This window comes from Nicotiana sylvestris, chromosome 4 (assembly GCF_000393655.2).
Source record: "Nicotiana sylvestris chromosome 4, ASM39365v2, whole genome shotgun sequence".
Taxonomy (NCBI): domain Eukaryota; kingdom Viridiplantae; phylum Streptophyta; class Magnoliopsida; order Solanales; family Solanaceae; genus Nicotiana; species Nicotiana sylvestris.
Window position 1 is genome coordinate 10,921,665 of NC_091060.1, and position 72,089 is coordinate 10,993,753.

The 72,089-nt window shown below is 36.8% G+C and overlaps 2 protein-coding genes across 4 annotated transcripts; both read right to left on the bottom strand.

Annotated features, from left to right (window-relative positions):
- Positions 1 to 13,236: 13,236 nt before the first annotated feature.
- LOC104247645 (cytochrome P450 71AU50-like) lies at positions 13,237 to 15,819 on the bottom strand. The gene is made up of 2 exons (XM_009803710.2): positions 14,901 to 15,819; positions 13,237 to 13,949 (listed from the first exon to the last, which is right to left on the bottom strand). Exons 1-2 carry the CDS (start codon positions 15,786 to 15,788, stop codon positions 13,335 to 13,337), a joined length of 1,503 nt encoding a protein of 500 aa, XP_009802012.1. The 5' UTR covers positions 15,789 to 15,819; the 3' UTR covers positions 13,237 to 13,334.
- Positions 15,820 to 27,088: 11,269 nt separating this feature from the next.
- LOC104247646 (TGACG-sequence-specific DNA-binding protein TGA-1A) lies at positions 27,089 to 34,382 on the bottom strand. Of its 3 annotated transcripts, none has more exons than XR_716275.2 (10): positions 34,006 to 34,382; positions 31,880 to 32,078; positions 31,660 to 31,734; positions 30,692 to 30,751; positions 30,486 to 30,563; positions 29,744 to 29,807; positions 28,582 to 28,853; positions 28,159 to 28,376; positions 27,765 to 27,980; positions 27,089 to 27,319 (listed from the first exon to the last, which is right to left on the bottom strand). XR_716275.2 is itself a non-coding variant. In XM_009803711.2 (9 exons), the coding sequence occupies exons 2-9, from the start codon at positions 32,066 to 32,068 to the stop codon at positions 27,828 to 27,830; spliced, it is 1,122 nt and encodes a 373-aa protein (XP_009802013.1). In that variant the 5' UTR covers positions 32,069 to 32,078; positions 34,006 to 34,382; the 3' UTR covers positions 27,632 to 27,827. The 3 variants fall into 3 exon arrangements, 1 of the variants encoding a protein (XP_009802013.1); XR_716274.2 differs by having other exon boundaries at positions 28,146 to 28,376; XM_009803711.2 differs by lacking the exon at positions 27,089 to 27,319 and having other exon boundaries at positions 27,632 to 27,980; positions 28,146 to 28,376.
- Positions 34,383 to 72,089: the final 37,707 nt, after the last annotated feature.

The window sequence follows — 72,089 nt, forward strand, 5'->3', positions numbered from 1 at the left end:
TGTTAAAGTCCAAATGGTCCCACTAAATTGAAAAACATATCCCATAATTTGTTCTGGAAAAGATTCTCTTCTATAAAATGGTATAAATGAATTGAAGAGACTATTTTATTTTATTTTTTGGAAATTTTAAAGAATAAGAGACAAAATAGAGTAGTAGACCACGTGAGAGAGTGTAGGATTTGGAATTATATAATAAATAAATAAAATAAATACTACTACTATTACTAAATTAAAAATAATAAAATAGATATAGTAACTGTTCAATATTTATTTGGTTGAAATTTCTAACGTAGAAATCGACTAAACTAAATGGAAACAATATTTTTTTTTGCAAATTTTTCGTTCCTTTGCAAGAATAAAGTGGCTACTTAGAAAAATATAACTCTTTTTTTGTGATTTTTAATTTTCTTAGGTAAAACCTATAAAGGTGAAATAAAGATTAAATATATAAATTAGACTTTAAAATATTTATAAGTATGAAAATTTAAATATGGTCAAAAATTAGGTGCTCACAGCATGCCCCTCTTTGTTTGGAAACATGAAGAGTTTTCAGACAAAGAAAATGTGAGCTATGTCACTAATTTTTGACTATATCATTATTTAAAAGGGAAGAAATAAAAGTGAAAAGAGTGCAACCGAGTCCTGGTTTTGGGCAGCCTACATATCCCGGGTTATAGGAAAATCAGGTCGCATGTAGTTCAAGGAGAATGGTGGAATGATGAGTTGAGGAGTCGAGTGAGGTTCCGTCGAAGCTCCCGTCTGCAATCTTGTTTATTACATCAAAGATATAAAAAGGTTACATTAAAGAAAAGGAAACTACAAAATCCTATCTATGTCTTCAGAAACTTGATCTTGTGTCTTGGTTGGTTCTTCATGCGGACCCTGATCTGAATCTTAATGCTTGTTAGCTGCAGGTATTGGTTCTTTCCTTTTTCAACTTCTCGGATTAAGGCGGGACATGCAAAGCTTGTGACTTCAACCATATCTTAAGCAGTTTGCATCTTTTCTCAGCTTCTGCACTTTAAATTCACTTCTTTTTGTTCTTTTCTTTATTCTGGATTGAGACTCATTCTTTTGGTCGTCTCAAACCCTGTGCCTCGATGTAAAACCTGCTCAGACACTAAAACAAACAAACGAACAAAATTTTTCTGCTCTAGTTTTCACTAGAAAAATTTCGTGAGTTATTTGTTTCTAAAATCTAAACTATTTCTTTATTTGAAAGCGATAAAATAAGAATTGTGTATCTTTGGGAGAAAGATATTAGGGAGTGGAGCCCTATATCTATAAATAACCTCAACTAGGGAGTGAACACCCTATGTTGGAGAAAGGCGACTAGTGGATGGAGACCCTATGTCTAAAAATCTCAATTAGAGATTGGAGCCCTATGTTGGCAAAATGCGACTAGGGAATGGAGGCCCAATGTCTAAAATCTCAACTAGGGATTGAAGCCCTATGTTGGCAAAAAGCGACTAGGGGATGGAGACCCTATGTCTAAAAATCTCAACTAGGGATTGGAGCCCTATGTTGGCAAAAGGTGACTAGGGAATGGAGGCCCTATGTCTAAAATCTCAACTAGGGATTGGAGCCCTATGTTGGCAAAAGGAAACTAGGGAATGGAGGCCCTATGTCTAAAAATCTCAACTAGGGATTTGAGCCCTATGTTGGCAAAAGGCGACTAGAGAATGGAGGCCCTATGTCTAAAAATCTCAACTAGGGATTGGAGCCCTATGTTGGCAAAACACGACTAGGGAATGAAGGCCCTATGTCTAAAATTTCAACTAGGGAGTGGAGCCCTATGTTGGCAAAAGGCGACTAGGGAATGAAGGCCCTATGTCTAAAAATCTCAACTAGGGATTGGAGCTCTATGTTGGCAAAAGGTGACTAGGGAGTGGAGACTCTATGTCTAAAATAATCTCAACTAGGGAGTGGAGACCCTATGTTGGCAAAAGGCGACTAGGGAATGGAGATACTATGTCTAAAATAATCTCAACTAGGGAGTGAAGACCCTATGTTGGTAAAAGGCGACTAGGGAGTGGAGACCCTATATCTAAAATAATCTCAACTAGGGAGATGAGACCCTATATGGGCAAATCATAAAAATTGAGATTGGGGATCTAAGCTACTTTTTTTTTTTTTGAATTTTTCTTCTTATCTCTTTTAGTTTTTTCAATCTTGTCTTGTTTTCTCTTCCCTTTTTTTTATTTTCATGGAATGAGTAAATGCGGGAAAAATTTGGAGGGGACTTCTCTTTTTATGGATTGTTGTTGCAAAGCTGTTTTTGGCACTTGCGCATTTCTTTTTGGTTGTACCTGCTTTTTGCAAGGCTGCTTTGGATTGCACCTGTTTCAAGTTTTCAAATAAAGAACAATTGTTAGTTTGAAACGGTGGTTGGTTTTGTGGCCTTGATTGTTTCAATCACTCAATCTCGGCCCTTTCAACTGCAACTGGTTGCTTCCTGAATACCGACTGCATTTCTGACTCTGGAGAAACTCTGGCTTTTCCAGACTTTGTCATGATGATTGGTTGGTGGAACTCAACCTTTTCGACTTTATCTTGCCTTCGTAGGTCTTTACCTTCTGATTTCTCTTTTTTTTTTCTTTTTTATATTTTTTTTTCATCATTTTTTTTCTTTTCTTTTCTTCGGAGCATTGGGGAACTTTTGGCTCCTCAAACTTTGCTGCAATGGCTAGTCGCGTGGGACTTAACCTTTTCCAACTTTATTTCGCCTTCGTAGGCCTTTCTTTTCTGGCTTCTTTTCTCCCAACTTTAAATTCAGAGCATTTGGGGTACCTTGGCCTTTTCAACTCTTAGCCGAGACGGTTAGCCACGTGGGACTCAACCTTTTCAACTTCATTTGCCTTTATAGGCGCTCCATTTGATATTCTCTTTCCAAGAGTTTTGGTTTCGAAGCATCGGCCGCCATGGCTAGTCGGGGTCGACTTGATGCTCGTGAAGAGGCTGGGTGCCTTTCTGCACATTAGCTCGCACCAAATGAGAACCCTATAAATCAGTCTTGCCATCCTTTCTTTGTCTTAGTTTCGGAACAATGTTAGACCGAAAGGGATTCAAAGAAAACAAACAATGGAATGAAGAATGAGTTTAAAACAAGAAGTGTCCCTTTCGGGGAAAGGAAATAAGGACTTATCTGGAGTACATGCGAACTTCAATGAACATGACATGCCTTTTGGACTGGATGCCTGGTATGTGTAAACCGTCCGACTCTTAGAAATTCATCACAATTTTTGCCTCAAAATTGAGAAACCTTGCCAGGACTCTATCGGTGCCGATGGATGTGAGGATCCTCTTTTCGATCAGGGGCGCCCTTTGCGGGTTTTCACGAGCTGACCTCTCTCATTTCTCTTCTCGCCTTACTCTTTATGAGTTTTCACTAACAAGACTCTCTCATTTTCATTTCTCTGCTTACCATCGCCTCATGGTGCCAGTATGAGTTTTCACCAATAAGACTCACTCATTTTATTTCTCTCATTTTTATTGCATCGGATCCAAGTAGCCGTATTCTTTGATCCTTGAACATTCTCACCGATTGATCGGAAAGACTTGAAAGGATTTGGGTAAAAATAATTTGGATTGAATTACAACTTTGGAACCATTCAGGCGAGATCATCGCCAGACCATTACAACATCTGCTCCAGTTTCACTTTTGGGGAAATTTACCTACGTATCCTTTCGGAATCAAGTCGAACATAGTTCAGGGAACTTTGTTTTTTTTTTCTTTTGTTTTTGTTTTCTTTTTTCCTTTCCTTTTTTTCTCTCTTTTTTTCATTTCATTTTCTTTGTCTTTTCTTCCTCTTTTTTTTGTATTTTTTTTCTTTCTTTCTTTTTTTCATTTCATTTTTCAATAACACTTTTAGGTTCCAAAGAGGGTAATCAAAGAAAGGTAACCGGCTCAAAGGGTTGGCAAAAAGGATTAATGGTATTTGGGTAGCGAGAATGAAAGCCTTCGTCATCCCAATCAGAAAATATTAATGTTGCATAGGGAGTTAAGCATAATACCTTTTGATTGTATCCGCATTGATAGTTGTATCGAGGACATTTTCTTCGATGTATCCTAAATACAATGCTCATTTTGGCAAGACTCTTGTTATAATATATGGAACTTTTCCAATTTTAGAGCAAACATTTCTTCAGCTTCTTCATAATGCGGGAGGATACATCTCAGCAAGAGTTGCCCTACTTCAAATTTTCTGAAACACACTTTCTTGTTATAGGCATGAGCCATTTTTTGTTGGTACAGCTGCTTGTGGCAGATCGCAGCTAACCATTTTTTCAGCCATTCAAATCAACCATTTTAACCGGATTTGGACACAATCTTAATCCTTGATCTCGATTTCAACAAATATCCAAAAAGAGGAAATTTCAACTCCTGCTGGTATCATGGCTTCAATGCTATAAACCAATCACGTAAGGGCGGTTTCATTTGGACTTTGTTTAGGCTTACTATTCTAATTCTCTGTATATTTCATTACAAGCCTTATCTTCAATACATTCTGCTTCGTGATTCATTATTTCGGGGTCTGACAGCATTTTAGGATCTGGGCATGAAGTCCGCAAGCATGTCATGTCATTAAAATCTGCATTAATAGAACTCAAAAGAGAAGAAAAAAAAGTGACAAAATTAAAAAAAGAGACATTCCTAGACCATGAAATATTAATTTTATTTGATTTTTTTAAATTTTAAAGATAGAAGGGTTTACGTCAGAAAGTAAGATAATAAAGTAAAACATCCGGATTACACCCTGAAATAATTCGAAAGCAGAAAGGATAGCAAGATTGGCTACCGAGACTCCCGTCTGATGGAGAACTTTCAAGCTTGGCGATCGTTTTTTGGCTTTTCTTCTGTCTCGACAATGGCTGTAACGGCCTTCAGTGCCAGATCAAATTCCTCATCTTCACAAATTATTCCGACTATTGGCCCGATGTTGTGCGCAGGCAACAGATTGTTCATCACATCAAGAGCTTCTTCATCCTGAAAAACAATTCTTTCAGCTTCAATCAAATCTTCAACTGCCCTTTTGAGGGACCAACGATCCTATGTACTGTGTCCCACTGCTCCAAAGTGGTATTCACATCTAACATCAGCTCGGTGCGAGGGAGACTCGGGGTTTGGCCGGTTCGGGGCCACTGACTGCAATAGATCTAGCCTGATTAGTTTTTGGAACAAGCTTGAATACGATTCACCAATAGGGGTGAACTGATTCTTTCTGAAAGGCTCTCTTGGGCGAGGATTGTATTGGGGGTCATTTGGTTGATGATTATATGGAGCTTGGTAAGGATGGACATTTCTGGGGGGTAGAGCTTGGTTTTCTGTATAATATTGTGGCCGCGGGTAAGATTGCGCATTCATCACCGCATAGGGAGGCAGTGCCACGACATAAGCAACATCTAGATGGGGATAATGTTGTTGTAGGACCTTAGGAAGCATGTATGATTGGTTGAATGACTTGTGGCGCCCCCTCGAGCTAGAAGCTATCATGACTCCCTCTTCTCTCCTGTTTCTGTCACTTTTTTTTTCAATATTTTTTTTCTTTTTTTTTTCCCAATATTTTTATTCTTTCTTTTTTTTCTTCTTTTTGTTTATTTTTTCACTCAATGTTTTTATGGATATGATCGAATCCGATATGGATTGCCTACGTATCATGACGCCGCATGAATCATATCATTACGTAGTTCAGGAACAAATCAGGAATAAAGTACACAAACTAACTTTAATTTTTTTTTACTCATATACAAATAACTCCACAAAAGCTCCTAACAAGAAAAATATTTTTTGATTTTTTTTTGGTAGAAAGAAAAACTTCAAATAAAGAATTTTTGGACTTTTTTTTTAAATAATTTTTTCTGAATGATTGAAAGAAAGACTTCTAAAGAAGAAATAAAAATATAATTTTTTTTTGAATTTCGACTTTTTTTATTTTATTTCGTTGTTGAAATTATTGAAAGAAAGATTTCTAAAAAAAGATATTTTTCTTTTTTTTAAAAGTTTTATTTTTGATTTTTTTTGATTTTTTGAAAGAAAGACTTCTAAAGAAGAAATAAAATATATTTGAATTTTGAAATTTTTCCTTTCAATTGTGAAAGAAAAAAAAATATTTTGGAATTCAATCCTTTTTTCTGGAATTTTTGAAAGAAGTTTTTTTTTTTTACTTTTTTAATTTATTTTTGAAAGAAATTATTTTTTGAATTTTTTTTCATTTTCTAAGGAAAGATTTCTAAGAAGGGATTAAGGAAAAGAAGAATATATTTGGATTTTTCTTTTTCTTCTTCTTTTTTGGAAAATTGGGGTCGGAACCGATGAGGTTTGCCTACGTATCTCACATCCGGTGAGAATTAGACCCGCATAGTTCGATCAAAACTATGTACTTTTCCCTTTTGATTTTTATGAAAAATAAACCTTACACCTCACACCAGACTACTACAAAATATTTCTTTTAAAAGGGTTTATTTGCGCTAAACTAAAAGAATGACTCCCTTTTTTTTCTCTTTTTTTTTTTAATCACACTAATTTTTAAAACCGGTCAACAATGCAAGTAAGCCTTCCAAATGATGTATCAAGTAGCACATAAGTGAACATGATGGCCTCAAAGAGGATACCTGTCTTATACGGACTCGGCCCCTGTGCCGAGTTTCGCTAATCAAATGCACGTGATGCACATAAGGCAAACCTACTAGAGACATCCAACATGAGATTTGTTCTTCTAGGTTTAAATCCTGGTGGAGAAGGTATCTAGACTGGCTTACTCGAGCGGACAACTCGAGCCGATGAGGGTTAGTGTACCGGTAGCATTGCTTTCCGGCTTAACTGGTGGTGCTCCCCGCCTAAAACATGTGTGACTAAAATCCTTCACCGGGTGACAAGCACCTCGGCTATCTCAAAGAAAGCGGGTTATGTCAAGCAAATGCCCAATTTTTAATTTCAATAAGACTCAGAGGAGTGCGTGAGAAGACAGTTTATATGTACAGTTCAATATCGAAGCAGTAAAAAGTGAATAGGTAGCACATTAGGCACGAATAAATCACAATATATACAAAATTAATAAAGCCAAATAAAAGTCAACATGTACAAGCTCGAATTCTGGTTAGTCCCCAGCAGAGTCGCCAGAGCTGTCACACCCCTTTTTACCCCTCCAAAAGATATATAATGTTATGGATTGTAGGTTAAAGAGTTTTTTCAATTAAAGTGACAAATTTGAGTAGGAATTGTTTTATTTACAGAGTCGCCACTTGGAATTTGATTTTTGGGTGTTCCAAGTCACCTTTTATTTGAAATCCCTATTCAAAAGAAAATTTGACTCTATTATTATTGGTCTGCGAAAACAAAGTCCATGTAAGAAATTCTGTTGACCGGGGAGAAGGTGTAAGGCATTCCCCGAGTCTCGTGGTTCTAGCACGGTCACTTTATTGACTATATTTGGCTAATATTATTTTGAATAAATTGTGTTTTATTTGGTTCTCATATTTTTACCTGTGCCCACTTTCATCGCTTGATTATTATTGAAAGATAAAATTACATTGTAAATAACGTTATAATTTTATTATGACTTTGCAGTTAAGGTCAAGTTACACAATAGTGCACTCGAATTTGGAAATATGTACCATAGTTATGCCACAAGAACTGTATTCATAGTCACGATAATTTATTATTGGCAGCATTTAAAGTATACCACAATATTCAAAGTAGTTTAATTATTTGCTAAGTTTGGAATTATTATGAGGCTCTAAGGTTACATGGTAGAATTATGAAAAAGGTAAGATTGATTATTAAAGATTACTGGAGATGTCAATTATGCCGGGTATAGTAAGATGATGCGACTAGCAAATAAATTCTATTTTTTTTTATCTAGATTTAATTCTTGACGAAGAAAATTAATGGAATGAAATAAAAATTCATGCTAAACTCCAACGTGATCTCTACCAAATTAAGTGTAGCTTGTCTGACTTTTCCAATTCATGATTAATACTCACACCTAACATAAAGCCATAAGGACCCCACATGACACGAATAACTATTAAACAACATATGCACTTAGTAAAAGATTGATTCAAAACACGATAGAATTTGTCATTGATGAAACAAAGAGCAATAAACCAATTCAAACATTCATATTGATTCAACAGTTAAATAACACACCACATAATCACAACGATAATTCAAAACATGAAACTTTAGTTGAAATACTGATAAGAGCATGAAAATGAACCTGGAATATGCAACTGTTTTGAAATATATTGATAAGAAAAGATCTCTAACTGGTACATAATCTCGTTCAAAGTGAAGAGATCCAGAAACAAAAATGAGACCTTTATCGTCAACTCCTAACTGACCACACGCCGGAACCTCGAACCAAGATCTCGTCGGAGACTTTTCCCGAACTATTTTCACTCAATTTTTAGCGACCAAGAGTGACTTTTTCCTGCTGGTTTTGTGATGTTTGCGAGCTGGTTGTTGGAGGGAGAATCAATGCTCTTTTTTTAGTTTTGGAGTTGAAAGTTTGGCATTAATGAAGACAGGTTTTGCAACTATTTTGCTTTATTTTTGGGACAACTTTTATTGTAATTTCGGGCTGCTTCTTTGTTTGTAGAAGAAGGTCTAATGTGGCTCTTGTGTTTTTTTTAGAAGAAGATCGACGTGGGGAGGATGTCTTTTCTATATGTGCTCGTTTATGGCTGCTCTTCTAGAGTGAAGAAGGTGAAGGAAAGGCCAGAGTCAAAAAAGTGTGTGCTGTGCGTTATCTTTTGTGAGTCAAAAAGAGTGTGTTGTGCATGGTCTTTTTGTGTCCATTCAAAGAATTACAATAATATGGTGTCTTTTAGTCAAAAACGTTATGGGGATGGAGTAAATCCAAAAGTTGTTAAAGTCCAAATGGTCCCACTAAATTGAAAAACATATCCCATAATTTGTTACGGAAAAGATTCTCTTCTATAAAATGGTATAGATGAATTGAAGAGATTATTTTATTTTATTTTGAAAATTTTAAAGAATAAGAGACAAAATAGGGTAGAAAACCACGTGAGAGAGTGTAGGATTTGGAATTAAAAAATCAATAAATAAAATAAAATGCTACTACTATTACTAAATTAAAAATAATAAAATAGATATAGTAACTGTTCAATATTTATTTGGTTGAAATTTCTAACATAGAAATCGACTAAACTAAATGGAAACAATATTTTTTTTTTCAAACCTTTCGTTCCTTTGCAAGAAAAAAGCAGCTACTTAGAAAAATATAATTCTTTTTTGTGATTTTTAATTTTCTTAGGTAAAACCTATAAAGGTGAAATAAAGATTAAATATATAAATTAAACTTTAAAATATTTATAAGTATGAAAATTCAAATATGATAAAAAATTAGGTGCTCACAGTCAAAAATACTTTTTTTAAGAGCCAATACGCCTGTTGACAATTACCTTCGAGCTCGTCTGGTCTCGTATGTTCATCATTAGCTTATGTTAACTTCTCAGAAGTATATATTTAAATGGTTTATTTACACCCAAAAGAAACCAGTTTTTTACCCCCAAAATGTTGTAGTGAATCATTTAGTACTACTCCATACTTCTCGGGACCAAGTTGGATTAGTCGAGCCGCAAAGCGGATACTATACACTAAGAAAACACCTTTAAATATAGTTTGAACTCTTTATTTTTTTAGCTAATGACGAAGAAATTAGACATGGTAAGTCAATACTATGCTAGATTGAGAGGAGGTAAGTCACCACAAATTTTCTGATTAATTACATAACACCATTAGCCTCAAGTAAACATAGATCAAAAGCGGCTTCTGCGGGTTTAACTAAATACATTACTTTCAATTTGAACTATTTTTACATATTCTCTCTTTATATATATATATATAAGACATGACATCCGTATCAAGAGATTTTCTACTCAGAGAAAGTAGAATACATTTTCGAACATTTTCAGAAAATGTAATAAAATCATTTCTTTAACTGAAAATATTAAGAAAAGAATTACAACTAACAACGTAAATATTGCAAGTATAGCCATAAATTAAACATTCTCTGACCGAACTAATATTGCCTAACTTTGTAAGTAGGACCATAACTAGCTAACAATTAATTTTATTGCCTTTTTAAGATGTCTTCTAGTAATTAAAGAAAATGTTTAAAATAATTAGCATAGCCAAAAAGGGACCGTAACTTCGTATATTTGAACTTTGTCAAAATTGATAGCGTTACGTAAGAGATCCCTTCAAATTCAAAGAATCCAGCACGTATGGTTTGGAAAGAGCTACAGTCAGATCTCTCAATAACAATATATCTATATAAAAATACTTCACTATAAAAGTTAAGTTTTTCGGAATCAATGTTCATGTTATGTTATAATATATGCAGAGACGGATTTAGGATTTGAAATTGGCGGGTGCCATAATTCCTTTAATGTATACTTTGTAATGACTAATACGAAATTTGTTAGAAACGCTTAATCGATTTTTTTGAGTTGATTTGGGTCAACCTAATAGGTATTTTTTTATTTCAAAATTTAAAAATTACATCTCAAATATAAAAAAAACGTGATTAGAATTTTAAAATAGGATCACGCCTTTATTATAACAACATAAGTAAAATTAATATTTTCACTGGAAAATTACATCTTTTATGTATATTAAAAATTAATTTACACAAGTAAGATAACATCTGAAAGAGAATTACATCAATCAGAATAAGAAAATTTTAAAAAATATTTTTCATAAATAAATTATACCCCATAAGCATAAATTAGATAAACTATAATTTATCATAAATCACATTTTTTTTTAAAGTAATGCTTACGAAATTATAATAATGTGATTTAAATTATATCTAACAATCATCGCATAACACAAACTTTTATGATATAACAAACAAGATGGAAAAAAAATGATCTCAATCCAGAATTCTCATTAAGACCCAAGTTTTTAATCAGAATAAGAAAATTTAAAATGATATTTTTCATAGATAAATTATACCCCATAAGCATAAATTAGATAAACTACAATTTATCATAAATCACATATTTTTTTAAGTAATGCTTATGAAATTATAATAAAGTGATTTATATTATATCTAACAACCATCGCATAACACAAACTTTTATGATATAACAAAAAAGATGGAAAAAAAATTGATCTCAATCCAGAATTCTCATTAAGACCCAAGTTTTTCAGATTTGAAAGAAGAAAACTCATAAATTTAATTAAGAGGATCGCTTATTTTATATAATTTTAAAGTTTTAGTCTCTTTTTTGAGTGTTCTTGCTAGAGGTCACATGCAAAATAATAGAATAGAGAAAAGAACAATATAAAAAAAATAATAATAAAACGACAAATAGAAAATTCGGTGGTAGACGAAAAGGGAAATGACTAGGACAAAAAGAAATAAAAGCACAAAGAAAAGAGAAAGTCAGACAAGATTCAAGATAAATTCAACTTGAATTTTACACACAAGAAAAACTTTCAAAAAGGTCTACCAGCCATGACACCTTTGTCTAGTTTACGGTTGCGGGTGGCAAGACCAGATAATTAACCTAATTTAAGAAAATCTCAACATCGGTATATAAAAATTTTATCATCTTATCGGGTGTCATGCCACCCCTTCTTGAAGGGGTGGATCCGCCCCTGAATATATGTTCTATATAACAACACTTGCTATAATATTTAAAAATATTCGGAACAAACGAGATTGTTATAGAGAAGTTTGATTGTACTCTGTATCTTTGATGGAATGAGGCTTAATATATTATATTAATATCTTTACTATTATGTATAACAAGACAAAATTTGTGAAGAGAGTTCGTTCCTTTTTCTATTTTTAGGCTCCATATATTGTTTTGTATTCTTATCTTATTTGTTCGAAAATGACTTTGTTTTGATCAATAGAAAACAAACTTAGTTTCGTTTCCGAATTTATGGATTGAAATCATTCAAACTCACAATGCACCGCATCTACTCTAGTTGCGTTCCTACGCCAATAGCTAAGTCAAAAAAAAACGGTTACGATGTTCAAGAATATTATTGTTTGCCCTTAATACGGATAACAATTAAATTTATACTCGATTTTAAGAATCATGTATTGATTCAATACAAATAATTAAGGATGTTAGATAAATGAATAAAAGATAAAACAAATAATTAAATCAGTTGTAATGCTATGGCCCGCTTGAACTTGGATTGGGCATTAGTTTTGCCATCAACCGGGCCCTCGGTTCGGAGCCAATAGAGAATGAACAATGAACAGCAAAAAAACAACTTTGCTACATCTAGAGAGCAGTAAAAATGAAATTGTATTGCTTTGATATGGGTGTTATAATGTGTATTAAATGAAAAATGCTTTTCCTTTATATAGTAGGAGAGTTTCATCCCTAGTACAATTCAAAAAAAGGTAAAAATCCTCTTTGCTAGTCAATTACAGATTTGTTGCCGATGTCGAGCGAGATCTGTACCGTGATATCTGATAGGATGCGGATATTACGGGCCTTTGTTAGTCGTGTGTAACTGCTGTTGTGCTTTCCAAAGTCTCGGAGCTTGTTTCGGGATGAAGTATTGTCTTATCAAGTCCGGTGGCGACCGCGCCGTTCGGATGTTGGTACGAGACGTTTCGACTTTGATTCTGATCCCATGTAGTCATGTCTTCGCTTTGTTTGATCTACCGGGAATCGGGGTAAATTTGATCTCAATCCAAAATTCCTACCAAGAACCGAGTTTTCTGATTTTGAAAGAAAAAAAAACTAAAAGATTTGCGATTATAAGAAACACTTATTTTATGGAATTTTTAAATTTTGGAGGTTCTTTTTTTAGTGTTCGTGCTATAGATCACAGATAAAATAATAGAATAGATAAAAAATATAAAAATTAATAAACGACAAATAGGAAATTGGAAGGTAGTCAAAAAGAAAAATGATTGGGACAAAGGAAATAGAAAGCACAACAAAAAAGAAAAGTCAGACAAGGTTCAAAATAAATTGGAACTTGAATTTTACACACGAGAAAAGCAGGCCTACAATACATGTCACATTTGTCTAGTTTGCGATTAGGGGTGACAAGATCAAATATTTAACCTAGTTTAAAAAATTTCTACATAAATATATAATAATTTTACCAACCTAGCGGGTGTCATACCACCCGTACCCTAAAGGATGGATCCGCTCCTAGTCATATATACATAGTATTATTATCCAGCGAAAAGTGTTCAATTGACCGGACTTGCTAGTGGTAGCTCCATATGTAGTAAATGTTACCAAATTTTGTCATACAATGAAAAATATAGAGGACAAAGATCTTCATTTTTACTTAATTAAGCTTCTAGGAAGATTCACATCAACTACACATGCAATTGATAAGTAGGAATAGCAACTAAATGTTGAGCTCTAGCTGTAACTAAACCAAATTTCTCAGTCATATCTAAATCTTCTGGCGCCATACCATTTGGTAGTTCCCAATCAAAGCAATGAACCAATTGCGCTAACACCAAGCGAACAATGGTGAGCCCTAATTGTAATCCGGGGCAACTCCTTCTCCCTGAGCCAAATGGTAAAAGTTGAAAATCACGTCCCCTAAGATCGATGTTGCTACCAACAAACCTTTCTGGCTTGAACTTCTCGGGTTCGGGCCAGGCTTCTGGATCTCTTCCAATTGCCCAAGTATTTACTAAAATTCTTGAACCTTTAGGTATATCAAAACCATCAACAATACAATCTTCAATGGATTCACGAGGAAGTAATAGTGGTGCAACAGGGTGAAGCCTAAAACCTTCTTTTACAACCATATCTAAGTAATCTAATTTTTCCAAATCTGATTCTTCCACCATTCTGTTTGTGCCAACTACTTGTTCCAACTCATTTTGTAATTTCTTCATTACATTAGGATGCCTTAGAAGTTCAGTGAAAGTCCAATCAATTGCTGTTGATGCAGTGTCCATTGAAGCTATTAACATGTCCTGCATAGAGAGTTTTTTTTTTTCAGTTGCTAATTAAAGTCATAGTAAGAGGTCGTTTGGTTGGAAAATAAGTTATCTCAGGATTAATTATTCCAAGATTAATTATCCCGGGATTATTATCCCACCTTTCCATTGGGATAAAAATAATACTACAATCCTGAGATTAGTTACCGCGATTTTATTCCAACCAAACGTGGGATAAACTCATCTCAATTTTAATCTCGGGATTAATTATACCTTATCCCTCGTATTATCAGTTAGTCTTTTACATAATATATATATATATATATATATATATATATGGCCGAACCACTTTCAAGGCGGCATTCTGGCGGTTACATGCGTGTAGTCGACGAATGCGTAAGCTAAAAGACTATGACTACAAGACAGGTCGGAAGTCCAAAAAGTCACAAAAGGCTTCTTGTTTGAGAAAGCATATTAAGAGGGCCAAGCCTGTATAGGAAATCCCAATAGTAAAATTTGGCATGAGATCAAAGGTTTGATTGAGAGCTATAAGTTCTAAATATTCTTGATAATATTAAAGGTAGTAAGAGTTTACGATGGGTGGAAAAGCATGAGGGGACCCCTGTGGTTAGACTAACTAGCCTCTAAGGTTAGCGAGGTTCCTGCTATGGTGAAGTCAAAGATCTTTCACTATAGTAGAAAGAAGACAGAGTTTTTTTTTTTTTTTTTGGGGGGGGGGGGGGAGGGGCGAGGAGAGGGAGTGAGCACTTGCAAGAGAGCAACCGGCAGATCTAAAACTGCTATAGTAAAGTAGAACGAAAGTACCTCCCAAAGAACCAAGGCGGGATGTGAAGTAAGTATTTGTTGAATCAATGATATGAATCTAAAGATTGAACCATCTAAATTTAAATTCTGAATTCTCCCCTTACCACGAAAAACAAAATGACTAAAACTAGATTAAATGAATGAGTGTGCCATTAACATTACCAGCAAAACAGCTTTGATATGGCGACGATCGAACTCGAATTCAGCTTCTCCAGATTGCATAATAGCCATCATAGTATCAACAATATCCTTGGCTTGCTTATTCTCCCTCTTGGAATCTTGAACATGTTCATCAATAATTTTCTCGAAAAAATCATCAAAAATCTTTGCCAATTTTTTCATACGTGGAACAAATCCCTGCAAATCAAACCTATCAAGAAAAGGAAAAAACTCACCAATATTTGGTGTTGCAGTTATAACTAATGTCTCTTGAATTACATCTTTAAAACCCCTTTCATCAAATTCTTCATCCATATATTTCTTCCCAAATACCATTAAACAAGCCATATTTGCACTTAATGAAGCAAGTTTAGCACTAATATCAACCTCAATACCATTAGAAGCTGCTCTATTGAGAAAAGTCACAAAATTTCCAATTTCTTGTTTTCTCATGGCCTGAAATGAATTGATCTTGAGACTACTAAGCAATTCTAACGTACATAATTTTCGCATATTTCGCCAATAAGGACCATATTTACCAAAAGTAAGATTTCTTTGATTATATCCAATATATTGAGCAGCTGTATTATATGGTCTACTAGCAAAAACAAGATCATGTTTTTTCAAGAATAGTTCAGCAGCATGAGGAGATGAAGCAACAATGATAGGAACTAGACCAAATCTCATACTCATTATAGGACCATGTTTTTTGGCTATTTGATAAAGATCTTGATGTAGGTTTTTGCCAATCATAAATAGATTTCCAATAATTGGAAACCCTTTTGGACCTGGAGGAAGTTTCTTTTTCTTTTTCATGAATTTGTTGTGTAATTGTTGAAGAATGTATAGGACTATTACAACTAGTGAAAGAACTTGCCAAATTGAGGCCATGGTTGGAAATTAATGTGTTTTTGCTTCCTAACTTGCAAATAATATATAGAACTTAGTTACCACCACAGAGGTAATGTGGTGCAGCGGATATGGTCGCTCGGTCTCGAGTTTGAGTTCCGAGTATGGAAAAATCCTTGGTAGGGAGCATCACCTCCGAATGGGGCCCAATCCGGCGCGAATCCGAATATAGTCGGGCTCCAATGTATATATATATAACTTAGTTACCACCAAGGAATGTGGTGCAGCGGATGAGACTGCTCTTTCATTAATCAGAGGTCTCGAGTTCGAGCCCGGAAAAATCCTTGATAGGAAGCGATATCCCCTGAATGGAGCCCTAACCGGCGCGAATCCGGATATAGTCGGGCTCCAATACGGATATCGAATACCGGAGGGAAACCCAAAAAATAAAATATATATATAGTTGAAGTTTGTTTTCAGAAGAAGACAAATGAAGTTAAGAATGGTGGTGAAAGAACTGAATTATTAGGTCCCGTGTCATAGTGTCAATCAACCATATCTTTGGGATCCGCCTTCATCTGTCCAAATCAGAAATGTACAAAAGAAAATACAAAAACAAAAGAGAGAAGAGGAAAGCAAGAAACTAATGGTGGAAGGGCAAAAGAAAAAAAAAAAAGAAAAGGAGTTTTCTCCCCATGTGCGTATAAAGATCGATAAAGACATCAAACTAGGACAGAGCTAGAGTATCGAGATCGGGTTCGGTCAAATCCAGTAGCTTTTGGTTCGAACTCTCTGTTAATAAATTGAATATGTATATATTATTAATTTAGAACCCAGTAACTTAGCGATTAAAATTTCGAACCCGTAAATTTAAAATTCTAGCTCCGCCTGTACATCAAACGAATAAATGCAGAATAATATGTATTCCAATTTTAATTTTTTAACTAGTAATATTAAATTATTTAATCAGATGCATAAGTAAATGTACGAGTATAAATATAATATTATATGTAAAGAAAGATTCACTACTATGAATTTGATGTTTGAAATTCTCAAAGAAATTTCACAAAAGAAGAAGTATCAAATTATATTAGAAAGCATAGTTGAAGACAAATTTGAATTTTATGAGTTCTAAATTCTAGGATAATGGCATATGTTATTAGTAATTGAGTTATGAATTTAATTTTTTATATATATATTTAATGAATTTATTAATATAAATATAGAATTTAAACTAAAATTACTGAATTTAACCAGACCCATCGACTTCTAACTCCACACCCTTGTTGGGAAATATTGCAAGATTTTGCCAGATTGAAGCCATTGGTGGAATTAATATCTTTTGCTCCCTAATATACAAATAATATAAATGAAGTTAAAATTTGGTTTCAGAAAAACAAATGAAGCTAACAATGGTGGTGAAAAAAATGAATTTATGGGCTTCTGTTTAAATATCAACCATATTAATTTTTGGGAAATTTTCGTTCCTATACCATATAGGAAACTATATTACCAAATATGTTCATAGTTTGCATATTACCCGCCATGCGAATAGTACTTTTACAAAATATTAAAGGTGTTAAACGGGTGGGCCGGGCCGCTATTTTTTGGATCCGTACGGGTTACGGTCCGGACCGGTTTCGGGTTGGTTCTTAACGGGTTTAACGGGTTCGGGTTCATCCGTATAAAAATTGAACCGTAAGGTTACGGGTTGAGGGGGCCGGGCCGGGCCGGGTTTAGTGTATTTTTATTTATTTTTTTGGAATTTTGTATAACTATTGTAGATTATATTAGTACAAAGTATTAACATAAAGAATACAAGGAAGATGGGAAAAAAAAGCACTTGTTGCAAGTGCTACATTTATTTTATAATTCAAACTTACAAATTGAAAGATGTACATTTTTAACAACAAGTAAATTCAAAGGTTTTGCATTGCCTTAGTAAGTTTTTCATAATCAATATGAACTGATTGACCTTCTTCTGGAGTGTTAAATTCGGATGGGTTACCATGTGTTAATATATCTCCAAGTTCCTTGTCTTCTGGGCTATCAACATCTTCACGTCCTTGATTTCTTCGTTCCGATCTAATCCAATCTCTGAAACATACTAAAACTTCCAAAGCATTGCTTCCCAATGAGTGACGGGTGTCTCCAAGTTGTTGTCTTGCTTGGCTAAATGCACTCTCCGATGCAACAGTAGAAATTGGCACATTCAGCACGTCCCGAGCCATAGCGAAAAGAACAGAAAATTGCTTTCCATTCTCATGCCACCATCCCAACAGTGAAAATTCCTTTGTGCGAGGCTCTTTTTGCTTCTGCAAGTAGAATTGAAGTTCATCAATGTTCCTGCTACTGGTTTGGGTGTTAGAAAATATAGAAAAAATATTAAAACTATCAAGGCCTTCTTCATCATCCACACTAGCAGAAGTGGTACAATGCATAGTGGGATTAACATTGCCTACAGCACGAGCAGCATCATCAATTACATTTGCATAATAATTATATAACTGTTGTAAATAATCATTTAGCTTGTTCATAGAGACATATAAATCTGGGTTTCAGTTGGTCCAATCTCTATATAAGTATATAAAGCATTCATTAATTGGTGACAATCAAACATCATAATAGAAGGATTTAAAACTGCACCAATTAAGTAAATCGGAGGAATTGGAAAGAAATTTTTTTTGAATTTTGCTTGCATTTTTTCAACAACATCCTTATATTTTTCTTTCTTCTTAAATTCAGAGAGTAGAAAAGAAATTTCAGCTATATGTACTAAAGCCATAGTAACAGTAGGGCAATATGCTCCAGAAAACTCAACAGTAGCTGTATAAAATTTATGTAAAAATTTAACAACATCACTAATGACCTCCCAAGTACTAGTTGTTAACATACGGTTTGGATCAGTACAATGAGCATTAGCAACTTCAGTTATTGGGAATCTATATTTGTAGCAACATTTTAAAAATATATATATATATATATATATATATATATATATATATATATATATATAATTCCATCTAGTAACAATTTCGTCTGGCATGAATCTGGGTTTAAGGTTATACTGGACACACTTATTCTTAAATTCCTTTATTCTAGATTGTCTATTATTTCCTTGAATAACACCAACTGCTCTTCTAACATGAGTAATCTCAGTTGAAAATAAATCAAGGTCACTTTTAACAATTAAATTATAAACATGACATGCACACCTAACATGAAAAATTTCATCAAGAGGTGGTTGCAAATGCAGTTTTAATATTGAAATTGCGGCATTATTGTTAGAAGCATTATCAAAAGACATACACAATACTTTTTGATTTAGATTATAAAATTCAACAACTTCACAAATAGTACTACTTATAAACGCAACAGTATGACTCTGATCTTCATCATATCTAAAAGCGATAATACGTTTTTGCATACAAGTAGTATCATCTATCCAATGACATGTAATTGTCAAATAATCATTTCCATTAACAGCATGGCCAATATCAGAAGTTAGAGAAACTCTACAAGGAATGTGGGTAAACAAATAACGTATGTATGTTTGATATTGTCCATGAAGTCTAAAGATATCAGCTCTACAAGTACTTCTAGGGATACCTTTAAATAAAGGATTGTAAATCCTTTGAATATACATAATAAGATATGATGAAGAAGCAAAAGAAAAAGGTAGACAACCCAAAGCAATCATTTTTGCTAACTCCTCACGATCCTTCATTTTATCATATTTCACTAGATCTCCAGTAGTAGGGTTAATAGTTGTTTGATTTCCATCACCATCAGCGCCCCATTCTATGGGATGCTCAGTTCTCATATGTCTACTAAGCGTCCCAGTCCCCCGCTAAATTTCCTCCAGTCAAATGTTTAAAATCACATTTACAAATTTTGCATTTAACTCTATCAGTACCTTCTATTATTTCAAAAAAAAAAAATTCAAACCTTACTTCTTTTTCTACGATTAGTAGTCGGAGCCACAGGTGGTCTACTACTAGTGCTACGACCACCACCCCTTGTAGCAACTCCAACACTACCAGCTCCAGCACTAGTAGGTGTAGTTGGTATCTCATCTTCCATTCCTATTTCATTATCTTCTATTCCAAAATCTTCTTGTAATTGTTCATAATCTATATCTATATTATAATTAGGCGATGTTTCGGAAATATGTGAAAATGATAATGGGTTATTACTATTACTACCAGATGCTGAAGGACTACCTCTTTTTTTATTTTCCCTACCAGTAACTCTTTTACACGCTCTTTTAGCAGCATTAAACATATTGTAAAAATTAAAGTATAAGCTAAAATTAAATATGCAATCAAAATAGTAAATAAGAGAAAGAGTTGGAGGGAGTGCACCGAATTAGACAATAAATTAAGCACTTGATTACGCAATTCCGATGTTACCACGAACAAACGTCAAACAAGTATTTCAATTTTGAACTTCAATTGTTCAAACTTCAAATTCCGAATGATAAAACACGATAAATTAAATTTAAGAAAAGAGAGCCAAATAAAATTAGAAGATGAATTGAAGACTTGAAGTCTTACAAATTGGAGAATGAGAGAATGAGAGAAATTGAGATTGAGAAATGAGTATTAAGTGAAGAAATGAAGAGGGGGGGGGGGGTTGTTTATAGTTTTAGAGAAGATTAGTTTTGTAAATTGAAAAAGGGTAAAAAATAAATTAAAAAAAGGTTATTTGTGCAAGTTTTCCGTTGGCCAACGGACCAATTCAAGGTCTGACCGTTGTCAACGGTTAGTGGGGCCCACCTATTTCGAAAATTAAAAAAAAAAACAAAAAAAAAATTCTAGCCGTTGTACCGGGCCGGTTAACCCGGTAAGGGTAACTGTTCATTGGACCGGGTTCAACCGGTCCGGTTACTCATTTTAAAATTCTAAACGGACCAACCCCTTCTACCCCTCCTACCCAGCCCAGCCCAGCCCCCTTTAACCGGTCCGGGCCGGGTCCGGGTTTAACAGGTCCGGAACCGGGTCAACCCGACCCGTTTAACACCTATACAAAATATAGACAATTCATTAAATAAGGAATCATTGTACCTGTAGGCTTCCTTATTTTTCTTCCTTCATGGAGTTTGAAAGCTTCAAACAAAATCAATTATCAAGAAACCTAGGGTCGCAAAACCACAAATGTAGCCGAGATTTCGATTTTCATTGTGTAATTTAAAATCAATTATCAGGAAATCTTCTCTCGTTATCTCAGTTCACATATTAGTTGAGTTCTAATTTTTCTTTCAACGGCTTAATTCTCTTTGACAAGTTAACTTCTTAGAAAACAAAAATGGGACGATCTCGCTTCATGTTTCATCATTTTTTCTGATTTCACAAATCAAAAACGACTAAATCTTCTACAATTCTTCTACAACAAACGCAATTATGTCCAAAATTCCAATTATGCTACAACTGAATGGGAATTGGGATAGCTATGAGAGATTTAGAGAATTTCGAATTTGAGTTTTCAAAAATCATTATTTGTTTGGATTGGGTGTTGTTGCAAATAATTGGGAATATAGTTTGGAGTTTATATCTCAATTTTGAGGGGTTTTGGTGAAGATTAGACTTGGTTTTGGCTGAATTTCAGATTGAAACTCGAAGAAAAAGAAGAAGAAGACGACATGACATACATTATATTGCAGAAATTATAGAAACATTGTAGAAAAATTGTATTTTGTTGTTTATTTATTTTTTCTTTTATTCATTTAACTATTGTATGAAAGTTGAAAAAACAAAAATTTATGATCATATCCGCTATGTATAACTGTTCGCGATTTCAATATGGAATTGAGTATCACCAATGAGAACACAGTTGCATGTTTGTGCTGTTACATTTTATATCAAATTCTGGTTGTATATAAATGTCCTACACTTTATCTATATTTTATCTACAAATAAACTACATGTCAAAGTATATATATATATATATATATATATATATATATATATATATATATATATATATATATATATATATATATATATATATGAATTTTCACAATATCTACAAAAATTTTACATTTATTCTACAATAAAACTACATATCATTTGAAAAATTAATATGAAATACAGAATTTCAATGTTTCTATAAATTATCTACAAACTTTCTACAAACTGTTCATAAAGAATTTATCTTTATTTTCATGTATGTTCGTCTGGAACACTAAAGTTACTTGATATGCCAACATCTCCCGTTATAGAGGAATACAACTTATCTACAATTTTCATATATTATTTCCACCCAGTTAAATACAACTACAATAACATAAAACTTACATACAAATTTTATACAATATGTCTTTTGTATATTTTGTATCTGATTTATTCATAGTAAAAATAAATTTCATACAACTAATTATATATTATACAACTTATTTACAAATTTCGTATATTATTTCTAACAAGTTATATACAACTACAATATAATACCACTTAAATACAATTTTTATACAATGTTGTTCAACTTTTATACAATAGTTAAATGAATTAAAGAAAAATAAATAAACAACAGAATACATTTTTTCTATAATTTTTCTACAATTTCTGCAATATAATGTATGTCATGTCTTCTTCTTCTTCTTCTTCTTCTTCTTCTTCTTCTTCTTCTTCTTCTTCTTCTTCTTCTTCTTCTTCTTCTTCTTCTTCGACGAGTTTCAATCTGAAATTCAGCCAAAGCCAAGTCTAATATTTACAAAAACCCCTCAAAATTGAGGTATAAACTCCAAACCATATTCCCAATTATTTGCAACAACACCCAATCCAAAGAAATAATGATTTTTGAAAACCCAAATTCGAATTCAAAGCTTCAAAGCTTTTAATGGCTGTCAATGGTGGAGTTGCTGCTCTCTTTTCCTTTCCTCTTATATTACTGAAATTTGGGATTGAGAGATAGAGAGAGACGTAGAGAGAATTCTCAATTCTTTGCAACAACATCCAATCCAAACAAACAATGTCTTTTGAAAACCCAAATTCGAATTCAAAACTTTTTAATGATTGTCAATGGTGGAGAGGTTACAGATTTTCGCTGGTTTTAAAAGAGGAAATCGTGGGTGATTGAAGGGGAAATCATGGGGATTTGGAGAGAGAAACTTGGGGGAATGGGAATATACGGTTGAGTAAAATTAGGAGACTAATTAATATCATTAAAATCCTAAAATGGTACATAAATGATAATTAGGTATATAAAAGGTAATTATATTAAAAGTTAAGCATAAATAGTAATATAGTTTACTATATGGCATAGGAATGTAAAAATTCCTTAATTTTTCGGGTCCATCTTCATTTGTCCCAACGAGAAAAATACAAAAAAAGAAAAAAAAATGAAATATGATAGAAGAATATAAAAAAGGAATGAATGGTGAAAGGGAAAGAACGGAAAAAGATTTTACAAAGAAAAAAAAATAGTCCCCTCCTCTGCCTATTAAAAAATGGTTCTCCAATTCCCTTGCCTACATATTTTCATCTACAAACAATAAAAATAATTACACCTTACTCCCAAACAAATTAAAATCGCTAATATGAATTCGCACTTCATTCTTTAAACTCAACCTAATCGTGTAATCATATACATTGAAGGGTGATCAATCGAACACCTTTCATCGAAAATTATATAATATATATAAGTAAAATATTATTTTTTATATGTATATATTAAATTTTAAATACCCTTCGTGAAATTCCTCACTTCGCCACTGGCTCAACATATATCATCATTACTAAAATAAAATAAAATAAAAGTAATAAATAAAGAGTGTGTATACACACACTTAGTCCATTTTGATCCCTTCAAATTCAGCCTAACACGTTCATTTGACACCCTGTCGTAAACTCTTTAATTTAATGAGTTAAATATAAAAAAGGAGTTGAGAATGAAAGAGAAACAAAAAATGAATAGTGAGAACCCCGCGGAAGATCAAGTTGGTGAGCCGTGTGATGGGAAATCTTCCCGCACGGTTCAGAGAGCACTGAATTAGAATGAGATGTTTACCACCACATCATTGCATGCAAGGGGAGTTCGTTGATTCACAGATTGGTCCGACTCGTAGTTCACTTCTGACCCCGTGTTCGATAGCCCAAGTCTAATTCAAAGTAAAGGACATTCATATGCTACTTTGTTCTTATCTGGAAAATAAGTAGGGAGTACCAATTTCTGGTTTCATTTGGTCAAACACTACTGGACAAAATACATAAGTTGTCACCCGAACTATGACCCAAATCCCTGTTACACACTTTCCAGGAACGAATATTACTTTACACACCCAACCTTTCCAAAGTGTATCTAAGACACACCATTTTTTTCTTAACCAGTTTTTCAGAATATGTGCAATATCACACACCAATCAAACAGTGACACGTGTCATTTAAGAAAAAAATAAAATACAATTATACCCCTCATCTTCCTCATAACTATCATGGCCGTCTTCCTCCTCTCTCACCATCAAACACCATAGCTTCTTCCTCCACCTTTTACTTAATAACAAAGCCACCATTAATTAACAAAAATCACCAGAAAACACACCCAAAACTCCATCTTTTCCGCTGAAATTGAATCAAATTTTTTGAGCCCAGATCCAATTCATTTTTCATTACACTTCGGTAAAAAGTCGACCGCCATTAACTGCCATCGCCACAAGTCAACTATTTAAAAAATCATCCATTAATAAAATTAAAGAATGTGCAAAATCTTGAGCTAAGCTTTAATGGTTGGAAAAAATTTCGAAAAATTCTCGCTTCCTAAAAATTTTGACTTCGCCATAGGTAAAGCTCAAGTTAAGCTTCTCTACAACGAGAAGAGATATAAGAAATCGTGGTATATCTATTTGCGAAGAAGGAGATCGGGTGGTGTAGCTCAAGGAGTAGCTATGGCAGAATTTTTAAAAAGGAAGAGGATGACTCAATTTAAAATTTTAAAAAACTAAAAAAAATTGACATCTGACACAAAATTCTTCAGTTCACGTGACTCATTTGTTGGGAAAAACACGCACTATCCACGTCGGCAAAGCAGTGTGTATTAGATATACTTTAGAAAGGTTGGGTGTGTAAAGTAATATTCGTTCCTAGAAAGTGTGTAAGAAGAATTTGGGTCATAGTTCGGGAGTAACTTATGTATTTTGTCTGACACTACTGAAATGACATTTACACCAACCAATAGAAGTTAAGAGGTTTTGGCAACTAGATCTTAACCACAACCCTCACAATTAAATGGTCCCATTTCATTACAGCCTCATATATTCAATTGTACAAAATTCATCAATCTTTGCTCTTGATACTTTTGAGGAGTCATTTGATTAAATAGTTCAAAAATATTATGCTTATTCGTGCTTTTTTCCTAAAAAATTAACCCAAATAGCAAATTATAAATAGTGGCGGATGTATAATATATATATAAAATAATTGTATATAATCCATATATATCGATTAGAAACAGTAAATATTGAATCTGACTAGCTATTTGTGTAACAACTAGTTCCTAAATATTGCTTAAGATGCCTAGTCAGAATTTTGATGAAGAAAATCAAGCGTCAATGTCAATTGTGGGCATACGCTAACACCACTTAATTTTTGGTGTTCAATTGAAGAACAATTTGAATCAAATCATGAGATACCCCTTTATCTCGCCCTAATCAAGTTTGGCATGTAAATTGTATAATCTTAGGACCCGTTTGGCCATAGATTTTACCAAATTTTTTCTAAATTTTTTTTTTTGCAAATACATGTTTGTTCATAATTTTTATCCATTTTTTGGCAAATTCCCAAAACCCAAGCTGGTTTTAGCTCAAAATATTACTATTATATTTTTTAAAAGTTGCCCCCCACCATTTATTATTTTGTAACAATGCCACTTCGTCTTCTCGGTCATTTGATAGTGTATTATGCAGTTCATTATAAAAATGATAATTTTGTACCAAATTTATTTATGTTTATAATGATAATGAATGTTATTGATGAAGGTATTGTTGGGTATTTGTGATAGTTTTTAGAACTTGTGGTATAAGTCATATTTCATGTTTTTTCAAAAAAAAAAGTGAAATACGTTTTGAAAAATGATGTTCAAACACATTTTCACCAAACCAAACTTCACCCAAATAAAAATTTTCAAAACAAATTTGGGAATCTATGGCCAAACGCTAGCTTAGTTTAAAAGATAGCATTTCTGACTTGTCACACTCTTTTATTAATATCCAAATTTCATGGCAGCTTTTGAGAATAAAGTTGAAGAATTAACCTAAATAGCTGCTCACACAACTGATTAAACTAGAAATAGCAGGATGTATAATCCATGTAAAACATATGTATAATCGTGTATAATTAGTATATATTATATGCATACCGGCTATAAAAAGCAAACAACAAATCTATCTGGCTATTTGTGTAAAAAATTCCATTTAAGTTCTCAGACCCTGCCAGAAGTAGCAACATGGTAAAATCTATTCACCACAAACTTAATACTGATTGGGCTGCAAATACAAGCACTGGGCTAGGGGGAATTGGTGGAGTATTCAAAAATAATAGGGGAGACTGCGTGTTGGGGTATTCGCATTTATTTTCTATTGTAATGACAAAGGTTTTTCTACTGATCCAGTGTCAGATAATTGAGAATTCGCTTTCAGCTCTTAATCTTCTTCGGGAGTCTCTTTCGAGAGAGATCCTTTACCACGCCTAACTAAATGAAAGAAAGTAAGAGAGAGCGGCCACCAATTTCTTAAATGAAAATAAAGGACTTATGAAGGGGCCGCCACATACCACAAGTATCATGGCAGAACTTCTAGCTCTTTGCCAAGGCCTAAAAATTGGCCTGGAACAAAATTTGATCCCCCTTGAGATCACCACTGATTCTGAAGAAGTGATAAGAATGATAAAGCATGGACATCTCCCTTGCATTCCATATTGATGGAGCAGCTAGAGAACACAACTATATGACATAGCTTCAAGCAGAACCAAGTAGCGAACCTCCTCGGCAAGGAAGGAGCTAGAAAGGGAATTTTTGACAGGACCGAGTTTTTGACAGTTCCCCCGATGTTTGCAAACACAGCACTGTTGTCAGATATCCTAGGAATTATATTTACCAGAAAAACCAATATCTGTGATACTAGTGATGCTAGACAATGACAATGAAATCCAAGAGAGCTTAGCCTCTCATATTATGGCGTAACTATTTTGAAACAGTAGGGGTGTGTGTGTGTATATAAATATATATATATATATATATATAATTACCCAGTTGACCAAAAAAAGAATATAGCTCAATGGCGAAGCCAAGAATTTCACTAAAGACGCTCAAGATTCAACGCATAATATATATACAGTATAAACTGACCACCCTTGAGCAGAAGTAGATCTAGTATAACTTCTGGGTTCATCCAAACCTAGTAACATTGGTTCGAATCATGTCTATGTGTTTAAAATCCAGTAAATAAGTACAAATAATAAATGTCAAACCCGAACCCATAACATTCGAATCCTGAATTTGCATTTGCCCTTGAGCCTATGTGGCTCGCCCACTGATTATATAGGTTTAGATACCAAGTGAGCAACAGTCTTCTGGTCCACAACCTGTAAAAGTAAATATTAGATGCAAATCTTTAGAACCATAATTCTTATGAGAAATCACAACATGATATTTATTGGCTGCGACATAGTTCTGTCGATGTTATTTATAGCAATTTCTCAACTCCAAATCCTTCAAAAGTTGCTCGGTAATATACTACGATAATAGACTCTTGAATGCAGAGGGAAAATACAAAAACTTTATCTGAGCATTGCACAGACACTGGACAAGTAATTTGAGATCTTCTACAGACCTTTTGGTTTACAGTAGCCAAACCAATGTGACTAAAAAGAAAAATGCAATTGGGAAATTCCATGTCGTAGCATCGCGGAAGATATGTACAAATAATCAATTAGGAGGAGGAGCTTCAGAACTGGCAGCACCTGATATAATGTTCTATGTTCATGTTGAGAGTTTTATTGACATAAACAAGTGGCAGATTTAGCTTACACAGCATCGACTTCTGAAGGCAAAACTCCTCGAATAATATACAGGAGATCTTCTTGTGCTTCATTAGGTAGGTTCACGTAGACGAGTAGCCCATTGTGAGCTTAAAACACGAAGTCGTTCAAAGTACTCCCCCAAGGCAAGCAAGCCCTGAGCTGCTTGGTACGTATTAAGGATGCGGGACATCTGTTGGAGAGTTTCTTGGCGTAGATGATCCGCCTGTTTCCAGAAAGGCAACAGAGATGAGTCAGGAGAATGAATCAAGTATTCGAATCACGGACGTCGAAAGAATAAACTGAGTATTAGCACACCACAAAAACACATAAATGGAAGTTTTAAGAGAACTTCTATTGAAAGGAATGAAAATCCAATATGAGATACTACCTGATTTACGAACCTAACAAGAGCTTCCAACTTTTCGATGGCAGGCCCCATTTGTGGAAGAGTGTAATTTCCTTCGCCTAATCGGCCAGCTGCAACAGCCTCGGCAAGAATCTGGTGGAGTTTTACCATTCCTTGTGACAAGGCGTCTTCTGCTTGCTGACATGATTGTGTCAGGTTACAAACCTCCCGAAGTTGTTGTTCTGTCAACAGCTCAAGATGTGGTGTGAGAACCTGTAGGTTAACAGAAAATGTTGCATTAAGCACCTTTCTTAATCGAAGACAAAGAAGAAGAAAAAAAGACGATTATTCACGAGCTTAAGGAAAGAAATAACATATGTTTGGCTTTGGTGATGAATTCAACTGAATGACAAAGACAATAGACACATGGACTCAATAACGAGCGTCAGTTGGGAATTCATACTGAGGCATGCATTACCTTTAGAAGCTCGGATGGCCGAAACCCCCCAATCCACATGAAAAAGCGCTCGGCTGATGTCTTCCACATGCCAGACATGATATAGAGGACATCAGCTTTAGCAGCTGTAGCTTTCATGCGAAAGAGATCAAAGTAGTGGCTCAGATAACCATCAACAATAATGCGTAATTCCGCTTCACCAATTTGAGAATGCAAAGCACTCCTTAGCTCATTTGTTTGTCTAGTTTGCTCTTCCACCCAGTGACCATACTCCATATCAAATGCAGCAGTTCCTGTGGATTCACGAAGTTAGGTTTGAAGGGAAACAAAAAACACAAAAAACAATGTATGAAAAAGAAAAGGAAATATGTTATTAATTTAATAAATTGGTATTTTAACAGGCAATTGTGATGAACTCTAGAAAATCAAATAATTAAATAATTAGGCACCATGGCATTAATAGGTTTGCCAGAAATGATGAAATCATAGGAACTGCAAATTGCTCTCGTTTTGGTTCTATCTGACACACATTATTAATGTCTTACCACTGCGACCGTAGTTGTTTCTAACCAGCTATTCTTCATTAAGTTTCCTAGTTTGCTAAGTGATTTAGAAGAATGAGAGATACCGAGAAGGAAGCAATGACCAGAAATACTTGATAAGTAGAACAAATATGATGAATTGGAAGGTAATGAATAAGGATAAGAGTGACCCCGTTAATGTTCTAATAACAAGATACTCCAAAGCCAAAGAATTAAATGTTCATAGTAATAAGTAATGTATAAACACAACTGCAGGTGAAAGGAGAGCAGAAACAATTCCCTGAAAATAAAACAAAATATTTTCATCCTATGTTTCTTTAGTCTGTAAGTCTTATTTAAAGATCAAGCGGAATAATGTTTCCATTTTAAGTTTTATTCACTCTCAAGCAACAATGATCTAATGTATTAACTAGATCCAACGATTGGCATTTTAGGGTGATACAGTGATCTTAATATTATAGGAAAAGTAAGCAGCAAACGAAATTATGCAGAAGCTTCTTCCACTATGTACTCTATAATGAAACTAAGGTAAAGCTCTCATCTGAATTCTTTCCAAATCCAAGCATAATTTAATTGCTCCGACAAAGATCTGAGAATGAAGTTTGATTAAGTACATGACAATACAGTGTGAACCGACAAACCTGAGCTAGCGGTTACAGAGTAACTTAGCTGGCTAGCATCTAAACCACCACCTGCATACAGACCCTGTTGCAAAATGTTAGTTGATTTGTCAGATTTCTTTCGCCCTTAAAGGTAAAATATTCATCGCATTAATCAGCTAAAAGATCTCACCTTCATAAATAGGGAGAAATTCAAAAATAGCTAGATTTACAACTGGTCGTTCAAAAATAGCCCAGTTTCAAAAGTAATTGAAAATAAGCCACTTTTCATGTAAAGATAAATCTGAGCGAAAACACTGTTCAAAACCCGAAAAATACGCCAGTATATTATGCTGGAGTTCCAGCATAAGTATACTTGAACTCCAGCATATTATACTGGAGTTCCAGGATAAGTATGCTAGAACTCCAGCATAATATGATGGAGTTCCAACATAAGTACACTAGAACTCCGGCATAATACACTGGAGTTCCAGCAAGTATACCGGTCTAGCATAATATACTGGAGTTTGGAGCACCGGTGCTCCAGTCTCCAGTATATTATACTGGAGCCAGCAAAGTATATCGGTCCAGCATAATATGCTGGAGTTCATACACAGGTGCACCGAACTCCAGTATATTATGTTGGACCGGTCTCTGTTGCAGCAAAATAGTGGCTATTTTTCATTGATTTGGTAAACGCTGGCTATTTTTGAATGACCAGTCCGAAAACTGGCTATACCGTGCTATTTTTACTCATAAATAAGAATAAATATTGTCCCTATACCTGTTTTCTGGCACGTTCTAATTCTTGTTCCAATTGAATCAGCTTCAATTTACTATTTTCTAACTGCTGAACATAGGCCTAAAGTAACACAATGTAAACTTGGAAAATCAATGACACAAGCAGAGTACCAAATTGTCTTGTTTAATAAGGAAAAGTAACATTGAGTAGCAATGTTGCAGAATAAATTAGCAGAATTCAAGGAATACCTTCTTCCTCAAACGGCTTTTACGAGCAGCCTCACGGTTTTGTGCAAGACGTCTAAGTACCTGTATATCAGGTTTGGACATAAATCTTATTGCCACAAGGATTTTATACTTTTTGAGGTCTCATTGCCAAGAAAAGAATAATGAAAAAGAACATTAAGAAAAACAGGCAAATGATGAACTTGGCACTTAAAGATTTTAAGCAAGTTCTTGCCTGAAAGCAAGAAAGCCGCAAAACATATATATTGATGATATTCTTCAACATGTCATTCCAAACAAGGAAACTCCGCTACAAAATTTATCAATTCAGATGTAATGTTCCCTTCATCTCCTGTATATTTCCTCTAAAATTATTTTACATGTTTTTCTTCCATAAATCGGAGACCTTTTACCACAGATAGAATTAACTAATCAGTCTTGCTAAGCTTAGGATACTTCATCTTATTGAAAAACTCATACCTCAAATTTCTCTAATAATAATTCACATAGGAAGCAGTAAATGTAGGCATCTAAAGCTTAGCATGTATAGGTGGCCCTAATTCTGTTTTCTACTGAAAGGGAACTAAACAATTGAAAATACAAATCAATCAAAACTGCACATCTACGCGTCAGAATGTTACATGATTGTTTATCTTATCTCCAAAAAATGAATGAAAAGAAATTATCTATCAGAAAAGCAACAGCAAGGACAGCCCGGTGCACAAAGCATCCTGCGTTTACGCAGGGTCGTAGGAAGGGCCGCATCCCAAGGGAGTTTGACGTAGGCAACCGACCCTGATGCAAGCATCAGTGGCTGATTCCACGAGAAAAGCAATAGCAAACATACATCAATCTCCTTGAACACATGAACAGATGTTCTCACCAACCAAAAGGAGGCTTTTCAATTCATGAGAATGACCTAACGAACAAAACCTTCATTTTAAGATCAGTATTCTAGATACAAGATTATAAGAACAAAAACATATCTTTACCTTCTCGACGGGTTTACTTGTTTCTGGTTCATATCTGTTAGAAGTCCCTACTGTTCCATGCGAAGTGTCTTCTGTCTAGAAACATTAACTATATTAATCAGTACAATCTGCAGCATAACTAAAGCAGATAAAGTTCTTTTTTTTTTTTTAATCAATAAAGCTAAAACACAAAAAGCTGTGAAAGATATTAAAACAAGAAAAGCTAAAGAGAAGAACAAACCTCGTTTTCTAGTCTTTTCTCCATAAGTGGTATCTGGTCCTCTAGGCATTTATCAACTTCTAAAATCATGGTTGCCGATGTACTTGGGAAACTACCATTGAAATCATCCCACATTCCAAGTTGATGGATCGAATCGCATATACCCATCCTTCTTGAGGCGACGAAATGGGTGTATGTTGAAGAATTCATTGTGTATGGACTGTGGTTTAAAGACACAGGTCAGCTATTGTTGACATGAAAAACTTCCATACAGAAAATGGATTGTCCACCTTGTTATCAAAGGCGCGCTTAAGCCCTGAAGCGAGGCTCAAAACATGTTGAGCGCTTCGCCTCGCTTAGCGGGCGCTTCAGTGTTGTCATGAATGCTCTAAGACATACTTTTTCTTGCCAATGAGCTTAATTCTAAAGAGGCGACACTAACCAATCGATATTTTATCGTAAATTTTTTTCAATTTTTTTGTCCATATATTTGGTATTCATGCTTATACAGGGGCGGATTTACATGGGAGGGGGTGGTTCACGTGAACCCATCCTCATTTCCCTAAACCTTGTATAGCACCAGTAAATTTCAGCACAAAATACTTGAATTTGTATGGGTGAACCCATACTCAAGTGAACATTGAAATGCACTGGTTGAGAAGTGCACCTTCCATCCACCGGGTAGGTGGTTCGAATCCCCGCAATACCCTTTTTAAAATTATCCATTATTTCACTTTTTAATTAATAAATTGGCTACATACCCATGCTCCTGGGCCCGCAGTTTAAAGTTTCCCATGCTCTTTAGCACACACGTTCTTTTTTTCTTTTCCTCTCTTTATTACTACATAAACTGCTTCTTAGTTTTCAGTTATACTTTCAAAATCCCTAAATTAAAAATACCTCTCCACACAAAACTCTCTGGCGCTCTAAGTCTTCTGCAAATCAGCAAAATACCAACTTTTCTACAAACAAAAGTCACATATTTTTCCAGTTTCTTTATCAATCTCACTTCTTCTTTTGTTTCTTTATCTTTTTTCTTTGATTTATGAAGTTGGGTTGAAAAAAAATAACGTTCATGAAGCCAGAAAATTCAATAATGGTGTTCAAATGTTTAACATCCTTTTCCAGTGGGCTATGCAAGGGTGTTCAAAGTCTATTTTTTTTAAAAACAAGTAATAGTTTACCCTATACATAGTATAATTTTTCGGCGAACGATTGTCAGTTCATCGTACATAGCTTCGCCCTGGGTGCACCCATTCTCGTGAAATCCTGGATACGCCTCTGTGCTTATAGATATTAGTCTCGGACTATACATACATATTTGTAATTTTTTTCGATTTGTGCCTTTCTTCATTAAAGCCCACACTTCATTTGTGCTTTGCGCTTAAAGCTCCAATAAACCTTAGACCTTTTTTGCGCTTTTCACCTTTGATAAGACTGATTGTCCATAAGACAAGAAAATCTACTGATCCTTAATGAAAGCAGTCCTAATGTTTTAATCTATGACAATTTGCTGCAAAACGACTACAGATAAGCAAATTCTTGTGCAAGAAGAAGTGCAGGCGTCAAATTAAAGTAGCTTTTCGATATCCAATTTAAAATATCAAGCCATTTTCATACAAGTTTTTATAGTCCTCTTCACCTCTTTGTACTATTATCATATATATACCAACAATCTGACACTACATCCCTTTAAGAAATAGATGTAGAAAACAAGTTAAAATACATGATTAATTTCATGGTTTGAATATACAAAAAAGTAAATCAAGTAGCTAAAATCCAGTAAAAAATTTAATCTTTTTCCAGATTATAGGTTCAAAACATCATATATATTAAGAAAGTTTTAATCTTTTTCAGATTATTTATATATATATATATATACACACACACACCAATAAGCAATTAACATCTGCTTAATTTCTTGCCCAAAACACTTGCAATTAGCAAAAGAAAACAGTTTAAAGACCAAAGAAAAAGGGTGGAAGTTATAATCAAAACACAGTAAAATTTCAATCAACAATCAAATTAACTTCACTTTCAACCCTTTTGACTTTAATTAATACTAAATAAGATCTCTTTCATTTTCTTATTTTGTTTTCTTTTCCAAAAATAAACCAAACAAACAGTAGAAGAGAGAAAAATGGAACCTTTAAAGCCAACGGCAAAATCTTGAAGAACTTTTCCCGCTCAATTTCTCAGCTCTCTAAACATCACAAACTGAAAATCCAATCTCCTCCCAATAGCTTTTGTTTGAAGAAGAAGAATAGAATATGAAAAAAGCCAAAGTCTTATCAAAATTCCATTAGAATCAAATCCAATGAAACATAAATCCTAAAACTATTTACAATTCTGTATATAGCCAAAAAAATCAAGGGTGTGCAAGTGCAACATCAACTTATATACATACATTATATACATATATAAGCTTGTATATACATATATATTAAGCTACATAAGGGGTTGCGGGAGGGGTTAGTGTGTATACATAGATACATACAGATATTATATAGAAATATGTAGTGTTATTAGCTTATTGTATTATTGGGTGCCTACAGTCGAATAAGATTAGAATTTTAGGATGAGAACTTATCATATTTCCTTTCTTTCTATTTTTATTTGTAGGAATCATATTTCCACTACAATATGATAGACCCACTCTCTCTTTTCTTTTTTGGTTTAACTTATACTCCCTCCATTCAAGTTTACTTGGAATTGGTATGTATATTAAAAATAAATTTTTATTTTTATTTGTTATTATACGCATATCAAGAAAAAATAATTTTTTTTCTTGTTATATCCACAGTATTTATTACTCATTTCAAATTATTTTCTCAAATTCAATAAAATACGCATCAATTAATATGGGTATCATGATAAATTATGCACTTCATTTATTATTTCTTAAGGGGCGTGAAAAATCAAAATATGCCGAATAAACATGAACGGAGGTAGTATACAGCAATAGTATAATATATATATATTTTTTACAGTACCAATGTAATTTAAATATCAAGTTACCTGTCGTTATTTTTAATGATTAATTAATATTATTAAATAAAATTATTTGTACTTATATTTTAGGTGATTTAATTGTGTAAATAATTTTATATCGAATTTAATTATTATCTTTTTTTTGGTTTTGATGTCCACCACCCACCCCTTCACCCCCACCCCTTTTTGGGGGTTGAAATATGCGCACCAGGTCACTCTCACTCAACTTTGTGATTGCCCCTTGGGTCCTAACATGGGAATATCCATAGCCGCACGCTCTTAAGTCAGATAGAATTTAGGTTGCCTTTGGTGTTTTTGGACAATTATTTTAGGATAATGTTCAAAAAAAAAAATTAAAAAAAAAAACACATTTTAATTTTAGGACGCGGAGTGGGAGTGGCTTCCGTGGAAGATAAGATGTGGGAGGCGAGGTTGAAATAGTTTGGACATATGAAGAGGAGAAGCACACATACATCGGTTAGGATGTGTAAGGGGTTGCCTTGGTAGGTATGAGGAGGGGTAGAAATAGGCCTAAGAACTATTAAGGAAAGGTAATTAGGCAGGATATGCCGCAGCTGGAGCTTACCGAGGACATGACCCTTAATAGAAGGGTATGAAGATTGAGGATTGGATAGAAGATTAGTAGGTAGTCGAGCGTGTCCTTTTGTCTCTCTCAAGTCGGTAGCATTAATGTTAATATGGTATCTCTTTATCCTTATATTGCTAATACCACCTATTGTTTGATTGTTATCTTTGCTTCGATTCCTTAATATCTTGTTGTTGTTACTGCTTGTTGTCACTGCTTCTTTTCTTCATTTCTTTAGCTGAGGGTCTATCGAAAACAATTTCTCTATCTTCCCAGGATAAGGGCAAAGTTGCGTACGCTCTATCCTCCATATACCCCACTTGTAAAAATTTACTAGGTTGTTATTATTGTTGTTAATTGTAGGACACGAAACAATCTTACCGGTGAACGATAAGCAGTAACATTACTTACCACCACCAAAGATTGTACTAGAGTGTAACGTATTCCTCTATTCTTAATTAAAGTCTCGAATTTAAGTGTTAAAAAAGAATTGTCTTTAATAAAGAGTGTTTTATCCTTCAAAGTGAGTACTAGACATCGGGGAACCAAAAAATTACTTACTCGTACTAAGCATTTTTCATCAAATCAATAAGTAATAGTGTAAATTTTTAAAATGTATATTTTATTACTTAATTATCTTTAACTAGTAAACTTTGTAATTGAGTTGAGTTGAGTTGCAGGAATAGAGAGCGTGGGCAGCACGAAGTACATAGGAGCGTGTAAATGGTAGCAAATTAGGTGCATTTTTAAAATATTAGTTGTCGCTTCGCGGGAAGAGAAGTGACGAAAGCAAACTCTTTGTCGTTAATTACACCTACTCATGCGTGGAAAAACTTTTTTTAATTAGATCTTAGGACACTAATTTACGACACTTTACAATTAAGGACACTATATTTGACGAATTAAACCTTGAGTAAACAATCACACTAATCATAGTAGAAGAAATTAAAATTATTTTCTTATTGACGAAGATAAAGTGGGTTGCAACTTTTGGCGAGGAAAATTTGTTTACGGGACGAAAGATTAAGGCCCTATTTGTTCATAAAAATAATAATAAAAACTAAACATAATTTAAAAATATATTTGTTCATGAAATTTTGCAAGTTTTTGATATTTGTTCGAAAATGAGTTTTTTCTAAAACTAAAAAGTGATTTTGACCACTTTTTAAAAATTATCAGAATTATTTTTTCCACTCACAACAGTGCAACATTTTTTTCAAGTAAAATACATGTTCAAACATAATTTTAAATTCCAAATATCATTTTTCAACTTATCTCCAAATACTAACTTTTTAAAAAATAACAATTTTCATATTCACACGCCTACTAAGAATTTAATGGAAAGCATATATATTGGCCTATTTTTTGATAGAAGGGAAGCCAGAATAAGTTCTAAATTTTATTATGTGTTAGTAACTGGATTCTAAATTTAAGTTCTATGCATATTTCGTGAATTTTTTAATACAATTTAGACTAAAATTACCAATTTCAATAAAACTCGTAGCTTAACTTATAGTTCCGCCTATCTTCGATGATATTGAGGTCTTCGTCTAATGAATAAATGATAATGAAATTTCAAATGACATGATATCAAATCTTAAGACTATTTAATTATTGACGACTCTAATAATTAAAAAATAAGGGGAAAACGTACTTTAAAATATAAGAAGAAGAAAGTAATGAGAAACTTAGTTTAATTAGCTAGATATTTTATGATGTTGAGGTTAATTTCTTCTAATCAATAAGTAAACTAATAAAATGGATTTTTAAAACTTTTAAATTGCAACATATTATCGATATCTTCAACTTGTTTACTGCATGTTCTCAAATTATCAAAAGAGAAAAGAAAAGTAACCATAAGAAGAAATTAAGGAGAAACTTACTTTGAGGTGTCAAGTAATCGAGAGCTTCTACGTCAAATCACAAAGTAATTAAATTATGAAATTATAAAGAAATTCTAAAATTCAAATTATGACGTGATATCAAGGTCCTCGTACAATCACAAAATAAAATACTGAAAATGATTCTGTTTTTAAACCTTACAAATTAATTATGAGTCAAAGCAATTAATTTATGTGTTTCTATTTTTTATATTGTAGATGTGAAATGCACTAACTCATTAATTAGCAATTATAAGTATGTATGTGATATTTATAAAAAATAATTAAGCTTGGATTAAAAAATTAAGTAACCATTCCATTAGTGCAAGCATGGTCTTATAATGGTCATAAAATTTTTAAAAAAAAGTTATAACTACATTACTTTTAAATTTTTTCACAAGGCAATAGAAAGAAGCCACCTGCCTACCAAATAACTGGAAGAGCTATTCTAGTGCATATATATACTAAAAAAGAAAATTAATTTATCATGCAAATTTTTTTAACAAATTTGCTGAACTTTCCTTCTGTTGCTAGCTCAGCAATGATCTAATTTTGACTTCAATACTAAATTAGTAGTTTAAAAATGCAATAAAGTGTAGATTATAGTTGGAGTATAAGTTTTATGCATGCATTAGCGATTTATACGGACAAATCATTTAAAAGATAATAGCAGATAATTTTTTTAATAAAATTAATTAATAACTTAGAATAAATAGTAAATAATATATTATAACTAATTAAATAACACCGATAACGTAAAAAGTCTATTACACTATTAGGGATTGTTTGGTTGGTTTGGAAAAGAATATCCTAGAATAGATAATACCAAAATATTGATATAAATTTATATCGATTTTAGCTAATACCAGTAATCAAATACGAGATAAATATAATCTCAAACTCTATATCGAGATTATATACTAATCTTAATAACCAGAAGACCCCTTAATGTATATAACTTAAATTCTTATTTTATTGCTATTTCAGTCCTCTGAAGATCATGAAAAGACATGGTTTTTGGCTAAAGTTGATAACGTGTGAAACAATAAACTGCACATTCTATCTCCCAAGATCCAGTGCTTATTTACTAGTATATCCTTTTCTTTTTAGGTTTTGTCTTTTCTCGTAACTAACTACTAATAAAGTTCTAAAAATAAAATCAGACGTGATAGCATTTTTAATACATAGATCTTTGTACAGTTAGTGGCTTTTTATCCATCCTAATGTCAACCTTCCCCCACTTAACGCCCCTTCAAATTCTATAGAGATGGATATAACTGTTTACCTTTAAATCGAATAACAATTAAATTTATACGCAGTTTTAAGGATATGTGGATTAATTCAACACAAATAATCCAGAATATTGGATAAGTGAATTAAAGACAAAATGAACTATCAAACCAGTTATGATGTTATGGTCTAGCCCGAACCTAGGTTGAACAGTAATTTTGCGCTCGATTGGACCCTTGGCTCGAGCCCGGTTATGAATAAAGAACAAAACAATTAAATAAGAACTTTTGCAGTAGCTAAAAAGCAGAGAATGAATTTGTATTGCTTTGATTCGTGTGTTACAAAAGAAAAACTTCCCTTTTATATAGTAGGAGAGTTTCATCCCTAGTACAAGTCTAAAAAAAGTAAAAATCTTCCTTTCTCATTAATTACTAATATGTAACCGACATCGAGCGAGATCTGCATTGTGATATCCGGTTAGGTACGGATATCACTGCCCTCTATCCGTTGTGCATAACCGTTTGCATATTTCCCGAGGTCTCAAAGCTCGTTCTGGGTCCGGGAAGCGTTACTTTATCACGCCCGATGATGAACATATCGTTCACCTCTCATGGATTCAACCTCGTGCGTCTGTGCCCTTCTTTCGTCTTCTTCACCGAAAAATCGGGGTATGCATTGTCCCCGATTTTACCCGTATACAGATAGTCCCCTCATTTTTCGGAGAGTAGGTTTGCTGAAATGATGGGAAACGATATATGAACCCCGATTTCTTTTCTTCGTACGTTATAACTAAGATGACGGGTAAACCGAAATGTCCCATCAGTCGCGTTGTTCTGACTTCAGACATGTTTCAGTCACTGTGGCTGCTTCGAATGCGAAACGTTGCGCATTGATTGTTGTTCCCCTATAAAAGCTTCAACATTTTTCACTTGTTTTACTTTCCGAATCTAGATTTTATCCCCAAACTTTCAAACGGTTTTCAACTTCTCCAAGTCTTCACTCTTTGTTCTTTGAGCCTTCATATCTTCATCTTCATCCCCATACATTTTCTTCGTACCTTTAACCCAGACCTTCATACCTTCATACCATCTTCATATTTTTCTTCAAACCTTTATACTCTTCATCAGACCTTCATATTTCACAAATCGCAATGGCAAAAACCTCCAAGTTAGTGCCTCAGCAGGCTGCTCCTTCATCTTCCCACTCGACCATAGATGCCGAGGTGGTCATTCCCATAGTGGCTCAGGAGCCTCCCGTGAAGAGCTTCATACCCGGGGGCTGCTCTATCGGGTACGATTTCAAGGTCGAGAAGGCCTCTAGCCAACAAAACCGAGGCGAGGGAGCATGGAGATACATATGCTCCATCACTGAAGAGACCCTACCCATAGTCCGAGCGGACTGTAAATGGGAGGGTAAGGATGTGGTTGTTCCCAGGCCCAACGACGATATCACTACTCACGTGAAGGGGTATCTGAGTGTTTACACTTACCCCTTCATGCTCGCCCCGGTGGACCCCATAGTCCTTGCTTACTGCAAAAGGTACGCGGTGTGCCTTAGGAAAATTTACCCGTCCTTTTGGAGGATCATGATCCTCTTACGCCATTTTGTGAAAAACACTAAAGCCCCTCGGTTCACCCTCGACCACCTACTCCGCCTATATAGTCCCCCAATATTTCGAGGGGGATTGATCAAGCTTGTTCGAGCAAGTAAGGCTCCTTTATCGAGCATCGACGAGGACCGAGACCGAGGTTGGCAAGGGAGGTTCGTTCGGGTGAAAATCGAAGACCTGATCCCTCCTGAGTTACTGTCGTTCCCCGAGGAGTGGAGCGTATCCCGTAAGTATTGTCTTTCCTTAGTATTCCTTTCTTTTTTTAATTCTTTCTCTCATTGCCTGTGCTTGTGGTCGTGCAGCTGTTGCCCAAGTTCCTGATGCAATCCCCTGATTCAAGAAGTGGATCGAGGGGATCTGCAAGCAGATGTCGTACTCCGAGAGAGCATGGCACAAGCTTTCAGAGGGCAAATGGGAGGCTTGTTCTCATGGTGAGGTTCTTCTTTGAATAATTATAACCATGCTCTTAACTTACATATTGCTAACCTTTTCTCTTTTCTTACAGGTTTGCCTAAGACCACCGAACTTAGGCCATTGGATGAGGACGAGGATATGCCCTCGCTTGCTGAGCACTAAGAAGTGGATCAAGGAGATCTGCAAGCAAATGTCGTACTCTGAGAGCGCATGGCACAAGCTTTCGGAAGGCAAATGGGAGGCCCGTTCTCATGGTGAGGTTCTTCCTTGAATAATTATAACCATGCTCTTAACTTACATATTGCTAACCTTTTCTCTTTTCTTACAGGTTTTCCTAAGACCACCGAACTTAGGCCATTGGATGAGGACGAGGATATGCCCTCGCTTGCCGAGCCCTCCATTTTTGGGGCAGCCCGGGGTTACCGTGAAGGAGGAAAAGAAGAAGAAGAGAAATTCCTCGGGTTCCTCGAACGCCGAGGCGAAGAAGAACAAAAGGGTGGCCATCCGGTTCCGGAGGCCCAAGTAGAGAACCAAGTCTAGGGTACCAAACCCCGATTATCTCTACTGGCTTAGGGACGAGCCCGAAGATGACTACCTTTTCGTCGCTCATGGGTCGACCCTTAATGAGAGGGAATAGGTGACGATCGAGAAAAAGGATCATGAGGTCGATCCCCCTCTAACTCGGGAACTAGAGGGAGAGACGGAGGTTGTGGCCTCCAGGAAGCCCGCCCCTGCTCCGAAGGAGGCAACCGGTGTTATTGACCTTGCGGAGATGCCCTCCTATACCGAGTCTTTGCTCGAAGAGGCCCAAACGGGCAAAGAGAAGTAAAGCAAGGGAGTGTACGAACCGGACGATGACCTCAATATGTTTCTCGATGGTATGAATATGGCCGCACAGGAGGATTTTTCCTGGCTTGGTCACCAGTTGGTCCCGAAGAAGGATGTTCCCTTGGGAGCTGGTGGGCCGAGTTCGAGCCCAAAACTAGTGAAGCAATTTCCTGCTCAGAGCATGGACCCCGAGCGCAAAAGAACGATCGTTCTTTCAATCCTAGAGGATGCCCTGCTCTTGTCCGCTCCGGTGGGCGTATCCAGCTACCTCTGATGCCTGGTGACCGAGAAGGACCAGACAAAGATGAACGAGGTGGTCACGTCGAGCCTCTTCAACGACACGCATCAGGCGCTAAACCGGGTAACGTGTTAACCCCTTTGTAAATCTCACTTAGGTTTTTGATGTCTTCTGCTAACTTCATTATTTTTCAGGCTTTAGTGCTTCACCTTTAAAGCTTCCTCTGGTACCACTTGGAGGTTAGCCAGCTTAAGTTCGAGCTCAAAGAGAAGGTTCGGAAGAAGGACATGCATTGAGCTCTTAGTGAGCAGCAGGACGAGGGCCTTAAAGACCTCCCGATTCTCCAGGTTGAGCTGGAAAAAGCTCAGAAGGACGCCTCGACCCTAAAGCGAGAACATGCCGACCTGGTTGAGAAGGTAAAGATCTTTGAGGCTAAAAATGATCAGCTAGTCGTGGTGACTAACGACATAACTTCACAGGTCCAACAGAAGATAGACCTAGCGGCCAGCTCCTGGCCAAGATGGACGAGGTCAAGGCCACGAACAAAGTGTGGAAGGGCAGGATGGAACTGCTGGCTTCGGAGAAGGAAGCTGCAAAGGCGGAGCTAGAATCGGTCGATAACCAACTCCGGGTGGTGAAGGACAAAACCGATAAATGGTCTCAGCTGATTGATGATCTCCGGGCACAGCTAAGCTCGACCGTCACGGAATGGGATACCATTGGGCAAGAATATGCTTCATTGAGGTCCAAACTAGATGCGACCTCTACTAAACTCGAGCAAATGATGGCCAGTAAAAGGCCGATGTGGAGGCAGTCGAGACCCCGCTTAAAGATGAAGACTAAGTACATAAATCGGTTTTCCTGGAGAGAGACCCTCAAAGAGATCCATGCCCGAGGCTTTGACATATTGGACGAGATTGAAGAACCTAGGAGACTCGAGGACAAGGCAAAAGAGCTCTACGATCCCAAAGGTCCCGAAGGCTCTGAGGGTTCCGAGGGCTTTGAGGGCTCCGACGATTCTGGCGACGAGTTGGGCCCCAGTGAAGACCAGGCATAGATGCCTTAGTATTTTTCCAGTTTTTCTTATGTATTTTTTTGTTTAATTTGATTATGTTCTATCGGTCCTTTATAAATTTATTTCAGAGTATATAAAATTTTTCCCTTTCTGGCCATACTGTGTCTTTACTTTTTAGCATCTTCTTGCAATTTCTATTTGCGTATTATTTTTTATGCCTTAGCATAAAATCAGACTTCGATGCTGCTTTTGTTTACTTGTGGCTTCAAACCCTCGGTGAGACCGAAGGTTTTTAAGATGCTTAAGTATTTTTAGACGACGTTTTTGTTGAGAGTAACCATTTAGTAGGCTTCGAATTTTCACAAGGGCCTTACTTTCTGGTTACGGACTTTGGATGTCTCCGAGCTGTTTTTACGGTGGCCGTAGCCTTTTATATTTGGGCACCACCTAATAGTTTTGGTGCCTTCGGGATTCGGTAGCACGGGTCGTCCAAATTTTCATCGGGCGATAGTCCCCGAGTAGGGGTAGCCCATGGGCTCGAACTCCCCGAGTAGGGGTAGCTCATGGGATTTAGGATCCAGGATAGAAACAATACGTAGTAACAAAGTGTAAGGGAAGTAGAAATTTCTTTCATTGTTTAGTATGCAAGGTACACGATCGAAGGCACATAAAACTTGTGCCATGGCTAGAGTGGACTATGTAGACACGGTTCATATGACCATTTGGCCCTTACAAAGAATCCTAATCACCAAGCCTTAGCTTTTAGCACATAAAATTTCCTTGTTCCCTTGCTACGGATCTTAATTCGAGGGTGACGACCCCTAGTATTCGAGGTCGAACTCGTGAGGTATCGGATACTATTGACCTGAAGCAAACGATCATTGATTCCGATTCCGGTTTGAAACCGATCTTCAAATCTAAGGTAGCATGTTTTACTGTTTCCTTGTTAAAAACCTTGCCGGAAAACACACTTCGGGACAAAACTGGTTTAAGAGAAAAGGAGTGCAACACGCACTTTCAGACCTAATAGCCACATCCGTCCTTGGCTGATTACCTATATACATTAGTACGATTTTTAACATGATTAAAAAGTAACTGAGTTCGTACCTAAGCAATAGTACTGCTTTAAGTGTGTCACATTCCAGTTGTTTGGTAGTTGCACGCCATTTGCCGCTTCGAGTTTATATGAGCCTTTGCAGGTTATTCCGACGACTCGATAGGGTCCTTCACAATTCGGGACCAGTTTCTCTTCGTTCGGGTTCCTGGTGTGTAGTGTTACTTTTCTTAACACCAAGTTCCCGACTTGAAAGTGTCTGAGGCTGGCTCTTAGGTTGTAATACCTTTCTATTCACTGCTTCTGGGCGGCCTCCCGCCTTTCATCTAATAGTTCTAGGCTCGTGATCATGGCCTCGTCGTTTTGCTCTTCGGTCGCGTATTGAAACCTGAGGCTTGGTTCTCCCACCTCGACTGATATTAAGGCTTCGGCTCCGTAGACCAAAGAAAATGGGGTGACCCCGGTGCTCGATTTTGAAGTCGTACGGTATGCCCATAAGACTTCGGGTAGGATCTCCTTCCATTTCCCTTTCGAACCAGTCAACCTCTTTTTCAGGTTTTGAAATATAGTCTTGTTTGTTGATTCCACCTGCCTGTTGCCACTAGGATGATAAGGCATCGATAGTATCTTTTTTATCTTGTGGTCTTTGAAAAACTTAATCATCTTGCTGCCGACAAACTATTTTTCATTGTCACAAACAATCTCGGTCGGTATCCCAAATCGACATATTATGTAGTCCCATATAAATACAATGACTTCTTTCTCTCAAATCTTTTCGAACACTTGGTCCTCAGCCCATTTGGAAAAATAATCGGTTATGAATAGTATGATTGAGCTTTACTGGGTGCCCATGGCAGGTGACCGACGATGTCCATTCCCCACTTCATAAACGGCCACGGGGACATGACCAAGTGGCTTCTCCCGGTTGATGGATCATCGGGGCGTGTATTTGCCAGTCATCGTATTTTCATACAAAGTCCTTTGTATCCTTCTCCATTTCGGTCCAATAGTGGCCGACCCTAATTAGTTTCCGAACCAAAGATTCTACCCCCGAATGGTTCCCGCATGTGCCTTCGTGAACTTCTCTCATGGCGTATTCGGTCTCCCCCGGTCCCAAGCATCTAGCTAGCAGGCCGTCAAAGGTTCTCCTAAATAATGCCCATTCAACCAAGCTAAATCTGGCAACCTTGGTGCGTAGGGCTCTCAATTCTTTGGGATTCGAAGGCAATTTTCCTGTCTTCAAGTAGTCTATGTATTTGTTCCTCCAATCCCAAGTTAAACTCGTTGAATTTTCTTCGTCGTGGCCTTCTTCTATCACCGAGTTCATTAGCTGCACTACTACTCCCGAACTGAATTCATCGGAATCGACTGAAGACCCCAAGTTAGCCAATGCATCGGCCTCGCTGTTCTGATCTAGGGGTACATGTTGCAGGGTCCATTCCCTGAATTGGTGTAGGGTTACCTATGATTTGCCCAAGTATATTCGCATCCGTTCTTCTTTCACTTCGAACTTTCCGTTAACTTTATTTACTACAAGGAGGCAGTCGCACTTAACTTCGATAACCTGCGTCATGATATCCAGTTAGGTACGGATATCACAGCCCTCTATTCGTCATGCGTAACCGGTTGCCATATTTTCAGAGGTCTTAAAGCTCGTTTTGGGTCCGGGAGCATTGCTTTATCACGCTCGATGATGAACACATCGTTCACCTTTCACAGATATCAATACGAAGGGCTCCCAACCTCGATTTCAACCTCGTGCGTCTGTGCCCTTCTTCCGTCTTCTTCACCGGAAAATCGGGGTATGCATTATCCCCAATTTTACCGGTATACGATAACCTAAGCTTTATTAGTTTAGATAATTTGGTATCATGTTCATGTTTGTGTTCTCTATATAGTACAATTTGCGGCGAGTGGATCTTTAAAGATCGACATATATAGTGGCAAATTCAAGTTCTATACGTGTAAAACTTAAATTATGAGATGAGTTAGAAAATGTATACCTAGCTCTATTTATATTTTCTCCTTGCATATACATTATAATGTATGACATCAAAGCATCGGATTTTGTCGAATCCGACAATAACGTACTCAGTATAATTATACAAATGGGGCTGGGGAAGATAGTGCATGTGTGTGTAAATCTTATCTCTATCTTGTACAGGTAAAGAAACTGTTTTCGATAGACCCTCGACTCAGACAAGCATCAAAGCTATTAGCGGATTTTATCGAACCGCAAATCTATAATTGAATCCGCCATGCATACTACGTACGATTAATATAACGTAGTCAAAAATGATATAGTAACCTTTTGTTAAAGTGTTCAAAAATGATAAGTTTTGTATACGAAAGAAAAAATAATAATTAGTTAATTGTGGGGAGAAAACATAGTATTTTTTTCTAAATCAAACGAAAAATTATCTTATTCGTGTATCAACGAAGAAAAGAAAGAACCAATTTCATCCACAAATAAAGTGGAAAGATAGTCATACCAAGAGCTTTCATGTATTAAAATCATAGAAAAAATAGAGTTGATTATACCTAAAGAATTCCCTTCAATGAGAAAGACACAAGGTCGCAGGTTGGTTCACCTTAAATAATATACACATTTAAAATTGAATGCCATATTGTTGACTCTTGTTTTGATATTAATAAAGAACCTAATACACATTTAAAATTGGATATGTGCATGATATAGAAGACCATGGAAAATTGGAAATAACCTAAGAAACTCGATGCACCATTCCAATTGTACATAAACTGTTAATTAGAAAACCAAGCATTATGCTTTGAGTAGACCGATCACCAATCGAAATCAAAATCTTTTACGTTTTAGAAAGTTAAAAAGTCTTTTGTTACTAGTTTCTTTAAGTTTAATCTTAATTTCTATTGGTAGAGTGTTAATTATGTGAGACGTTTTTAGAAAAAATAAAAAATAATTTAGACAAATACTTTTATATTAAGACTATAATCCAAGAAGTCATGTATTACTAGTTCATGTATTTCTTATTAAAGGATGAACAAAAATACTAAAGTCAAGGTAGTATGTAATATTATTATAACATTCAATAAATCCAAGATATATATATATATATCTTTCCGACCGGGATCGGAAGAATTTTTCCCATACTGAAGTTTTGGGTCTTCATGAGTAGTTCTTGTCGACTATGTGATCGGGTCCAAGCCTACATTATTATTGAGTAGAGAGGATGATCAATGCAGTTTTAACCCAACTAGGTCGGGATCGAATCCACACAGAGTTAATAATTGGAATTAGGTTTATATCCAAGTCTAGATGCGGGTTTTGCTCTTAATTACACTTCCACACATGTTTGGTTTGATTTCTACTTCTAACTCTATTCTATTGATTGCAATAATTGAATCTAAGGACAATGTTTTTGTTGTTGATTTTCAAGGGTTTAAAGGGACTAGGGTAGTGACTTCCACCTAGGTGGATATCTAACAGGTAGCAAAAATTTAGGGCAATCGTGTGATTAATTGGGGTCGTAATATAGCTATCACAGCCGGGTACTCACTCTATACCTCTCAGTAGTTTGAGTGATTTTGCTCAATTTGGCTTTCTCAAGTTCAAATAGGTATTCATGCAATTCAAGTGATTTTAGCTCAAGTCGGGTATTACTATCTCTAAGTTTAACCCTTTAATTGAGGCTATCAATTTCTTAAGTTCACCCTAATTTCTTGTTAGCCTAGTTTTTCTAGATTTAGTCCCTCTTTCTCAAGTAGAAACTAAGTCATAAAGGCATGTATCAGTTTTTGCAACCACTAATTCTATAGTTCTAGCAAGAACTAGGCTAAATATCACTAACTCATACACATTCAAGCCCTAAAATTAAATACTCATCAAATACCCACACTAGGGTTGGGTCACAACCCTAACTATGGGTTTAGCTACTCATGAAAATAAAAGAAATTAAAGAAGAAATGGAGATAAAATTCATAATACTAGATTAACAGATGAAAATCAAATGCTGAGAGATAATTCTAGCACAAAATTGCCCAAAACGGACTGTGCAGTTGTCTTATGTGCTCGGCTAAAACATAACTTAACCTAAAAATGTCAAAAAAATCTATTTATACTAAGCTAAAATTTTCGGACAAAAATACCCCTGCGGAGGTTTTGCGATCGCGTAATTCTTACCACGGCCACACTCTTGCTTCGCGGCCGTGTAATTCTGATCACGGCCCGCATTCTTTAATTTTGGATCTGGGTTGATGTGAGCTTCGCGGGCCACATAATTTCTATCGTGGCCGCGTAATTCTAATACGGACCGCACTTCTTGTTTTAGCTTGAAATGTGAACTCTCTGAACCTCAACAACCGCAGTCTACATAATTTCCATCGCGGACCTCGCTTCATTTGGCCTGAAAATGCACTCTCTAAATCTCCCTTTCGCGGACCGTGTATTTGTAACCGCGGCCGCATTGTGGTTTTCGTGGCCGCACAATATTTGTGTGGTCCGCGTTTCAAATCTCTTGGCCCAGTCTTGGTTTTTGTTCAAATTTTGACTCCTTTATGAGTTGATTATCACTCCTTTGGCTCATTTTGAACAATCCCTACAAGCAAGTATATTACATTAGTTTCCGGGAATACCTTTACGCATTTTTGACCCAAAACACAAGTAAAAGAGAGCAAATAATAGGCTAAAATCCCTACTTATCACTATGAGACTAGTGCAAACAATGCCTTGAAATAGTAGATTTAGTAGTATGCTTTCTTTCTCCGGGTATGAACTCCTCCCTTGAGGAAGGCCCCTGTTGTGGCAACTCAATCCAGTGGGTTCCGGGTATTCCTTCCATTTTTAGAATCGCTATCCTCTTTCTAAAAGGACGGGGATTTAGGTATATTGCTTATGTCCGATTTGCTGAGGCATGCATGGTTCTTTCAATTTCGCATCTGGGGAAAGCAACTTCCGCCAAAGTCTTATTGCTACTCTGATATTAACTAGCTCTTTATATATATATATATATATATATATATATATATATATATATATATATATATTATAAAATAAAAATTGTAAATTAAAAGAATCGAAGACAAGTATAGAGAGATTGGTATATTATTCATCTTCAAACTGATTTACATAATGAACTGAAAACTCCTCTATTTATAGAAGAAAGGAAGCAGCTGCAAGGCTTTTCTTGAGCTGCTTGTAAGCTGTCTGCATGAGCTGCTTGTAAGCTATCTGCATGAGCTGCTTGCAACCTGCTTGTTTAATAAGAAGCTGATGCAAATTATTTCATTGAATTGCTTGCGACCTACCTACATCAGCTGCTTGTAGATAAACTTCAATGGAGTACTAAATGGATAAACTTCTTCAAGAAGATTATCTATAGTAGAGTATTAAATGAACATCCACAATATAATTATTTTCATAACACTTCCCCTTGGATGTTCAATAAAAGATATTGTGCCTCGTTAAAATCATATTAGGAAAAACCTAGTAGGAAAAATTCTAGTGAAGGAAAAAGAGCACACATATTTAGTAAAAGATATTGTGCCTCGTTAAAACACATACACATTCCCTACTTGCTCCACATGTAAACACGTAGCCGGTTTGGGATTGAGCTTTATAGAGATCAAATATATAACTTGCATCTGCATAACCAACAAGATCTGCACTACCTTTGTTTGCATAAAGTAAACTCATATCAATAGTTCCCCTTATATATCGCAATATATGCTTAATCCCATGTAACAGCCCAGCCCGCTGGTGATATTGTCCACTCTGGGCCTAGGCCCTCACGGGTTTAAAATGCGTCACTAGGGTCTAAGGCTTGTTAACTTATATACCCAACATCCCTCTTGTGTTTTGCCGATGTGGGACTCTGTCTAAAGCCTGGGGTGTTACATACACCCCCTCTTATGGACTCAACGTCCACGCTGAGGTTTGCCCCACCGCATGGGATTTGCCTAGACTCAGCATCGAGGTTTTCCCCGCCTAACCAGGATTTGCTTAAACTTAGTTGAACTCTGACCTACCATCGGCAAGGCTAACACAAGAGTGTCTTTGATACCATCGGTAACAGCCCAGCCCGCTAGTGATATTGTCCGCTCTGGGCCTAGGCCCTCACGGGTTTAAAACACGTCATTAGGGTCTAAGGCTTATTAACTTATATACCCAGCATCCCTCTTGTGTTTTGCTGATGTGGGAATCTGTCTAAAGCCTGGGGTGTTACATCCCATTCCAATGTCTCTGTGTAGAAGAAGAGTTATATCTTGCTAGTAAATTAACAGAAAATGCTATGTCAATCTTTGTAGCATTAGAAGGATACATAAGTGCACCAATTGCACTAAGATAGGATGTTTTAGGACCAAGGAGTTCCTCATCCTCTTCTGGAGGTCGGAACGGGTCCTTATTCACTTCAAATGATCGAACAACCATTGGTGTACTCAATGGGTGTTTGTCCATGTAAAAGCGTTTAAAGACTCTTTCTGTATAGGCAGATTGATGGATAAAGATCTCATCTGCTATATATTCAATTTGTAGACCAAGACAAAATTGTTTTTCCGAGATCTCATATTCTTCTTAAGATATTCAATTGCCTTTTGGAGCTCTTCTGGAGTTCCAACAACATTTATGTCATCAACATAAATAGGAAATGTAATAAATTCTGATGTCATTTTCTTTATAAAAATACATGGACAAATAACATCATTTATGTAACCTTATTTTAGCAAATATTCATTGAGGCGATTATATCACATGCGCCCAGATTGATTTAAACCGTACAAAGATCTTTGTGATTTGATCGAGTACATTCTCGAGACTTTGAATTATATGCTTCGAGCATTTTAAATCCTTCAGGGGCTTTCATATAGACTTAATCAAATGAGTCATATAGGTTATGACTTGTATCTAAATGGCATGACATCTTCAAGTGTCTAGACTGCTGGTCCGATTCTTACAATCTTTTACAATACTATGCACTATATTGTATCAAATATAGCATCGTGGATCATTTCATATCGGTTCCTAAGCGACATAACTTGTTGAGATCTCATCACTTTCTTTATTTTCAGGTACCTGAACTTCTTCTAGAGTTTCATAAAATGTTATGTCGTGGGCATTTCTAGAGTTCATTTTCTCCTCATTATGATCATTTTGATCATTAGATCCTATTATTTTTCAAGGATTGTTACCTTTGGAACGAATAGTTTACTACGCTTCATGCTTGCAGTAAGCTTTATCCTTCAGGGATTTTAATTTTAATAGGAGCATTTGCAGCTGAAATATGATATATAGTTTTGGATCAACAAATGCTTCTGGCATTTGACTTGAATTATCTTCTATGTGAGGATCATATTAATGATAATTCGATTCATATAGCATATTATCCAGCTGTTTATTCCATCCTCTAAATGTTAGAAAAACTAACATATATCCCCAGTCTTCTTTGGGAAACCTATCTTTGTGCATTGTGATAAAGAAACTAATCATATACCACACATCAAAAGTTATTAGATAGTAAAAATATTTGGCTTCTTATCTAAAACCAATTGTGATGAGATGACTTATCAAATATTGTTGGTTTGATGCATACAAGTGTTGTTGTATGCAATTTAGAAAATCTTAGACCAACACATGAAGCTTTGTTCTGATAAGCAATAGTATAACCATTAATAGGAGATATTCAATGCTAAACTAGCTAGGATATAAAACAACATCTTCAAGATGAACTATCTTGATTTCATAATCTGAAAATTATGCTCTTAATAGAGAAAATCAACTTCAAATACCAAACTGTAGGTTGATAATAAACACACATGTAACCATCTCATATATGCATCTACAAGTGGTTCACATGATAGGTGAATGAGCCCATATTCATCTTTTATATATTTCAAAATTCAAGGGTCTTACTCCCAACTTTAGCCGGTATAATCAATTTATTATGAAAACAAGCAACACAAGAGAATTCTTGAAGAATGTTCTAGTCCTCAGTATATGCTTATCTGAATTCTCAAATAGCTCATTTAAAAATGACAAATGAAAACTTCAAGTTTATCATGGATGGTGCTATCTCTTAGTAAACTTCTGGTTTACTATGGCATAAACTTTTGCGTTAGTAAACTTCTGATTTACTGGGGCTATTTTTGTATCAGCGAATTTCTGATTAACTGTAGCTACTTTTGCCTCAGTAATACTTCTGATTTACTGTGACTGCTTTTGCACTAGTAAACTTTTGGTTTACTATGATACATAAAATAGTACAAATTGAAGAATAAGGCGGGTCACTTCTCACATACATATTATTTTACCCCCTATGATTGTGAAAATGTGAAGATTTTCAATCTTCCAATCATTTTAGTCTCAATATAATAGTCATTTGTATTAGTAAACTTTAGGTTTACTATAACAGAATGACATATTTGTATATAAGCTCTTCGAGAGCCTTCGTTTATTATCTACAATCTAATATTTATCAAACATTACTGGTGTTATGTGTCTTCTAGACAAACAATTAGCTCTTCAGGAGTTGTTGGTATATTTTGACTATCAAATATTGTTCAGACACTTCTGGTATCATGAGAGAAAATCATAATCAAATAAATAATATAAAATAATTGTTTAAGCACAAGAAAATACCTCTTCGTTTTTCCTACTTCGGGAGGAAATTTTAATTGTGTTGCTTCTTCAGGAGCAAATTTAAAATACGAAATATTGAGTATATATTCCCTCAATCATATTACCTCTTCTGGAGGTGAATTGTAATATATTTACACCAAAGTGCGTTCATGTTTACGAGCTTTATTAATATTGTCACATTCACTTCAAGGAATGGATTAATAAATATCAAAAGTTCGCATCCTTCAGGGAACAAAACATAATTATCTGAACGTGCATTAATCACACCAAATTGTATGATAGCTTAGAACCTCTTTTAAGATAATGCTACTTCATGAGCAAATTGAGGTATGTATGTAATATAGATAAATTTTCTCTAACTTATCTTCATTGTAACCATAGCAAGCCTAAGTTATCACTTCTGGTGGTCATAGGCATATACCATTTCTGATGGTTAATAAAATTTAGTTACAATGAGATATATGAAACACAACCACTTCTGATGGCTGTATATTTCAAGCAAAATCTGCTGGAGTTTAAGTGAATCATAAATTTAAGTCATAACAAGACATAGAAAATATTATCACTATCGGTGGTTATATATTTCTTGTAAGCTCTGATGGAGTTTAAGTGGACCTAATAATGTCATCCACTTTGTAATCCTTTCCGGAGATGATACGTGTCATGACCCGGACTTTCTACCCTCGAGAGTCGTGATGACGCCTACTAATGAGAGCTAGGCAAGCCAATCATTAACTGCTTACATCGTTGACAATTACTTATTTTAAAAATTATCAGCGATAGCGTGAAAGCAACGAAATTAAATAAATAACCGGAAGACTTAAGTTTAAAGAAACTGAACAATAATGCGAGAAGCAACATATGTCTCTACCCAAGAACTAGTGTCACATTACTCACGAACTTCTAAGAGTGCTAAATACAACCGTTTGAAAGAAAATATAAAATGTTTGTCTCGAATATATGAGATAACAGACGGAAATAAAAGATAGAGGAGACGCCAGGCCTGCGAACGCCTGCAAGGCTACCTCAGTGTCTCACTGGACTGAAGGCTGACTCTCGCGCTACTGCTGCTGTCCAAAACCTGGATCTGTGCAAAAGAGCACAGAGCATAGTATCAGCACAACCGACCCCATGTGCTGGTAAGTGTCTGGCCTAACCCCGGCGAGGTAGTGACGAATCTAGGACCAGACTCCAGATAAATCTGTACATTTATATAATATATGGCGGAAAAGTAAACAAGTAATAAGCAGTTAAAGCTGGGGAAGGGGAACATGCTTTGGCGATAGCAGTTAAAAGAAATAATAGGGAATAATAAGGAAGGTAGCACTATAACTTCTATCACAAATGAAGAAAATAAAACTTTCACTTTCAGTTTTCTCTTGTTGCAGGCGTGCAACCCGATCCCATTTCTCATATCTCGTGGTAGGCGTACCACCCGCTCCCATTTCATTCTATCTCATGGTAGGCGTACCACCCGCTCCCATTTCATTATATCTTGTGGTAGGCGTAGCACCCGCTCCCATTTCATAATATCTTGTAGTAGGCGTACCACCCGCTCCCATTTCATAATATCTTGTGGTAGCCGTACCGCCCGCTCCCATTTCATAATATCTTGTGGTAGGCGTACCACCCGCTCCCATTTCATCAATCTTGTGGTAGGCGTACCACCCGCTCCCATTTCATAATATCTTGTGGTAGGCGTACCACCCGCTCCCATTTCATCAATCTTGTGGTAGGCGTACCACCCGCTCCCATTTCATAATATCTTGTGGTAGGCGTACCACCCGCTCCCATTTTATAATATCTTGTGGTAGGCGTACCACCCGCTCCCATTTCATCAATCTTGTGGTAGGCGTACCACCCGCTCCCATTTCATAATATCACACAATCATAAGAAATCCCGAAATGGAACATAAGTAATATAATAACTTCCCGGCAAGGGAACAAGGATATCGAAATAGTCATCCCGGCAAGGGAGAATCAACTATAATCAATCTCACTTTGCTAGTACTCAGTTCAATTAATGGAAATACTCAATCATAGAGGATCATTAATTAAAGTATACAAGGTGTCATTCAAAAACACAACAACTTTCAAGTTAAGACCCACGGTCATGCTTGACACCAACGTATAGATACTCGTCACCATGCCTATACGTCGTACTCAACAAGAAGCAAGTAGAAAATATGACTCAACTCCTAATCCCTCAAGCTAGGGTTAAACCAAACACTTACCTCGATGCCTTGAACACCACTCAAGTCTCAATTATAGCTTTACCTCTTGATTCCACCACCAATCCGCTCGAATCTAGTCACAAGTTGCTTAATTACATCAATAAATGCTAAATGAGTCAACCCCAATGCATGAAAATGAGTTTTCCAAAGTTTACCCAAAAGTCAAAAATCACCCCCGGGTCCACATGGTCGAAACCCGAGGTTCGGACCAAAACTCGATTACCCATTCCACCACAAATTCAAATATATGGTTTGTTTTGAAATCGGACCTCAAATTGAGGTTCAAATCCCCAATTTTAGAAAAACCTAAGTTCAACCCAAATCACCCAATTTCCCCATGAAAATCTTTGATTTGAAAATGAAATCAGGTTAAAAGATGTTAAGAAGTGAAGAAAATAAGTTAAAAATCACCTACCAATCGTTTCGGAGAAGAAAAGTTGTTTGGAAAATCGCCTCTTATGTTTTAGGGTTTTGAAAAGTGTAAAATAACTGAAATTCATGTGTGTTTACACCCCTCTGAAGTTCCCACCGCGGACTGCGCAAGAAGGACCGCGGCCGCACAGGCTTCCTGAAGGCCTGCGGATCTATGCCCCGCGCGGACCACGACCGCGCAGCACCCACCGCGGACCACGCAAAGGCGACCGCGGTCGCGCTGGCCCCTTCAAGACCGCACGCGTTTCCTCGCGTGCCGCGCAAAAGGGTTCAGAAACCTGTCAAAATTCCTAAACCTGCAACATCTGATCTTTTAAAGCCTAAGGCATCTCGGAACCTACTAGAAACTCACCCAAGCCCTCTAAACTCTAAACCAAGCATGCATACTACCTCAAAAACACCCTACGAATATATTCGTGTGATCACATCACCAATATAACATCATGAACATCGAATGAAGCCTCAAGATCCATGAAATTTCTCAGATTTTCTTTTAAACATCAATTTTCCCAATTTGGGTCTGGATCACGTCAAACGACTTTCGTTTTTTACCAAACTTTACAGGAGTGATTCAAAACATAGATAAGACTCGTGCCGGACACCGGAACCAAAATACGGGCCCGATACCATTGTTTTCTAATCAGATTTCATTTCCATTTTCTTTAAACATTTTTAGAGAACAATTTACTTAAAAATTCATAACTCGGGCTGGGGACCTCGGAATTCGATTTCGGGCATACGCCCATGTCCCATATTTTCCTACGGACCCTCCGGGACCGTCAAATTACAGGTACGTGTTCGTTTATCCAAAATGTTGACCGAAGTCAAACTTATTCATTTCGAGGTAAAAACTTAGAAATTTTCGCAAGATTTCACATTTAAGCTTTTCGGCTACGCGCCCCGACTGCGCACACAAATCGAGGCGACTCTAAATGAGGTTTTCAAGGCCTCGGAGACACAGATTTCAATTAGAAACAGGTGATGACCCTTTTGGGTCGTCACATTCTCCACCTCTAAAACAATCATTCGTCCTCGAACGGACAGAAGAAGAAAGTACCTGAGTCGGGGAAAAGATGAGGATATCGGTCCCGCATATCGGACTCGGACTCCCAGGTCAATGCCTCAAAGGGCTGACCTCTCCACTGAACACGAACCGAAGAAAAACTCTTCGACCTCAGCTGGCGAACCTGTCGGTCTAGAATATCCACCGGCTCCTCCTTATATGACAAATCCTTGTCCAACTGGATAGTGTTGAAATCTAACACGTGGGATGGATCATCATGATATTTTCGAAGAATGGACACATGAAACACTGGATGCACGGCTGATAAGCTAGGCAGCAATGCAAGTCTATAAGCCACCTCTCTCACTCGATCAAGGATATCAAATGGACTAATGAACCTATGGCTAAGCTTGCCCTTCTTCCCGAATCTCATCACGCTCTTCATAGGCGACACTCGGAGAAACACCCGCTCACCAACCATAAAAGCCACGTCTCGAACCTTACGATCTGCATAGCTCTTTTGCCTGGACTGAGTTGTACGAAGCCTATCCTGAATGATCCTGACCTTGTCCAAGGTCTCCTGAACCAAATCTGTACCCAATAACCGAGCCTCTCCCGGCTCAAACCATCCAATTGGAGATCGACACCGCCTACCATATAAAGCCTCATAAGGAGCCATCTGGATACTCGACTGGTAGCTGTTGTTGTAAGCAAACTCTGTTAAAGGTAAGAACTGATCCCACAAACCTCCAAAGTCAATAACACAAGCTCGGAGCACATCCTCCAATATCTGAATAGTCCGCTCGGACTGTCCATTCGTCTGAGGATGAAATGCTATACTCAACTCAACCTGGGTGCCTAACCCTCGCTGAACTGCTCTTCAGAAATGCGAGGTGAACTGTGTACCTCGGTCCGAAATGATAGATATCGGCACACCATGAAGACGAACAATCTCCCGGATGAATAGAGTATCGGGAGCTATGGGCCTTCTCTAAAATCAATTCTCGGAGCTCATCCACATTAGGCACACAAACTCGACCCTGTAATCTCAGAACTCCATCATCAGCTAAGGTAACCTGCTTGGCACCTCCGCGCTGCACCGTGTCTCTAAGGACACACAAATGGGGATCATCATACTGCCGATCACGGATACGCTCCAATAAAGAAGAACGAGCTACCGTGCAAGCTAATACTCGACTAGGCTCAGAAATATCCAACCTGACGAACCGATTGGCCAAGGCCTGAACATCCAAGGCAAGCGGCCTCTCACCTACTGGAATATAAGCAAGACTGCCCATACTGGCTGACTTTCTACTCAAAGCATCGGCCACCACGTTGGCCTTTCCCGGGTGATATAGGATAGTGATGCCATAATCTTTCAACAACTCTAACCACCTCCTTTGCCTCAAATCCAACTCCTTTTTCCTGAACAAATACTGAAGACTCTTATGATCCGTGAACACCTCACATGCCACGCCATACAGGTAATGCCTCCAAATCTTCAATGCATGAACAATGGCTGCCAACTCCAAATCATGCATTGGATAGTTCTTCTCATGAACCTTCAACGGCCTCGAAGCATAGGCAATGACCTTGCCATCCTACATAAACACTGCACCAAGTCCAATGTGGGATACATCACAATAAATGGTGTAAGGCCCTGAACCTGTGGGCAAAACTAACACCGGAGCCGAAGTCAGGGCTGTCTTGAGCCTCTGAAAGCTCACCTCACACTCGTCCGACCATCTGAACTGGGCACCCTTCTGGGTCAACCTGGTCATCGGGGCTGCAAGATGAGAACCCCTCCATGAACCGGCGATAGTAGCCTGCCAATCCCAAGAAACTCCGAATATCTGTAGCTGATGCTGTTCTAGGCCAGTTCTTGACTACCTCAATCTTCTTTGGATCAACCTGAATACCCTTTGCTGATACAACGTGACCCAGGAATGTCACTGAACTCAACCAGAACTCACACTTCGAGAACTTAGCATATAACTGACTATCCCTCAGAGTCTGAAGAACCACTCTGAGGTGTTGCTCGTGCTTCTCCTAGCTGCGAGAATATATCAGGATATCATCAATAAAGACTATCACAAACAAGTCCAAATAAGGCATGAGCACTCGGTTCATTAACTCCATAAACGTTGTTAGGGCATTGGTTAACCCGAATGACATAACCAAGAACTCATAATGCCCGTACCGAGTGCGAAAAGCTGTTTTAGGGACATCGGATGCCCTAATTCTCAACTGGTGGTAGCCAGATCTCAAGTCAATCTTTGAAAATACCTTGGAACCCTAAAGCTGATCGAACAAATCATCAATCCTCGGTAGTGGATACTTATTCTTAATTGTAACCTTGTTCAATTGCCGGTAATCAATGCACATTCTCATCGAACCATCCTTTTTCTTTACAAACAAAACTGGCGCACCCCAAGGCGAAACGTTGTGTCTAATGAAACCCTTCTCAAGCAAATCCTACAACTATTCCTTTAACTCTTTCAACTCTTGCGGGGCTATAAGATATGGCAAAATAGAAATGGGCTGAGTGCCCGGAGCTAGATCAATGCAGAAATCAACGTCCCGGTCGGGTGGCATCCCCGGCAGGTCTCAAGGGAAAACCTCAGGAAACTCACGAACCACGGGCACAGAATCAATATAGGGAACCTCAGCACTGGAGTCACGAACATAAGCCAAATATGCCAAACACCCCTTCTCGACCATACGCTGAGCCTTCACATACGAAATAACACTTCGGGTAGAATGACCAGAAGTACCTCTCCACTCTAAACGGGGTAAACCGATAAGGCTAAGGTCACAGTCTTGGCATGGCAATCCAAGATAGCATAGTATGGGGATAACCAATCCATTCCCAATATAACATCGAAGTCGACCATGTCTAAAAGCAACAAATCAACACGGGTCTCAAGACCCCCAAACACTACAATACAAGAACGATGAACTCGATCGACCACAATAAAATCACCCACCGGTGTAGACACATAAACAGGAATACTCAATGAATCACTAGGCATGACCAGGTACGGGGCAAAATAAGATGACACGTACGAATACGTAAACCCTGGATCAAATAGCACTGAAGCATATCTATCACAAACCAGTATAGTACCTGTAATGACTGCATCTGAAGACTCGGCCTCAGGCCTAGCTGGAAGTGCATAACATCGGGGCTGGGCCCCACCACCCTGAACTGCCTCTCTAGGACAGCCTGCTGCTGGTTGGCCTCCACTTCTGGCGGCTTGAGCTCCACCTCTAGGACCTCTACCACCACCTCTAACACCTCTGCCCCCGCCTCTAGCTGGCTGGGCAGGCTGTGGGACATCTAGTGCCTATACCACAGCACGAGAACCCTGATGCGGAGAACTGCTCGAAGCTCGAGGGCAATACCTAGCAATGTGCCTCGTGTCACCACAAGTAAAACAAGCCCTCGGTTGCTAGGGCTGACGACCCTGGAAACTCTGAAGTGGCAGTGCACTGATAGGTGCTGATGGTGCACTGTAAGGCTACTGATCAGAATTGTGCATCTAAGAACCACGACCACTTAGAGTACCATGGAAGACCTGAAGAGCTGACTGAAAGGGCCTAGGAGGATGGCCTCTACCATATGAATCTCTACCTCCAGACGAGGTACCACTGAATCTACCTGAATGACGGGGCTACTTATCTGACCCATGACCAACTCCCTGTGACAGAACCATCTCAAATCTACGGGCCACATTGGCCGCCTCCTAAAATGTAATCTCACTCCCGGCCTCCTTGGCCATCTGAAGACGAATCGGCTGAATAAGACCATCAATAAACCTCCTCACCCTCTCTCTCTCTCTCGGTGGGAAGTATGACAAGAGCATGACGAGCTAGATCGATGAACCTGGTCTCGTACTGAGTGGTCGTCATGGAACCCTGCTGAAGGCGCTCAAACTGTCTCCGATAGGCTTCTCTCTGTGTCACGGGGAGAAACTTCTCCAGAAACAACACTGAAAACTTCTCCCATGTCATAGATGGCGATCTGGCTGGTCTCGCTAAGCAATAATCCCTCCACCAAGTCTTGGCAGATCCAGATAAGCAAAATGCAGCAAAATCGACCCTATTGGTCTCAACAATGCCCATGTTCCTGAGAACCTTGTGGCAGCTGTATAGGAAATCCTGGGGATCATCAGAAGGAGCTCCGCTAAAAGTAGTAGTGAAGAGATTGGTGAATCTGTCCAGTCTCCACAAAGCATCGGCGGACATAGCCGCTCCATCGCCGGTCTGAGCCACTACACCCGGCTGAACTGCCACCGCTCGCTGAATCGCTGGAACCTGAATCTGGGGAGCTACCTGCTCCGGAGTGCGAGTAGAGGGAGTCTGAGCCCTTCCTCCAGACTGAGAAGTGGTTGGTGCTACTGGAAGCAAACCTGCTCGGGTGACACTCTCCATAAGGCCCACCAATCAAACAAGAGCGTCCTGAAGAACTGGGGTAGCGATAAACCCCTCTGGGACCTGAGCTGGGCCCACTGGAACTGTTGGGGCTGGAACCTCCTCCTCAAAATCAACCTGAGGCTCCGCCACTGGTGCCGCTGCTCGGGGCTGAGCTCTGCCCCTACCTTGGCCTCTAGCATGGCCTCGCCCTCGCCCTTTTCCCATAGTGGGAGTTGCTGTAGGGGGCTCGGGCTACTGAGCAGTAGATGAGGAAGTGCGTGTTCTCTCCATCTGCGAAGAACAGAGTAGAAGTTCAATTAGCATTCGAGTAACAAATTCGCACGACAAGAAAGAACAAAAGTGAAGTTTTCCTAACTCGGTAGCCTCTGGGGGATAAATACAAACGTCTCCGTACTGATCTCTCAGACTCTACTGAGCTTGTCCGTGAGTTGTGAGACCTATGTAACCTAGAGCTCTGATACTAACTTGTCACGATCCGTACTTCCCACCCTCGGGAGTCGTGATGGAGCCTACTAATGAGAGCTAGGTAAGCCAATCCTTAACTGCTTACATCATTGACAATTACTTCTTTTAACAATTCTCAACGATAGCGTGAAAGCAACGAAATTAAATAAATAAGCGGAAGACTTAAGTTTAAAGAAACTGAACAATAATATGAGAATCAACATATGCCTCTACCCAAGAACTGGTGCCACATTACTCACGAGCTTCTAAGAGTGCTAAATACAACCGTTTGAAAGAAAATATAAATTGTTTGTCTCGAATATATGAGATAAAAGACGGAAATAAAAGATAGAGGAGACGTCGGGCCTGCGAACGCCTGCAAGGCTACCTCAGTGTCTCACTGGACTGAAGGCTGACTCCCGCGCTACTGCTCTTGTCCAAAACCTGGATCTGTGCAAAAGAGCACAGAGCATAGTATCACCACAACCGACCCCATGTGTTGGTAAGTGTCTGGCCTAACCCCGGCGAGGTAGTGACGAGGCTAGGACCAGACTCTAGATAAACCTATACAGTTATATAATATATGGCAGAAAAGTAAACAAGTAATAAGCAGTTAAAGCTGGGGAAGGGGAACATGCTTCGGGGATAGCAGTTAAAAGAAATAACAGGGAATAATAAGGAAGCTAGCACTATAACTTCTATCACAAATGAAGAAAATAAAGGCAACTTTCACTTACAGTTTCCTCTTGTTGCAGGCGTGCAACCCGATCCCATTTCTCATATCTCGTGGTAGGCGTACCACCCACTCCCATTTCATTCTATCTCATGGTAGGCGTACCACCCGCTCCCATTTCATTATATCTTGTGGTAGGCGTACCACCCGCTCCCATTTCATAACATCTTGTGGTAGGCGTACCACCCGCTCCCATTTCATAATATCTTATGGTAGGCGTACCACCCGCTCCCATTTCATAATATCTTGTGGTAGGCGTTCCACCCGCTCCCATTTCATAATATCTTGTGGTAGGCGTACCAGCCGATCCCATTTCATCAATCTTGTGGTAGGCGTACCACCCGCTCCCATTTCATAATATCTTGTGGTAGGCGTACCACCCGCTCCCATTTCATTATATCTTGTGGTAGGCGTACCACCCACTCCCATTTCATTATATCTTGTGGTAAATGTATCACCCGCTCCCATTTCATCAATCTTGTGGTAGGCGTACCACCTGCTCCCATTTCATAATATCACATAATCACAAGAAATCCCGGCAAGGGAACATAAGTAATATAATAACTTCCCGGCAAGGGAACAAGGATATCGAAATAGTCATCCCGGCAAGGGAGAATCAACTATAATCAATCTCACTTTGCTAGTACTCAGTTCAATTAATGGAAATACTCAATCATAGAGGATCATTAATTAAAGTATACAAGGTGTCATTCAAAAACACAACAACTTTCAAGTTAAGACCCACGGTCATGCTTAACACCAACGTATAGATACTCGTCACCATGCCTATACGTCGTACTCAACAAGAAGCAAGTAGAAAATATGACTCAAGTCCTAATCCCTCAAGCTAGGGTTAAACCAAACACTTACCTCGATGCCTTGAACACCACTCAAGTCTCAATTATAGCTTTACCTCTTGATTCCACCACCAATCCGCTCGAATCTAGTCACAAGTTGCTTAATTACATCAATAAATGCTAAATGAGTCAACCCCAATGCATGAAAATGAGTTTTCCAAAGTTTTACCCAAAAGTCAAAAATCACCCCGGGCCCACGTGGTCGAAACCCGAGGTTCGGACCAAAACCCGATTACCCATTCCCCCACAAATTCAAATATATGGTTTGTTTTGAAATCGGACCTCAAATTGAGGTCCAAATCCCCAATTTTAGAAAAGCCTAGGTTCTACCCAAATCCCCCAATTTCCCCATAAAAATCTTTGATTTGAAGTTGAAATCATGTTAAAAGATATTAAGAAGTGAAGAAAATAAGTTAGAAATAACCTACCAATCGTTTCGGAGAAGAAAAGTTGTTTGGAAAATCGCCTCTTATGTTTTGAGGTTTTGAAAAGTGTAAAATAATTGAAATTCACATGTGTTTATACCCCTCTGAAGTCCCCACCGCGGACCGCGCAAGAAGTACCGCGGGCGCACAGGCTTCCTGAAGACCTGCGGATCTATGCCCCGCGCGGACTGCGCAAAGCCGACCGCGGCCGCGTAGCACCTATCGCGGACCGCACAAAGGCGACCGCGGTTGCGCTGGCCCCTTTCGCGGCCGCACGCGTTTCCTCGCGGGCCGCGCAAAAGGGTTCAAAGACCTGTCAAAATTCCTGAACCTGCAACATCTGATCTTTTAAAGCCTAAGGCATCCCGGAACCTACTAGAAACTCACCCAAGCCCTCGAAACTCTAAACCAAGCATGCACACTACCTCAAAAACACCCTACGAACATATTCGTATGATCACATCACCAATATAACATCATGAACATCGAATGGAGCCTCAAGATCCATGAAATTTCTCAGATTTCCTTTTAAACATCAATTTTCCCAATTTCGGTCCGGATCACGTCAAATGACGTCCGTTTTTTACCAAACTTTACAGGAGTGATTCAAAACATATATAAGACTCGTACCGGGTGCCGGAACCAAAATACGGGCCCGATACCATTGTTTTCTAATCAGATTTCATTTCCATTTTCTTTAAACATTTTCAGAGAACAATTTCACTTAAAAATTCATAACTCGGGCTGGGGACCTCGGAATTTGATTCCGGGCATACACCCATGTCCCATATTTTCCTACGGACCCTCCGGGACCGTCAAATCATGGGGACGGGTCCGTTTACCCAAAATGTTAACCGGAGTCAAACTTATTCATTTCGAGGTAAAAACTTAGAAATTTTTGCAAGATTTCACATTTAAGCTTTCCGGCTACGCGCCCGGACTGCGCACAGAAATCAAGGCGACTCTAAATGAGGTTTTCAGGGTCTCGGAGACACATATTTCAATTAGAAACAGGTGATGACCCTTTTGGATCGTCACAATACGTGATGAAAACAAGTAATAAAAAAATAGATGTTGTGTGCTAATACGTATACAGAGCACGTAACATAGCAAACGCTGATTCAATATACCATTATTTTCTTAGCCTTCAAATTTGTATTTCAAATCACAATATACATGCAAGTCCTCTTCAGAGAGTTGGAAATTAACAAAACCAACGTACTTTTCACCACCCCCAAGGCTCTGAATGAATTGCTCTAACCACAGACGTAAGAGTGTCGCCTTATATCGTAGATGAATACTGAAATAAAAATTAAATTTGAAGTAAGTGCTAAAAATGGCAAAGTCTCGTGCTGGTAACGTGTTATAAAATAAAAACTGTAAAGTAAATAAACCGAAGACAAGTATAAAAAGAGATTAGTATATTATTCATTTTGTATATAATGAATCGAAAACTCCACTATTTATATAAGAAAAAAAGCAACTGAGAGGCTTTTCAGGAAGCAACTGCAAACTTAAGCTGCTTGTAAGTTGTCTGCATGAGCTGCTTGCAACCTACCTGTTTAATAAGAAACTGCTGCAAATCATTTCATTGAATTGCTTGCAACCTGCCTGCATCATCTGCTTGTAAATAAACTTCAATGGAGTACTAAATAGATAATCTTCTTCTGGAAGATTATCTATAGCGGAGTATTAAATGAATATCCATAATATAATTATTTTCATAACAATATATACTTATCACTTAGTTATAGTTAAGTAATATATATTTTAAATTTAATATTTAATTATTAAGATTAAATTATTTAATCTAGTATAAACACATGATATAAGTATCTACCATGATTATTACCCCCCACTTTTACTTTTCATGCTCCAACTTTAACTCTTTCCACCAGACCAAATTATACGTAGTATTTATCGAGGGTCAAAATATGTGGACAAAATGTATCCTCCCAATGATTATGTGGGAGAAGTAGATAGGCTGAGGACTTTGTGTTTCCTAAATATAGTAGTATAATCAATTAATTAAGATACCTGAGCATGCGATATGTGATGTGAAATGGTGTTAAGAAAATTGTATTAACGGTATAAAACGCATTAAAACTTCAATAATTTGTCTCTAATAATTTCTTTCCCTTTTTTATCCGAACCCATTGACAATTTGACATAGGAGCTCAATGGTAAAGTTAAAGAAACTTCCCTAGTGAAATGTCCATTTAAATTTTTGACATTTTCCTCTCCTTAAGTGAAGGAAGTGATGAGAATGACAATGACTCAGGTAACAATATAAAGTTTAATATTTACTTTAATTTGCAAAAAAGAATCTTCATATTATTGAAGCTACTGTCTCTCTATTAGTCAACCAAGAAACAGTCACATACTTTCAGGAATAGTAGCCAATTAATTAACTTGGTGAACAATACTACTCCTCAATACATTCCGTTTTAAAACCCTAGAGAAACATAATTTGTTAGAATGATATATCTCCTTTAATATTTTATGTAAGAAGATTGACATTATTATTTGCTTGAGCCGAGTCTATCAAAAACAACTTCGCACAAGATAAGGATAAGGTCTGCGTACACCATAACCCTCCCTAGCTAGACCTCACTTGGGAATCACACTTATATGTTGTGTTATATTGACATTATTATTTGGAGAGTCGATCAATTTTTTGTACTACAGTTTTTCAATTTATTGGAAAACTTTGTATAATTTCTAAATATGTAGATTTTAGTTATAAATATAAAATCATGTAAATGCATTCAGTTTGAAGATTAAGTACGTAAAACTTCTTATTACGATTCAATAGCTTGCTAATTCAAGATTGCATTACTTAGGACTTCTTACACTTTTAGTCTGCACCAAAAACTATTTATATTCGATAACCGAAAAAGTATAATATATATATATATATTATTTGAAAGTGGTTATATACAGTGTCGTTTTTCCTATTAGGGGGTTCCATAGTCACGTATTTAAAAAACTTATTCGTACACGATGTGCAAGTCGAACCAATTACTATTAAATATATGTATTACTTAACAATGCATGATCATATGATATATATTTTCTTACTTTAATCTTTATCTGTTAAAGTTAAACTGCATATAAACATCGAGTATTGATAAAATTTTCGTAACACTACTATCATATATTATCATTTTAGCAAAGAACAAAATTGGAAAATTTTCCCATCTTTTCATCCTCTTAGTTTTTGCTATTCAAGCTTGTTGGGAGGTTGGTCCACTTATCTACTTTACATATTAATTTCCTAGACAAAGTGATGAATATTTCTTGCCAGTGGACTTTATTGGGTATCACCTTTCAATATACCTACATATATTTACCCCCCCCCCCCCCGCAAACCCCCAACCCTCTCTCTCTCCAAATGGCATGATATTTATCTAAAGATAGATGCCTAAAGAATAGAAACTTCTAAACAACTACTAACATTCTTCTTTTAAGATGTATCACAACAAAGAATCTTGTTTCATTTCTCCCCTTGACCATGGGGCGAAACTATATATAATCCAGAGTGGTCAACTGAACACGTTTCGTCGAAAAATTATACTATATATAAGATAAAATATTATTGTTATTGAGTAAAAAAATAGACTATAATCACCATTATTGTAATTACTTCTGTGAGGGATGAAAAGAACATTCACCTTTCATTTCATTCAAAAGATATTCAATATCGTGAAATATCACATCGAGACTCCTAATTAATGTCAAGCTAGATTCACTAGTTTTTCTCTTTGAGATTGTCCTTGTAAACAGTCACTAGACTCAATTAAACATTTTAATTATTATTTCATATTTTAAGATTGTGCATAAAATATTAAAATTTATAAAGTATTTTCGAAGCTGTGTTTAAAAGAAGATAGAAAGTTTCGTTACAATTTTATTTTTTAGGGTGTGAAAATTAGCACATATAAACATGCACCGAAAACTATCGTGGGGTGCGTATCAAATCCTTTAAGAATATTGCAGTTTTGAAGAATTTGACACGAATGCAACAATATTTTTAGAGAGTGGATCAATGGTGATCAGGAACGAAGCTAGTGCGTAAGATACTGGTTCAGCCGTAACTAGTAACTTCAATTCAAACATTATATTTGTGATTTTAAGAAGTCCATTTAATATTGAACTCACTAACTTAAAAAGGGCTAAAAGCTCAAACCGATAAACTTCAAATTTCGACTCCACCTCTGAATTTGTACTAGATGTTTTTCTTTGTCGGAAGTAACGAACTTGCAGATAATTCCTTGTCCATATAATGAGTTGATGGTTAAAGATCCGTGTACAACATGGTTCTAACCCTAATTAACATAAATAAGGAAAGATGTCCAGCTAGCCAACTAATAATTTGTCCACTTAGCCATAAAAGATAAGATTAAGTATAACAGTTTAATTTTGCCATTGTGCTAAAATTATGTGTAAAGATACATACAATAACATAACAAGCTAAGGTGGTAGTGATACCTATCTATCAATGGATTTCTGTTAGTGATTTTCCTTTTCATACTCTCTGTTTGGGTGTAAAATTATATGGAAAAATACGTCATACTTCCCCAACTTTATGTATTTTCTTTTCCATTTTCCTCTCAAGTGCTCTCTAGTTAAGTGGATTTGTCACTAAGAGTGGCTAAGGTGGCGTCACAATATGTAAAGAATCAATTATAGAAATTCATTGAAGAATTTATTAGATTCTCACCCCCATGTTTGGATCATGGAATTATTATGATTAGGGTTCAATAGGAGCTCGATGTTTAGAACTTAAGCTCAACTATGGAGGAAACTTTGTGAAGAATGAAGAATGTAGAAGAAGGAGAAAGTCGGTTGTATTATTTTCTACAAAGAAAAAATGTGTACAATTGTCTTATATATACAAGTAATAGCTCCACTCTTAATTAAGTCAGCTGGCATAACTAACTAACAGTTCCACTAACTGTACCTAACTGTGGTTACTTCACTAACCTAACTATGGTTACATTCAAGCTAACTACATTACTGACTCTAATACCCCCCTCAAGCTGGAGGGTGCAAAATATTAAGAACTCTCAGCTTGCTCAACAGAAACACATGTTGTCATTTTCCAAGTCCCTTAGCAAGCAAATCAGCCTGCTGTTCTTTGGTTCCAATGTAGTGAGTCTGTACCTTTCCTTCTTTAATCTTGTCCCTTATAAATTGACAATTAATATCTATGTGTTTGGTCCGCTTGTGAAAAATGGGATTTGCTGTAATTTGCAAAGTAGCCTTACTATCACAGTAGATATCAACTGGTTGCTTGATGTTTACCTTTAACTCTGCAAACAATCCCAAAAGCCATGTCACTTCTGAAGTTGCTGCAGCCAAGCTCCTATACTCTGCTTCTGCAGAGCTCTTTAACACAGTTTGTTACTTCTTTGATTTTCAAGATATCAGGGAACCACCAAACTTTACTAAGAAGCCAATTACTGACCTTCTTGTATTTGGGCAAGTTGCCCAATCTGCATCACAGAAACACACCAACTTATCTACACCTTCACTACTCATTAGTATCCCCTTTCCTAGTTCTTGCTTCACATACTTCACTATTCTCATGGCTACTTTCCAATGAGACATCTTTGGTAATTACATGAATTGGCTGAGTGTCTGGACTCCAAAACTTATATCTGGCCTAGTGATTTTCAAGTACAATAATTTCCCTATCAATCTTTGATAGGCTGAGACATCTGGTAATAGCGCATCTCCCTTTGATCTTGTGTGTTCATCATATTCCACAGAAGTAAATTTCTGGTTGATGTCAAGAGGAGTTGAAATTGGTTTTGCTCCTTCCAGTCCCAAATCTGAAATCAATTGCAAGGCATACTTTCTCTGATTCGATAATATTCCTTTGTTGGATCTCAACACTTCTATTCCCAGAAAATATTTCAGCTCTCCAAGGTCTTTTACCTTGAATCTTTGGTGTAGTACTTGTTTTGTCTCTTGAATCAGTTGCTCACTGCTCCCTGTGATCAGCAAATCATCTACATACACCAACACCACAACTATGTCATCTCTCTGGTCTTGGTGAACATTGAATAATCATATAGACTCTGATAGTATCCTGCATCAATCAGTGCTTCAGATAATTTGATATTCCATTGTCTTGAGGCATGTTTCAAGCCATATAGAGATTTCATTAATTTGCACACTTTTGTCCCCCCTATTTTCTGAAACCCTGGGGTAACTCCATGTACACTTCTTCATATAAATCTCCCTGCAAGAAAGCATTGTATACATCTATTTGAGACAAATTCCAACCTTTTGAAGCTGTCAGTGCAATGACTGATCTAACAGTCACCATCTTTGTAACTGGTGAAAAGGTCTCATGGTAATCTAATCCTTCCTTTTGGCTATAGCCTTTAGCCACTAACCTTGCCTTAAATCTCTCAACCTCACCATTTTCCTTGTATTTTATCTTGTATACTCACTTGGAACCAATAGCATTCTTTCCATTTGGTAAATCAACTATCTCCCAAGTATTATTTTCTTCCAATGCTTTGATTTCCTGCTTCATAACTTCTACCCATCTGTCATTCTTTGAAGCTTCTGGAAATTCTGTGACTCTGTGTCTAATAAAAATTTTATTAGAAAGCTCCTATATTGTGTTGATAGGTTATAATAAGATACATAGTTTGACAGTGGATATATTCTAGTGTGTGCATGCTTCTTTGTCACATAGTCATGATGCCTTAAAGGTGGTTTTAAGGTTCTTCCAGATCTTCTCGATTCATTTTCTATATCTACTGTATTGTCTGCAGCTTGTACTTCTTGTGATATGCAATCAACATCCTCAGGTGTCTCATGAGTGACATTGTCATTGTTTGATGTATCAACCACAATACCCATGGCATCAGTATCCTGGGCATCCTGAATGTCAATGTGTGCATTATCCTAAATGTCAATGCTTGCATCATGTGCATCAGCAGGTTCATCATGGGCATCATCTACTACATCATTGATTACAGTTGCTAGTTCATCATTGGCATCATCTACTACGTTATTGATCACAGTTTCCTAGTGAGCTGCATGAGCTAGTGAGTGTCTCCCCCTGTCAGGAGCTACACCAAGACTAAGAGGCAGGTGAAGAGGTGTTGTAACAGGGGTAAAAGGAGTTGGTGCAGGCTCTGACTGTGAAAAAGGAAATAAGTGTTCCTTAAACACCACATCCGTGCTCACAAAAAATTGTTTATTAGTGAGATCAAGAAGTTTATATCCCTTTTGAGATGAAGAGTGCCCAAGGAAAACAGTTGCCCTGGCTCTTGCCCCAAACATATCATTTTTCACAAGGTTGGTGGTATAACAGAGGCAACCAAAAACCTTTAGATGATCAATTGAGGGTGGCTTTCTATATAATGGTGTCTTCCCTTGTAAAACTTCACTGGGCATTCTATTGATCAAGTAAACAGCTCCTTCTACACATTCGCCCAATATCTAGCTGGTATGCAAGCCAAAATTTCAATGCTCTAGTTGTGTCCAATATGTGACTATGTTTTCTTTCTACGATGCCATTTTGTTGTGGAATATACACATAACTACTTTGATGTGATGTCTCATTGTCTGTCCTAATTATCTTTAGGACTGCAACAAATTGAGTTTTAACAAAAGAAAGGAAATGCTTCAACACAACAATCACATCACTTTTCAACTGCAACAAATATATCCATGTAAACTTTGTATTGTCATTAACAACAGTAAGAAAGAAATGCTTCCTATCATGAGTAGGGGTCCTACAGGGACCCTATACATCCATATACACTAGTTCTAATGGTTTCTCACTTCTAGAGTTATTAATAGGAAACACTAGTCTACTTTGCTTTGCTAATGGACAAATAGGACAGTCCTTATTTATGGAAATATCTAACATCTTATTTTGTAAAAACTGCATATTCTTCATGGTATTGATTGAAGCGTGCCCAAATCTTCTATGTCAAAGACTGTTATCTGCCTCATTTATTTGAACAGCAATATTTGCTTTTGAATTTGCTATCTCTTCTCCAGCTCTTTTCTGTTTCACAATGTATAGGCCACCTTCTTCTCTACCAATTCCCCTCACCCTGTCATTGTAAAGATCCTAGAATACACAAAAATCAGGAAAGAAATTGACAGAGCAAGAGAGTGCCTTGGTTAATTTTGACACAGAAAACAAGTTGAACTTGAAATCTGGGACATATAACACCTGATCCACCTGCATCCCGTCTAAAAAATCTGTTATTCCCATATGAGTTATTTTAGCCTTTTCTCCATTAGGCAAATGCATTTGATCCTTGTTAAACGAGTCTAACTTAGTGTGAGTTCTAAGCATATTTAAATCTGCAGTAATATGATGTGAAGCACCTGAATCTATGATCCATTTTCCAAAACACACATCAGCCATTAAACATGCAGTGATACCTGTCATGTTTGTTTGTGGATTAGTGGTTTCCTTGTTCAGCATCCCTAGAATCTGCTTGTATTGAACCTCCGTAAAGTAGGAACCAAACTTTGTAGCTCAGAACTGTTTCCTCCTTTCATTCCCTCTGGCCTTTTGTCTAATTCAGCATTCCTAGTCACACTGTTAGTTGCATACTTCTTCTTTCCCTTGAAGTCAATTGGATAACCATTCAATTTGTAGCAATTTTCCTTCAAATGACCTTTCATATTGCAATAGTCACATTGCATAAAGGTTTTTTCCCTCTGTAAGGTTGTCCTCGACCAACCTGCATAGCCATTGGATCTACATTCCCTGTCAGTGCTGGAAACGGATTGGATCTTTGACTTTCATCCTCAATAATCATAGCATATGCCTGATTCAAGGTAGGTTCAATAGTCTTCATAAGAATTTGCCTTCTTGCCTGCTCATATGACTCATTAAGTCCATTAAGGAACTGAAGTAACCTCTGACGATGCAGATGCTCAATGTAATCTCTCGATTTTAGGCAGTCACAACCTAGTGAAGGCACTAAGGAATCATACTCCATCCATAACTCCTTTAGTTTGGTGAAATATGCAACAACTGAATCAGTACCTTGTGAAATTGTGGCAATTTCTGTGTAATTGAAAGATACGCACTCGATTCACCTTCTCAAAACGCTCCTGTAGATCTTTCCAAACCATATGTGTATTCGATGCAGAAACAATCCCGCTAAGAAGGTCTAACGACACTGTGTTCATGATCCAAGATAAGACAATCGCATT

Bases quoted from the DNA above. Each gene is read 5' to 3' on its own strand.
- LOC104247645 (XM_009803710.2), bottom strand. From the start codon at position 15,788: ATGGCCTCAATTTGGCAAGTTCTTTCACTAGTTGTAATAGTCCTATAC. The intron at 13,950-14,900 runs GTAATGTTAATG...CTCTCTATGCAG, and splicing joins ATATCAAAGCTGTTTTGCTG to GACATGTTAATAGCTTCAAT.
- LOC104247646 (XM_009803711.2), bottom strand. From the start codon at position 32,068: ATGAATTCTTCAACATACACCCATTTCGTCGCCTCAAGAAGGATGGGT. The intron at 31,735-31,879 runs GTTTGTTCTTCT...TAATGTTTCTAG, and splicing joins AGAAAAGACTAGAAAACGAG to ACAGAAGACACTTCGCATGG. The intron at 29,808-30,485 runs GTATAGGGACAA...ATTTTGCAACAG, and splicing joins TAGAACGTGCCAGAAAACAG to GGTCTGTATGCAGGTGGTGG.